Source organism: Callospermophilus lateralis, unplaced genomic scaffold, assembly GCF_048772815.1.
Source record: "Callospermophilus lateralis isolate mCalLat2 unplaced genomic scaffold, mCalLat2.hap1 Scaffold_130, whole genome shotgun sequence".
Taxonomy (NCBI): Eukaryota; Metazoa; Chordata; class Mammalia; order Rodentia; family Sciuridae; genus Callospermophilus; species Callospermophilus lateralis.
This window is the reverse complement of record NW_027512473.1, coordinates 815,805-876,752: the sequence shown is the minus strand read 5'-3', so window position 1 is coordinate 876,752 and position 60,948 is coordinate 815,805. Positions and strand designations below refer to the sequence as shown.

At 37.3% G+C, this 60,948-nt stretch overlaps 2 non-coding genes and 1 pseudogene across 2 annotated transcripts; 2 read left to right on the top strand and 1 right to left on the bottom strand.

Moving 5' to 3' along the window:
• The first annotated feature begins 1,224 nt into the window (after positions 1–1,224).
• On the top strand, positions 1,225–1,331 carry LOC143388457 (U6 spliceosomal RNA). Its single transcript, XR_013090006.1, has one exon. It is a non-coding gene; the product is annotated as a U6 spliceosomal RNA (small nuclear RNA).
• A 7,531-nt stretch (positions 1,332–8,862) lies between these two features.
• LOC143388454 (aldose reductase-related protein 2 pseudogene) lies at positions 8,863–9,739 on the top strand (annotated as a pseudogene).
• Positions 9,740–26,914: 17,175 nt separating this feature from the next.
• On the bottom strand, positions 26,915–26,987 carry Trnaa-ugc (transfer RNA alanine (anticodon UGC)). The gene has a single exon. It is a non-coding gene; the product is annotated as a tRNA-Ala (tRNA).
• Between the last annotated feature and the right edge of the window lie 33,961 nt (positions 26,988–60,948).

Sequence of the window (60,948 nt, the reverse complement as noted above, 5' to 3'; positions counted from 1 at the left end):
ATATATTATTATATATCAGTAAAGAGGTGTTACTGAACATAATCTCTTCAATATATGAACCTATTTTAAATGATATTTCAAATAGCAATAAGTTCCATTACATGCTGTGGCCTAAAATAGTTTTTTTTAGAAAAAAAGTTACTTTGTTATTCAACTTCTCATAATATTCATGGTGAGTATTTTCATATATCTTCCAAGTACTGAGCTTTTTCATATTTCCGATGAGGTCAAACCTCTTATACTTTTGACTAATAAAGACTTATTTTCTATGTTGGACACTTTTGGTTATTCACCAAAGCCTCTTGATTGGTGATGCAGTGGACTCCCAGTCCTTGTAAATGATTAATATAAATATATACAAACTATAAGAGATTGATTTTGCTAGACTTTGAAAAACCTCATTTGCATTCCAAAACCAAACCTTAATGAGAGACCAAAGTCCGTGTTAGCAAGTTTATGAATACTTTTCTGCTCTTTCTTTGAATTGGTGTAACTTTGGCTAATATTGGTTTCTCTGACAACAGTCACATCTTCCTGCCTTCTCTGAAGTTTACTTGTCTCTTCAACTTGGTCCTTCTTCCTCAGTTCACCCCCTAAATACTGGTGCTCATAAGGGCTTGACCATCTTTCTCATCTTTCAATATATTCTTGGAAGATAACCTCTCAAGACCCATGGCTTCATCTACTGCTACCTGTATTCAAACAAAATCTCCCTTCTGAATTCCAAACCAACACTGCCAGCTAACTTATATCTCCCATAGGAACTGCAATTGCAGATTTCAGAGTAAACTTCCCCTGTTGTTTTTATCCCCCAACCAAAAATCTCTTCCAATCTTCATTATCACGTTAGCATCTCTTAGGTTTCTAGCTCATACTCTTAGGTGTCATAATGATTCTCAACCTTGGTTACACTGCAGAATGAACCAAGAAACCTCCAAGGAATATGATTCCCAGTTGCCACCCCAGACCTTCTCAGTTAGAATTGATTGAAGACTGGTGATCTGTTTTTAATGCTATTGTGATGCAGCTCTTCTCAAAAAACAGAATTTGGTCCCCACTTTACTGGAAAACTCTTTTACTCCCACCCCACCTAAATGTGTATATGCCACATCTTAAATATCTTTTTAGCTCTTCTGTTCTTACCCATTTACATTGCTACTGCCTCCATTTAGGATTCATAACTTCTTTCCTGGATTATTTCACAGCTTAAAAATTTGTCTTTAAGTGCTCGCTTCGGCAGCACATATACTAAAATTGGAACGATACAGAGAAGATTAGCATGGCCCCTGCGCAAGGATGACACGCAAATTCATGAAGCGTTCCATATTTTTAATGAATTCTAATGCACTCTGTTGTTACATATAACAAATTAAAATAAAAAGATAACATTCATATATTTTTTTTAAAAAAATTTGTCTTTACATTGAATCAATTCTATTCTCCATTCTATTCTTCACATCTGTATTACTTTTTCAAAAAAAAAAAAAATATATATATATATATATAATCATATGCCTTTTTGCTTAGAGCTCCAATTCCTCCAACTGCTTTCAAAATAAATTTTAGGCCAAGTGCAATCGCACACACCTGTATTCCCAGCTACTTAGGAGACTGAGACAGGAGGATCATAAATTGAAGGACAGCCTGGATTGTTTACTCAAACCAAAAAAAAAAAAAAAAGGGCTGGGGATATATTTCCATGATAGAGTACTCCTGGGTTCAACTTCCTATATTGCAAAGCAACCACCCCCCACCCCCCACCCCCGCCAACAAACAAACAAACAAACAAATGTTAAGGTCCTTAATTTATCATATGAAGTTTAAGGTCTGGCCTCTGGCTAAGTCTTTAACCTAACCTGCTTGTTGTTGAAATATACTTGATAACTCTATCACAATGAAATGAACAACCTGTGGTTCCTCAAATGTTGTACCTCTCTTTATTGTTCCTTTACTTTTTTTTTTTTTGGTACCAGGGATTGACTCAGGGGTACTCCATCACTAAGCCATATCCCCAGCCCAGTCCTATTTTGTATTTTATTAAGAGTCAAGGTCTCACTAGGTTGCTTAGCACCTTGCTTTTGCTGAGGCTGGCTTTGAACTCACAATCCTCCTCCCTCAACCTCCCAAGCCACTGGGATTATCAGGCATGTGCCACCACGCCCGGCATTCCTTTACTTTTGATATTCTGTCTACAATGCCATTCTTCTGTTCCTTGTCTTCCTAAATTTTCCTCCTCCTTCAAGACCCAACACAAGTGAAACCTCTGCTAGGAAGTGTTCCCCAATTCTATGATTTTGAAGCCAAATTTCTTTGTTTATATGAAATCTTATGTGCACTGCTAGACTAACACTTACTTGCTCTAACTAAATATTTCATATACTTGTCTCCTCCTTACTATGTATTTATTGAAGGTAGGAACCTTATTTATCTTCATATTTAAGTGTACCTAACAACTTAAAAAAATGAGTTAACCATCAGTCACAGAAGAAATGCACAAGTATAAATGCTGTTGCTGCTTTCAACCTACATTCAAGCTTTTGCTTTTAGTTTACTTCATGAGTATGTACAAATCTTTGACAAGCCTATCAAGGTTCTTCTGGATAAAGCCATAGCTTAAAGAAGAGACAGGTGGATGAAGAGGAGAAGGAGCAGGAGGAGGAGAAGGAGGAGAAGGAGAAAATTGGTTGAAGGGAAATAAGAATTAAAGAAATAGATCTCATGGCTGGGGATGTGGCTCAAGTGGTAGCGCGCTCGCCTGGCATGTGTGCGGCCCGGGTTCGATTCTCAGCACCACGTACAAACAAAGATGTTGTGTCCACTGATAACTAAAAAATAAATATTAAAAAATTCTCTCTCTCTCTCCCCTCTCTCACTCTCTCTTAAAAAAAAAAAAAGAAATAGATCTCATATTTAAAAGCAATATAGCAAACATTGATTCTTCCCAACTTTCAAACCTAGAAAGGTAGCCTAGTATCCTGCTTAAGGACATGGTCTCTAGATTAGACTGCCTGCACTGATTCTTAACTCTACCACATAAGAGCTGTGTGAATGTAATGAGTTGTGTTTAACTTGCTGTGTTGTCCATCTAATAAAAATAGAAATAATAAAAGTTATTCACAGGATTGTTATGAGGTTCAATTGTGCAAATATAAATGACAACATGTTAAGTATTTGATAGAATAAATAATCCAAGTGATGATACACTTACCAGTTAGAGATAAAATGGGATTTCCTTCCTATAAATGCTGCAAAACGCATGTTCTCCAGTTGTAGACCATTTTATGTTTTTCTGCCATACCCACCACCAAGCAGTCAACAATGGTCTCCATATGTCTGATTGGCTACTTGTTTCCTTCTCAGTATATTTCTTCAACTATACCTCTACAAAATCATTTTGGAACTTAGGAAACATTAAGAATTTTAGGCACTTTGGTATCTTGTATTATAATCCAACAATTTAAGATCTTCTGTAATAATGTCATCTAATTTGCTTGTTTCCTTCCCTAACTTCCTCCTGGTTTCATTTTGAATTTTTGTTAAATTCTTATTTAGAATTCAGTGAACCAAAACTAAAACTCATGGTCCTATAAAACCCAAGGGTAGAACTGAATCAATAGGAACTATTTAAGAAAATTGCCCAATCATTACTATGTCTCCATACCCCCATCCCCGAAAAAAATTAATTTTGTATTCAGTAGATCTAATTATCCCCTTTCAACTGATATAGTAACTGAGGTGGGAGAGATGATCTCAAAGAATTCTCACTGAAGCATTCTTTTATGTTCTTACAATTCGGGTGCAATGCTTCCATCTAGAATACAAGGTTCTTAAGTGGTCATAGAAGCCTACCTCATAGAATCTCAGGGATAGACATGGGCACAGTCTGTCACATGAAGAGTGAGTCTGCATGGACACAAAGAGGACCAGACCTTTCTGATCCTGGCTTTGCTTTCCATTGTCATTGTTCCCCGTCCAATCTTCAGCTTTCTGGTTTTCTTCCCCTGGATTACTGCACCTTCTAATTTGCTTACCCCTAAAGTTCCTCTGCATCCTTCAAATGTTGATCCTTCAAAATGCTATTGGAGCTGTCTTAAATAGGATCGGATCCAGCTCTAGTGTGCAAATCTTGGCTTGCTCCTTATTAGTTGCAGAGTGATCCCCCAAATCTTCAGAAGACATACGAGGCCATTCAAGAAAAGACAGCCCAAGATCTGGCTGAATTCCCTTTCCAGTGATCTCCCATCACAGTGTTTTTTCTTCCGCCATATTCAACCCTCCTTCCCTGGATATTCCCTACCCCTTTTCCCACCATGTGCTGTACTCATGCTTTTTCTTCCACTTGGAATGTTCTCTCTTCCTGACTTCCAGTCGCAAGCCTACTCTATCAAATCCTGGTGTAAAAGTGTCCCCTTAAGAACTCTACTTGGCGTCTACTCATTCCTTGCCTTGTGACAGTCTGTTTCTTGTCAGCTCCTGTTGCACTCTGTCCCCCATTGCCACACGTAGCACACACTGTTTCATGTTAAAGAGATTCACTCTTTGACACATCTCTTCTCCACTGTCTTGAAACTCATTTAAAGCAGGAATTGGGTTACCAACCTCTAAACCTCAGCGCCAGGCAGAGCATTTTAGAACTATCTGAATCTGAAAAATGACATTTTAATTTGGAGATGTCCCTGAATATAACATTTTAGGGATAAACATTCCGATTTATCTGTAATGAACAATGTTCTTTCATGACTTACTAGATAGAGGATGAAATATGAAACAGTGAGTTATTACACAATGTGGTTCTTGCCAAATCTAAACTCAGATTTATGTTCTTAATTACTGGATCAGCAATGACCATTTCTTGAGGGAAAAAATATAGTGAAATAGAGAACTTGCTAATTAGGACCCAATAAATTTCCAAAATCTCTCTTGTAGTAAATCAAAGATCTGTCCACATTGGACTTATTTCAGCATCAACATATTAGCACAATAGAAGATGAGTCATTACTAAAATATTACAGCTTTTAAAAACCTACTTTTAGGGACACTATTTTATTTTAACAGTGTGAACCTTGGGGACTGAAAAGAAAAGGAAACAAAACCCAGGGTTGTCGATATAATAAGCTCCCTTGAGAAGGCTTCTTCAGCAAGTTCTCAATGTCTCCTCTTAATAATTCAGGGAAACCAAAAAAATCTCTAAACTCACAAACTGAAGAGCAGAAGTGAGCAATTATTGAGAAAATGGAGACATTAAAATTTACTTCCATTTTATGGCTTTATCAATTTAAACATTTATTCCTTGAGGACAAGGCCCCTGTCTTGTGTTTTTATCTAACACAGACTCTAAACACTATCCCGAGACCACAGTAAGTCCTCATTTTATTTCCTAAATGGTTGATTTTTACTCCATAATGAAAAAAAGTGGTGAATTCCTGCACTTCATATTCGAAATGCAGACACAGAGGAATCTTCTTTTCTTTTAAATCTAAAATGTTGATAAATGGTTCATGTTATAGGCTGAATTATACCTCCCATCCAGCTCATATGATGAAGTTCTAACCTCCAGTTCCTCAGAATGTGATCCTATTTGGAAAGTTCACCTTGAAAGAGGTCAAGCTAAAATAACATTATTAGGGTGGGCCTTGGTCCTTATGACTGGTGCCATGTAAGAAGACATTAGGGTGGGAGACAACACAAAAAGACCTTGTGAGGACAGAGAGAAGGCAGCCACCTGCAAGCCAGGAGATCTGGGAAGAAGTAGCTCTGCCCACACCTTGATGGGTTTTCAGCCTCCAGTTTTGTGAATATACAAATTTCTGTTGTTTACCTCCCAGCCTTTTTGACCTGCAAACTAAGGTAGCCATTGAATAGAGAGAACTAGTTAAAAATTTTTTGTAAAAAGATGTAACTGTAAACCTGGTCCATATGCTCAGAGACATAACATACATTTTCTCTCTCTCTCTCTCTCTCTCTCTTTAAACATGTATTAAAATTTTATTTGTTTTAAATTCGTTCACATATGATGACAGCTCAAGACATAACATACATTTTCTTGGCCCTTTTTTGTTATAAGAGAAATTGAGAGAAAGCTTACTCTTCATTTTTAACCTTTACTACAATTGTCACCAATTTGAGGTTAAAAGAGAAGTTTCCAAAGGAAGAAAAAAAATCAAAGAATTTTAAAAGTATGGTATACATGCTTTGGTAATATTGTGAGCAACCAATCAGATAAGGATTTGATGAATTAATTGGCCAACTCGAGATCACACCATAATTACCAACCACAAGAGTTATGAATTCCTGCCAACCATTCCAAGTATTTTCTGTCTTGGGCAAGTTAGGAATGCATCAATTTTGCTCCCTTGAGGGCATCTCCCACGTCTCGCCCGCCCCCAGTTCCCCTGCCCCTTCCATGCGGTTCAGAAAGTAGGGAGCACAAGTAGAAACACTTTATGCTGCAATGATTTAATGGGAAGCCAAAATCTGGGACAAAATTGAGGCAGCTCGGTAATGTGAAGAACAGGCGAAGGGGTTTTCTATCTGCCAGCCTCCCTCCGTTCTCACCCCTGCCCAGGCGGACACGCGCCTCCCCATCCGCGTTCTCCCCCAGACCCTCCTGCCGGGAGGAGGTGGAAAGAGCCTCTCCTACCTCCCTACAAATGTTAATCTCCAGCTTTTCCAAACAAACCACGTGTCTCCTTTCTCCAGTGGCTCGGAACTCCCCGCGCGCTGATCCGAAAACAACGTGTCCTGTGTCCATAGAAATAGTTTCCAGAGCTCATCTGGAGACGTTTGCCCACATACTTTTGTCACTAAAGGCCAAAGTGACTCACCAAATACTTGTGGGCCTAAAGCCGATTATGCTGAAGGAGTGGAAAGATGAGAGGTCAGGAAAAGAAGAGCAAGGGCAAAAAGAACTGAGGGACAGTTAAAGTTGCTCCTCTCTATTGTCACTTCTTCCTCTTGTAATTTTCCCGGAAAGGCAGAATTTCAAAAAGAAGAGTAAATATACAGCTTGCAGGTTCGAATGGAGATCCATAGCCTATTTTTGAATAGTTGATAGGATATTTTTTTCATGACTGAGGAAGTGAAAAAAAGAATATATCTTATTCACAAGGCCAAGAAAGTACCTATTCTAATCAGTATTATATAAATTGTATAGCAGGTGTGGGGACACACACACACACACACACACACACACACACACGGCAGAATCATAATACAAAACAGACTGACTTGAAAACACCTTGTATTTGATCAACAATAACAGGAAATTTCTATAAAATATTGGTTACATTTTTACTCAAGAGTTATCTTGGTAAGCATTTTAAGAATATACCTTGTCTGATATATCAAAATTAAAAAAAGAAAAGTTTTTAAAAATAGCATTAATGACTAAAAGATAAGTCAGTGCTAGTGGCAATGCAAGAAATTTGCCCCCACCCCCCCCCAAAAAAAGTATGTTTGTGGATCTGTAATAATCAAAATTTGACTAGGGCTGGGAATGTTGAGGCCCTGGGTTTGTTACAGAGTGGTAGACCTGATTCTGGGAATTCAACAGATGAGACTGGGCCACTTACCCCAAAAAACAAATAGAAAAAGTAATTGTGAAAAGCATGAAAGAAACTTTAATCAGTGTAGTTATCTTGGGAGACAAGGGAACCTGTGTCCTTATCTCTATCCAGGGGCTGACAATGACTTTGAGATCTTGTAGAAAGGGGAATAAGGTCAAGGATTGAGTGTTTACACAGCTAGAGGCTTTTCTTCACAGCTGCTGCTGCAGATGATATTGGTCAGATGATCTTGGTCAGTAGTGGTCTCCATCTTTATCTCAGGATTTGGCTATCAGGCTCTTGTCACTCTGAGAAAGTTGCTGTTGCCTTGGACATAGTTTTGACCCTTGTCACAAGATATTTATCCATCAGACTTGTTATTCTGGAATTTAAAGTGACTCAGACTATAGGAAACAGATATAAAATGAAGGCAGAGATGCCAAATCTTTAATCCTGCTTTTAGTTACCTATCAAGACATTTGTAGGCAAAAGTGAAAAGTTTAAGTCTTTGTTTCAGGTTCAATTCCCACCCCCCTCTCCTCTCTCTCTCTCTCTCTCTCTCTCTCTCTCTCTCTCTCTCTCTCTCACACACACACACACACAAATTTGTGGCTACAAGTTGCTAGTCAAAATGCATTAAAAACAATGGTATCAGTTTATTTCACATACTTAATATATAAAAATACAATAATAAAATGATAAGGTAGTTTGATTCTATAAATTTTAAAAAAACTATATTCATTTAAGAACAATAATTTGTACAGAATTGGTAACTACAATGTAGTTGATTGTGGTAATTTGCCTAAGATTATTATACCTTCAGCTCATAAATTGATACAGAGATGAAATTAACCTCTTCTTTTCTTCCTTTATTCCTTTATTTCTTTCATACCAGGGATTAAACCCAGGGGTGCTTAACCACTGAAACATAACCCCAGACCTTTAATTTATTTTTTTAATTTTGACACAGGGTCTCACTAAGTTGCTTAGGGCCTCACTAAGTTGCTGAGGCTGCCTTTGAACTTGTGATCCTCCTGCCTCTACCTCCCGAGCTTCTGGTATTACAGACATGTACCACTGCACCTGGCAAAATTAGCTTCTTAAAGGAAAATTAAGGTAAAAATGTTAGCAACTCAAAACTCTGTAGTCAGTAAAATTTATAAAGCATGAATCTTATATAAAAATCTTAGAATATTGTCATTTTCTTAATTAAAATTTTGGAACATCTACTATATGCCAGATATTTGGCTAAAAATTTTTTAAAAATAATATGACACTAGACATCTATCTGCTTTCTCAGAACTATTTATGTACCACCATGGCCACCTTTGTGGAGCTCAGCACCAAAGCCAAATGCCCATTTTGGGTCTGGGCACATGAAGTCTACTCCAGTCAAAATCAAAGAAGGTGTGAAGGTAGACACTGATGCAGGATATCTCCAGATAGATTGTATATCCATCTATTAGAATGAGAATGAGGTGGGAGAAGACATTCAAGATCCAAGAGAAGATTATAACATAGAAATACCTCTTCATTCTTAGACAGTTGTGATATACCTTCTTTGAGAGAAACCTTGGGAAGGAAGCCTGTCAGAAGAACTGGGCTATCTGAACATCTGTCTTATTCACTGGCCACAGGATTTCAGCCTGAGAAGGAGTTGTTCCCCAAAGATGATAAGGCAATAGCCTCATCAGTATATTAACATTCTTGGATGCCTGGAAGGTCGTGGAGGAGCTGGTAAATGAGGGATTGGTTATAGCCCTTGGTGTCTTCTACTTCAATCACTTTCATCTTGAGCAAGCCTGGACTCAGACCTGAACCAGTGACTAATCAGGTTGTGTGTCACCCATACCTCACCCAGGAGAAACTGATCCAGTACTGCCACTCCCAGGGCATTGCTGTATCAGTCTAGGACCCCCTGGGCTCTCCAGATAGACCTTGGCCCAAGCCAAAATACTCTTCACTTCTGGAGAATCCCGGTTAAAGAGATTGTTACAAAGCACACACACACACACACACACACACACACACACACAAATTCCCTGGTGCAGATTCTGATCTTGTTCTAGATCCAGAGGCATATGGTGGTGATTCCCAAGTCTGTGGCATGGCATAATTTTTGAGAACTTTCAGGTCATTGAGTTCAAATTGAGTGATGAGGAGATGGCATCATTGTCAGCTTCAATAGAAACTAGAGGGTCTGTGTTCTGGCTGACCAGGCTTATTTGGTGGAATAATCCTTCAATATCAAATACTGCAGGTCAACTTCCGGAGGGGATTATTTGGTGGATTATTCTCTTCACTGAAGTGGATATGGCTCCCCCGAGCCCTAGTGTAGCTAAGCTTATGTGAAATACTGTGTCCAACCTGGTTATAGTTCAGAATCTAGGCAAGGTTTCTTTTTAAATTTTTTATTGGTATATTATTTTTTTAATTTTTTTTATTAGTTGCTCAAAACATTACAATGATCTTGACATATCATACATTTGATTCAATGGGGTATGAATTCTTATTTTTTCACATGTACTGATTGCAGGATCCCATTGGTTGTACAGCCACGTTTATACCTACAGGTATATTATAATTATACATAATAGTTGGATTTGTACATGCACATTAAGTTGTTCAATTTTCTTCCCTATTCCACCCCTTCCCCCCTTTCTTCCTCCCTCCCCTTTGGCAAGGTTTTATTTAGATCCACATTTAAACCAAGAGAACACTATCACAGGGAAGTATGACTCAAATGAGCAAATGACAATTTCTTCCACTTATTTTTGATCTGATCAAATGTTAAACATCTGGAACTCTGATAACACTACAAAGATAAAAAGAATTTTAAAAAGATAATAAAAATTAATAGTATCTCATTTCAGCCTTCATTTTCACTAATCCTTAATCCTCAACTAGTACCTATGGAAAATGTATTTATCTTTAGTTTTAGAAGTCATTGTCACAGGAGAAGAGATTTCTCCAAAGAAGGTTCTGAGAAGGGGTTTTTGTTTCAAGACCAGTGGGATTCTTGGCATATGCCATGGGAAAGAATTTAGCATGTGTCAAAAGTATAAACACATCTTATTTAAGAAGGTAAAGACATAATCAAGGGAGAATAAAGGCCATCTCCAGAGGGAGACACAGCAGCCTGATGGTGTGAGATGGTGCTGGAGTTGGGTCTAGAGGTGAAGCCATGGCAGAGTTTCACAATGTTGTGTCAGTGCTCTCTGTGCTTGAATACTGCCCTCATGTTACAAGGGCAAGGGTCAAAGGCCCTTCCTTTGAGACTCAGCATCTCTCCCTGGTCTCAAATTCCATCTTGAATGCAAAGAAATTGTGACTTGCCAAACATCATACAATTACTAAGTATTAATACAACATGCTATTTTCTCTTTTATTAAAAAAATTGGTAGAATGTACACAAAAATAATTCAAATTAATTCTTTTTTAACTACTTTAAACACCTCAATTAAACTCAATAGGTTATCTACTAAATGATTTCATGAACTTATTTTAGAAAAATACTGGATAAAAGAGCCTAATGGATGTTTCATTTAGAAAGCATACAGAGTCCTTAAAATATAAACTTTTTTCTGTCAGAAGGCAAAGAAAGTCAGATCCACAGACTTTTTCCTAATTTGAGGAAAACTACAAAGACCAGCTACAAAGCTGGAGGCCGTGCTTCTCAAGACTGTCATTACTTCTGCCACCAAGTTCAGGGTTCTCAAACCCTGACTAGAGCCCTCAGGTTTGACAATTCACCAGAAAGACTCACAGAAATCACTGAAAGCTGTTATATTTAGGATTATCGTTAATTGCAAAAACGGACACAAATGAGAATCAGCCAAGGGAGGAGGCTCATAGGGCAAAGATCCTTGAGTTTCCCTCAAACTCCTTTGGTGGAGTCAGGACAACTGGCTGTCCCAGAATTGTCCTAAAGCAGTGCTCATACAACCAGGGAAACTCACCTGAAGGTTACCAAAGTTTTTAGTGGGATTTCATCACAAAGTCCTGATTAGTTGATTCCTCACATGGTTAATGAGTTTCTAGGTTGACTGATATCATATGACCAAAGCCCTCACCTTAAGTCACACTATTCATCTTTCTGCAGTGGCCAGCCCCCTCCCCAAGATTGTGCAGGTGTGGTCAGCTCCCCACCCTGAATTACACTGCTAGGCTATGGTGTGTGACTCAAGGTACCCAGCAAACAAAGATCTTCCTATCAGGCTCAAAAACCCAAGGGCCCAGTTTATTTCCCCAAAGCCAGGGTAAAGGTCAAACTTTCTCTCTGGGCAAGAGATTCTATTCTACAGATTCTTCACTAAACATCTTCTATATGTGGTCCACTATTTAGTAGCTCAGAATGGTGAAAACCCCCACTTTCTGCCCTCTCTGAAGAAGGCAGCTTATTTTGCCCTTTCCCCACAGAGATTATGAGGTCTGGGAGAAGTGACAATATTCTTCAGCTTTCCGATATCCTTTTCACACCTTTATTTGCTTTTTATTTTTTAAAAAAGTCACCTCTTGTGAGGTTCAAACCAACCATCTCCTCACACCTACTGTATAACAAATTCCAGTCATTTCCACTTTCACAGACCTGGGAACTTCCTCAGTTTGAGTAGAATAAAATGCAGAAAAAATACAATGCACTCTTACTTTTATAGACCCTCCCACCACTTGATGGCAGTATACTAAAGTTTAGATGGTTGAAATTTTAGAAACTTAAAAATAGTAATAACTTGAAATGACACCAAATAGCTCATGATCAAAGCCGCAAAGAAACTCCCCGCCAATGTGCCCTTTTCCAGTCAGAGGGTAAGCTACTATCACTATGTTGTAGGTTTTCAGAAATACCCTTTATTGAGCTGGGCTGGAGTCATGTGGTCGTAGACAGCAAGTGTGAGGCCCACTGTCAACAGTACAAGTACTTTGCTTCTCCACAATCTATAATGAACCTATTATAGATTCATGCAATTGCCTCTATGGAGCAGGAAACCACTGGATTAATACTTAACACTTTACTTTGTATGTGTCTTTATTTTTTGAACCACTTTTACTTTGTGTGTGTATTTATTTTTTGCTGCTCCTGAGGCCTGATTTGTATCTTTCTCATTAGCATTCCTTATAGAAACAAGAAGATCTTTCTTTGGTAAGAGAAGAGTTGCTTTCCTAACTCAATGCTGACCAAAAAAAAATGGATTCTAAATGCTGATAATTATAACCTGATTTTTTCCCACTTCAGTTACACTTGTATTTTTTCTTTTTTTTTCAACATTTTTTTGTAGTTGTGGATGGACCAACTGCCTTTATTTTATTCATTTATTTTTTCATGTGATGCTGAGGATTGAACCCAGTGCCTCACATATGCTAGGCAAGTGCTCTACCACTGAACCTCAATTCTATCTTGTATTTCTTCTTTATTTGTACTGGGGATTGAACCCAGGGACACTTTATCACTGAGCCACATCCCCAGACCTTTTTTATTTTATTTTATTTTGAGGCAGGGTCTTGCTAAGTTGCTTAAGGCCTCAATAAGTTGCTGAGGCTGGCCTTGAACTTGTGAAACTTCTGCCTCAGTCTCCCAAGCCGCTGGGAATTACAGGTGTGCCACTGTGCCTTGCTTAATAATGATTTATTTTAAAACTATAAACTAAATTCAATTAGAAGTTAATATCAAATAGTGTTATTCTGGTGAACTAAAGAAAAAATTAAATATTGGTAAGTTGTTACTAATTATTAAATGATTAATGCTCTCTCAAACTCCCCTTCTATTTCCTTTTGGTTTCCTCCTACTAATTTGGTTATGATAGGAACAGAGAGTGCAAATGTTGGGAACATGAGGTTAAGGGAATAATTCTATAAAATGGGCCCACTGTACTGACCCCACATTCTTTTTTTCAAGAAGCAAGTTACCTACAGCCTGCCTGGCTTAAGTGGACAGATTATGTCACATTCCTCAGCAAACTACCTGTGATCTATAGGAGAAATGAAGGTCCAAAATAATGTTGATAAAAGGAACCCAAGTTACTGAAGTGGGAGACTTTTGTGACCCTTACACAGACCAGATCTTAAAACACAGGGAGATGAGGATAATTTCTCCTAGTATAAAATATGTAAGAATTTATGGCAAAGAATCCAACTAAAATCAGTCAACACAGGCCAAAGTGACCTAGAATTGTCTTGGCAGTGGGGATGTTAAAGCCTGATGTCATTCTGCTGTCAGTCAAAAGTCAAGAGGTGGATATGGGTGGAACTCTCTGGAAACTTCTCTGGGATCCACAATAAAACTGGAGTGCAGGGGCTGGGGTTGTGGCTCAGTGGTAAAGCGTGTCTGAGGCCCTGGGTTCAATCCTCAGCACCACAAGAAAAACAAATAAATAAAGAAAGCTATTGTGTCCATCTACAAAATACAAAATAAAACAACAACAACAAAAAACTGGAGTGCAGGAAAGGCACACTGTCCCCCTCCTCTCTAAGAGAATCTACTCTTTCCCTTGACAATGTCCCCTTTCCTTTTTCCTATCTCTTCAATAAACTCATGCCTGTTACTTTGATTGACATGTCTGAAATCTTTCTGACTTACAAGAAAAAGGGCTTCAAGGCTGGAGGTGTCTTCGTGCTGCCTCAGTTTCCTGGAAGGCCCCAGCCCTGTAACAAGTATATCTATGTGTACTCTTTTTCCCCGCCTCTCACTTTTTAAATGTTGGTATTCTCTAGGGTTCCATCCTCAAAATTCTTTTTCCTTGAACTTATTCACCTACCCAAGGTGACCTTGCCCATGGCCAAGTTTCAAAGCATCACCTATTTTTTGATGATTCCTGGGTTTAAGCTCTTGGCCCCCACCAGTCTCCCAAACTCCATTTTTATCTTGTGACTGCCTAGGAAGGATCTTCTTTGGAGGTCCCACAGATGTTGCAAACTCAACATGGCTACACATTCACTTCTCCTTCCTAAGCTTGTTCCATTCCCCTCCTTTTTCCCTTTTCATGTCACATTCAGAATGAAATATTGGAATCATCTTAAGATGGCTAATAATAACATAAAATATTAAGTGCCTACCATCCTAGGTACTCAGTATTTTATGGACACTTAATTTTATTTAATTTTCAAAAGAATTCTATTAAGTGAAGATTGCCCATAGCAACAGAGCTAGTAAGAACAGGAACTGAGATTTAAACCCAGACAGCATGTTTCAGAGTCTTTATTGTTAATCTACACTATTAATGAGAACAACATCAAATAATTGTATGTTTCTAAATATTTTCTCACCTCTCTTGCAATCACACTGGGATTGTCCCTCTAGTTATGGACAGGAAAATGGGAATGGAAGTGATAGTGTCTCTTCCACATGGTAGTTAAGAAACACTACTTTTCTCACACTCCCCACCCCCCTAGTTAGGGTGTCAGAGAGGAAACAATTTCCTCTTAACCCTCATAAGTTCATAGTCAGGACAGAGCCCTGTAACAAAAGGAGAGATTAACAAGAGAAGGACAAACCACTTTTTTGTAAGTGCGCAGTGCACCTCACACAGGAGCAACCTCAACGAAAGGCAACTCAGAACAGTGGCTCAGAACTCTGCCTTATACAGTGTCTTCCACAGAGAACTATGAAGAGAATTGACAAACAAGGGAAAACAGGTTTAGGTCTCCCGAGGTGGACACCATGGACAGGTAGACATATGAAGATAAACCAACTCTGAGCTAGTGAGAGTTGTCCCATATGATAACCTCTACCCTTCCTGGTAGAGACGGCAGGAGGGGACTCCTTGCAAGCTTACGTTCTGCTTTTAGGGAAATTGAGGGAGGGCAGAGAGCTTTTCTGCTCAAAAATCTTCATGTCAGGTGGGGTTGACATATTCTGGATTCCTATGGTGGCATCCTTAGAGGGCAAGAATTCCAAGAAGATAGCTTCAAATGAAGGAGACTGCATTAGAAAGAAAAAAAAAGCCTTGAGGTTAAGCCTGAGAGAGTTCAGGGTTTGTTGTGACCACAGAGTAACTTCACCTATCCTAACTGAGCACTATGCCAAAAAAAAACTCTTCTCCTCTGTCCACATCCAACTAATCACCAAATCTTCTCATTCCTCCTTTACTCTTTTTCCCTTCTGTCATTGCGCATTGCCTTAGTCTAAACCCTCACAGAATCTCAGTTGGGACCCCTACCTACATCTTCTAAATAAATGAACTTCCTCCATTCTCAGCTACCTCCAATCCATAACCCACAGTATAGCTAGAGTGAGCTAAAATAATTTTCTATTACTATCCTGTCCTTAAGAGTTCTAAAAGGCTTTCCATTCCCCACCATAATATCCAACTGTCCAAGTGAGCTACAAAATTCTTGACAAGTTTGGTATAGTGAACTATTTCATTGTCCACTCTCCTCAACCAAACATTCATCCCATTCGGGTCCCTAAATGCACTGTATTATGCTTTCTACTATTGCTGCTTCTTCTGAGAATGCCTCTTCTTACCTAATATGCTGGGTGAATGTTCATATGCATCTTTTGAAACTCAAGTTAGTTGTTGCCCTTTAGGAAAAAAATCTTCTTTCACACCCTGTTCCCTCTCTTCTGTGCTCTCACACCCCACCCACCTCTTTTCTAGCTCTGACACTACTGCATTGTGGTTGTGTGTTCCTATGTCTGTGCTCATTTCAATGACTATGTCATGTTCCTTTTAATATCTTATCTACTGTGCATTGTGTCTGCTGCACATTGCATAAACATCTGTTCAATGAATTAATGAATACATGAATAAGTGAATAATATTTTTAGCTTTAATGTGTTTACCAGATTGCCTGTTGGGAAAACAGAATCAATATAGCTACAAAACTGCATTCTCTGGCCATGGTAGCTGGTTTATAAAGGTGGCTCCCAATGAGCCACACCTCCAGGTAGTCACACCTTTGTATAACACATTCCCACTGCTGACCCTCACCTCAGGTCACTATAGAAGTTATTGTCATGAACTGTTCTGACCTCTTTCATTTCAGAGTCCCACAGAGATCATAGTGAAATAGTCTTTCATATTTACTCACATTTTTATTGTACCCCTTTCAAGGACTTAGGTATGACTCCACAGGGGCTGGGCCAGTTCCATATCCATTATCCATATCCATATCCATAGCCATTACTTATCCTTTATCCTAGCTCATTATCCTTAAAGCATACTTCTGTACCATGACAATCCCTTGCCCTGGATTGAGGATTTTTCAAGGAAGCTCCAAGGTCTTTCATATAAACAAATCCTAGGATATGAACCACCAACAGATTCTCAGCTGTATCCAGAGAAGCCGGTAACCTAAGTGTTCAACATGCCCACACTCTAGGCTAGAGGTATTTACTATCTTTTTGTGCTCATTGTTCTAATCAGTTATACATGACAGTAGAAAGCTCTTTGATTCATTGTACACAAATGGAGCAGAATTTTTTGCCACAGTCCGGCTGCAGCAAAATAACCGGGGGGTGATGAACAACTTGTGTAGATTGATACAGCAGGAGTAGGAGCCACTTATTTTATTTTTTTCCACCTTTTTTTCTTTCTTTTTAATTGGTTGTTCAAAACATTACAAAGCTCTTGACATATCATTTTTCATACATTAGATTCAAGTGGGTTATGAACTCCCATTTTTACCCCAAATACAGATTGCAGAATCACATCGGTTACACATCCACATTTTTACATAATGCCATATTAGTAACTGTTGTATTCTGCTACCTTTTCTATCCTCTACAATCCCCCCTCCCCTCCCATCTTCTCTCTCTACCCCATCTACTGTAATTCATTTCTCTCCTTGTTTATTTTCCCATTTCCCTCACAACCTCTTATATGTAATTTTGTATAACAATGAGGGTCTCCTTCCATTTCCATGCAATTTCCCTTTTCTCTCCCTTTCCCTCCCACCTCATGTCTCTGTTTAATGTTAATCTTTACCTCCTGCACTTCCTCCCTGCTCTGTTCTTAGTTGCTCTCATTATATCAAAGAAGACATTTGGCACTTGTTTTTTAGGGATTGGCTAGCTTCACATGGCATAATCTGCTCTAGTGCCATCCATTTCCCTGCAAATTCCATGATTTTTTCATTTTTTAGTGCTGCGTAATACTCCATGGTGTATAAATGCCACATTTTTTTTATCCATTCATCTATTGAAGGGCATCTGGGTTGGTTCCACAGTCTAGCTATTGTGAATTGTGCTGCTATGAACATCAATGTGGCAGTATCCCTGTAGTACGCTCTTTTAAGGTCTTCAGGGAATAGTCCAAGAAGGGCAATAGCTGGGTCAAATGGTGGTTCCATTCCCAGCATTCCCAGGAATCTCCATACTGCTTTCCAAATTGGCTGCACCAATTTGCAGTCCCACCAGCAATATACAAGAGTACCCTTTTCCCCACGTCCTCGCCAGAACTTGTTGTTTGACTTCAGAATGGCTGCCAATCTTACTGGAGTGAGATGGTATTTTAGGTGGTTTTGATTTGCATTTCTCTGACTGCTAGAGATGGTGAGCATTTTTTCATGTACTTGTTGATTGATTGGATGTCCTCCTCTGAGAAGTGTCTGTTCAGGTCCTTGGCCCATTTGTTGATTGGGTTATTTGTTATCTTATTGTCTAATTTTTTGAGTTCTTTATATACTCTGGATATTAGGGCTCTATCTGAAGTGTGAGGAGTAAAAATTTGTTCCCATGATGTAGGCTCCAGGAGCCATTTATTGTAGGACTGGAGCCATATTTATACATTCCACACAGCTTATCTTAATTAACATAAACTAGATACAGCAGTCAACCAATAAGGAATTTCCACAATTAATGGCTCGCTTTTATTACTTCACAAACCACTCCCTCTGGCATTTTGCCAGGCACCATCCAGACTTGTTTACAGACACTAACAATTTTTCTCTTCTCTGGTTGTACATGAAGTAGGATATCTACTATCTTTATCAGTGCAGAATACTTTTCCCCTTCCCACTTTCATCTGCTAACAGCTACTCCCCACCTTGGGGAAATTGTTCTTCCCACTTTCCAATTAGTTGTGATGGGAATGCTGATTATGTATATCACCCTAGACTGGTCCATAGGGATAGGAACAGGATCTTGTTCTGGTCAATCATAGCACCTCATCTCTAGAGAAAGGGATTGTCTAAAGCGTGATTAAGTCTCCAAGATAGATCATTCTGATCTTTTTCTGAGATATTTTCAAGGGACTCTTTCTTTCCTGAGGCATAGAACGAGAAAGTTGTAATCCTGGGCTTCCATGGACAAAACACTTGGAGGAGACAATGAAGTTTAGCGGATGAGGTACAAATGGTGCCAAGTCCTGGTCACGTGAGACCTGAAGTTCCTCTCCCTGAAGCAACTGAAGTTATTTGTTCCCCTCAGAAATTCTACCAATTCTATAACAGACCCCATTTTTCATCCATTCGTTCCCACTTTTTACTTGGTTTGAGTTGGATTTTTGTCAGTTATAATGAAAAAAAAAATCTGACTATTGTAAACACAAGCACATTAAAATAGTGAAATCTTTTTTCTTATTTTTTTACTCATAAGACTCTAATATTCAAAATGGGATAATGACAAAATATCAAAAGCTGCAATTGCAGCATATTTAAGGAGTTATCTTTTAAGAAATCACCGTGCTATAAAAGCTTGCAATACTGTGATCTAATGAGGTTAAGAAACTCTTCAAGAAAAGGAAATTAGAGTTTTAGAGTTTTTAAATAATGGGATAAATTTCAAATTTGGGGATTTGAAAAAGAGAACATATCTAATTTTTTTCATCCACAAAAGAAGTGATACATGATAAAAAATGAAGTAGTAACATTCTTTGAAAAAAAAATATATATATATATATACTGAATAATAATATAATTCTCTTGTGCTCTGGATTTAATGATGTTTTCTATTGTTTTTTAGAGTGAAACATGAACAAACACTTAACTTTAATATATTGAAATATTCTTTAACAGCAAATATTATTTAACAACTAATCAGTATTAATAAGAAAAACTGAGAAAAATATAAAGGTTCTTATATATGAGGCTGTAGTAAGGACCATGCAGGAAATATGTCAGATAAGTCTGAAGAAGACAAATTAAATTCATCATTCAAGATTTACTCAATGAAATGAGAAAGTAGCAATTTGACAACCTAATTTATACTATAAATTGCCTTTACACATTTTTACAGATGTGACCATTTTGGCTCCAATTATATGAGGAAAAATAAAGCACATGGGAGAAATATTCTGAAAAAGATAGTCAGCTACTGACTGCTAATAATTCTTCCTCATTATAATCATGGAGTCATACCTGAAAATTGTGAATGATGAAAATTACATTCAAGGTTTTGGTGCTTAAGCTGTATACTCTAATAGAATTTAACAATGATCTACATGGGCACCACTACTGCCTGAAATATTAAAATGAAATGCTCACATTAATTACCAGAAGATTCTCCTGAGAGAAATAGTTGACAAAACAAACAACTGCTTCTTTTCCCCCCAACAGAATTTTGGTCTGGTCTCAAGTATAGTCCTGAAGACTTCAATGTTATATATATTTTTTCTTATGTAAACTTCTACTCCATTTCACTTGAGCTATTTCCATTTCATAATGGCATTCAAATTTTAGTGTGGAAAGGAGAAAAGCATTGAACTCAAGATAGAAATTTTGCCATATTTCACATTATCCCCATAACCAAAAAACTAACATTGAACACTTCTTTGCCAGACTCTTCAATGTAAATTTTATAAATGTAATCATGTTTAATTTATACACCTATATGGTTTATATTATTATCCACACATTTGACAGAAGAAAACTGATAGCGAAAAAGATTGGTGACTTGTCTAAAGGTATTCAACCTGTAAATAGCCAAGCTGAATTTAACTTCAGATAGATCTGGCTCTGGAATGCTCCTCTCAACCATGGGCTGTTTCACAGATTAAAAAAAAAAAGTTTAAAAGTTTAAGTAATGGCCTACTTTTATTATTAGCAATTAGAAAAAGAGATGTTAACTTGGAGTGTTTAAGGACCCTCTTAGAAGAGAGTATATGGGGAAAAGTATATGGGTATTGTTTCAGTGAAACTCATCATGTTGTACAATTAATATGCATTAACAATTATAATTTAAAAATTAAAAAGAAAAGGACAGTGTTTACTCATATGTGCATTTCCTAAAGTATCCTATCACATGTTGTATACATAATAAACATTCAGCAAATTTGTGGGCAATTGAAGTAGTCCCACACCCCAGTCTGTAATTCCAGCAGCTAGAGAGATTGAGGCAGGAGTATTCCAAGTTCAAAGCCAGTCTTAGCAATTTAGTGAGGCCCTAAGCAACTCAGCAAGACTCTGTCTCTAAATAACAAATAAAAAAGAGTTGAGATTGTGGCTCAGTGGTTAAATGTCCCTGTGTTCAATCCCTGGGTATTGTTATTAGTGCATTTCTGGTATGGTCATTTCTTTGAAAAGAAAAGACCATACCAGAAATGCACTAATAACAATTATAATTAATAATGAAACTTAGTATCATTTACTTTTATTATTATCATCATTATTATTGGCTTTAATAAAAAATTTATAACAATTGCTATAAATGATAGAAATAATAGAAGAAATAAAATTTTCTTCCACTCATTTCTCACAAATCCATAGGGGAAAATACTTTGAAGTCTTTCTTAATGTTCAAAATATTTTCACAGATTAAAAAGAAAAATAGAACTCAGCATGATGGACCATAAATGTTTCTTTTTTTTTTGTTTTTGTTTTTGTTTTTGTTTTTGGTACCCAGGGATTGAACACCACTTAAAGTTTACTGTCTATTTTGAAAAAGACGGAAGAAGAGAGAAGGGGAGGTCAATGGGATAAAAACTTTCTTCTCCACTTAGAGTTGAGTTTGCATTGGTGAAGTGCGTGCATCACTAGACCTGTCAATAATTATGTTCAGCTGCATCATAGTCTAGAATTGTCTAAGAAAGAGCCTCCTAGGCATATCCCTTCCCTTAAATTTTTCCTAATCTTTTAATGAATTCAGTGTTTTAAAATATTTTAAGATTATCACATGTAATGGAATAATCCTTAAAAAGAGATGTTATAAAAAAGTAAAAATAATCATACTTCCATAATCCAAAGAAAACAACTATTAATATTTTAGAATGTTTTTTCTACATACAGTTTTTGTTTGGCTTTCAGAGTCAAGCTCTAGTCCTGAAGTCTTACAAATGTTTTCCTTGGGTATTTTTTAAAAAAAGCTTTTAAAACTAAATACTCCCTTACATATTTAAATATTCATTACTAGCTAGGCAAGGTGATTATAGGAATAATCCCAGTGGCTTGGGAAGCAGAGGAAGGATGAGTTCAAAGCCAGCTTTAGTAACAGCGAGGTGCTAAGCAGCTCAGTGAGAGACCCTGTCTCTAAATAAAATACAAAATAGGGCTAGGGATGTGGCTCAGTTGTTGAGTGCCTCTGAGTTCAGTCTCTGGTACCAAATAAATAAATAAATAAATAAATATTCATATCTAAAATATTAAATGATTCTAAATAAATTTTCTTCTTTTTAAATGCCACTGAAATTACTGAGCATTTTATCAGATGAAATAAATAAAAATCATGCCATCATATGAACACTCCATAATATGATTTGATACAATAGTCTCTAATTACATTATTGAATAAAGTATACTAAATCTGAAATACATTAGTAAAATTTTACAATGAATTCTGCACAACAAATCTAGAAAGAATGTGATAGTCCATCAAAAATCCAACATACTTTTAAAATGGTAAATATAAGTCACCCATGCTCTTCTGATGCCCTTGATTCAAACCATGCAAAAATAGGCCCAAATATCCTCTGAATTCTCTAAAATCCAGACTACTCAATCATGGGCTGAAACAGAAGTCTTTCAGTGAACTTCAACTTTCTAAAGCATACATATGTAAGGTGGGGAAAGTCTAGAGGCCTGGTAAGTTTAAAGCGTCCTTATTAACTACCCAAGGAGGCCTTGTTAGAACTAATGTTAACGTTTATCCAGTTTTGGTAGCCTGTAGCCATTATACACAGGGCACAGCACAGTGCAGAGAGCTGAGCCTGAATGATACTCCACCTCATGATTGAAAGAATGATTCCTGTGAATGCAGGCTCATTCTCTGAGAAATCAAATGTAAGAAAGGGCATGTGTGAAAGTCGAAAATCAGGAAATGGACCCCTTTTTAATTTGAGCAGTCTCCCTGGAGTTGTCCATGGAAGGTTTTGAATTCACATCCACTTCTTGGACTTCTTGTCTGGAGTTCTTGTCTTAGGAAACAGGGCAAAGTCAGTCTTTCCTGTACACCTTACAGGAAGTGTGTGTGGGAGTAATTCAGTCTTCATGGTGCCCTTCCCTTCCACAGAGCTGAAGGGGCTAGAAGGTACTTGCAGCTAAGAATTGAGCAGCTGCATGTGGGCAGTACTACCCTTTGGATGAGTCAAAAGATTGACAGTATTTTATACTCTTTAAAGAATCTACATAACTCTTTATGAGTAATAGGGTTATCAGTTCAGTGGTTGAAAAAATTAATAAGAAAAAGTCACACCTCATTTATCAGGCATATTTAAAAAATGAAGGAAAGAATCCTCGAGATAATTAATGCTCAACAACTTCAGGTTCATTTAACAGTGGGAAATATTAGTTATAATTTTCCTAATATACACTAAAATAAGCACATCGCTGTTAAATGAATCTAGCACAATAATTTCAATATTTTTGATTAAAAATTTTTGAAATGTACAATATTTGCTTTAACCTTTCTAATTAAAACAAAGCAACTCAAGTTGCACTTTTCTTTCTTACTCAGAGTTGACTACTGAACAGTATACGGCAGGCCCAGACAGTGAGCAGGGCACCCTTGGCAAAGCAAAGTGGGTGTGGCAGGGGTGCACATGCCCAGTGAAGGATGAGAGGGTGCTGGGAGCCATCAGCCAAGTAGGTATGACAAATTCCTTGCCAGCTTACTCCCATGCTGTCTAGTGGAAGGACTTCTGAAAGGTGACCTTGCTCAAGGACCAGGGCAGGATCCGTGTTTAGGGTGTTTCCCCTTTAGAATAGGGCGGTTTAGCATAATAGGAGATTAGGGTGTTCCCCCTTTAGAATAGGGCAGTTTAGCATAATAGGAGATTAGGGTGTTCCCCCTTTAGAATAGGGCGTATCCTGCTGCTGAGTTCCTCTTGAGTGCTTAGGGTCAGACAATATATTTTGGGAGACAGAAGCCCATGCGGAGTGGATTTGGGCAGAGTAGTGGATTTGGGAGAAGTGGATTTGGGCAGACAACGTGGATTCCCCCAGAGCGTGTTTGTAGATGACTGCGGCAAGAGGGTAGCAGGAAAGGCGGGTGAAAGAGGGATGCCTGTATCATGAAATCTAGTTCACAATCGTGTCAACTCAAATCTGAGGAATAGGAAAGAAAAAGCCTGCATCACTGACCCAGATTAGAGGAGCTCTATCCTACAGGCATCAACATTCAGAAATGAAGCTTGCAAAAGTGTGGACCTGTGGCTGCCATCTATTCTTCTCTTCTTTCTTAAGTTGTTTTTGTTGTTGTTGTTGTTGTTGTTGTTGTTGTTTTTATCTTTCTGTGAGCATTTTGTTGTTTTGAATTTTTATTTTCAGATAGACTCTTTTTTTTCAGTTGAACAATTGTTTTTTCTTTGTTTGTTCCATTCCAGTTAAATATCATAAACACTGTCTGGCACCCCTGTGGCTCAGTGAGCTGGTATTGGTGCAGGGGAAAGTTGGATGTGCTTGGATTTGAATTGTCACTTCACAGATTTTTCTGGGTCTCAAATCAGGTTATTTAACCACTGTCAATATCAATTCTTAATATCAGTTAGACAAGGTTAACTCAGAGAGACTCTGCTTTGCCACTTAAGGGTCCTTGGTAGCTGTTAACATTACCCTCTAAGTCACAGTCCTAGGAACAGGGTATATGCTTATGGTTTGAATGTGAGGTGTCTTCCAAAAGCTCACATGTGAGAGAGTGCAAGAAGGTTCAGAGAAGTGATTGGGTTACAAGTGCCTTAACCCAGTGAATTAATCACCTTATGGGGTTAACTGAGTGGTAACTGAAGGAAGGTAGGATGTGGCTGAAGGAGGTGGGCATTGGGGTTTTAGCTATGGAGTATATATTTGTATCTGGCAAGTGGTGTCTCTCTCTCTCTCTACTTTTTGATCATCATATGAGTTGCTTCCCTCTGCCACATTCTCCCATCATGATGTTTAGCCTCAACTCAAGCCCTGAGGAATGGAGCAGGCCTTCTATGGACTAAGATCTCTGAAACCATGAATCTCTAAATAAACCTTTCCTTTTTTACAGTTGTTCTCGTTGGGTCCTTTAGTCACAGCAGAGAAAAAAGTTGACTAAAACAGTGTGTCCACACGTAGAAGAGCCTCAATGAGTGTGTAAGCCCTTTGCCCTTTGACAACAGAAGGGCAGGGTGGTCCACTCAGTTACCTAAGCAAGTCTTCACTTCTCTTGCACAAGCAATCTACAGTATATTATAGAGAGAAAAAGAGTACCCCACTTAAGGATTGAGCCCTGAGAGCCATACGTAGGAATTTCCTTAAGTAGGTCATGTGGAGTGGCTCATTGTATGTATCCATTCATAATCACAGGGGGCTTTTCATCTCACCCTCAATTCATAGGGTGATTCATGCTGTTGCCTTTCTCTGAGTTCTTTGAAAAAGAAATTGGGAGGAAGAAGCCACTTTCTTACCCAGTCATTTATGAAATAGATTTCATTCTGCTAAGAATTGAGGAATTGTTTGAAAACATAGCACCTGTTAATTGATGTAGGAAAACCAAAGACCCTTCTGCCTTCTCTTGCAAATGCCTTGGCAATGACAATTCTGTCTCCTTGGTTTGATTTATGACTATCCAAAAAACGAGGACAGATATGTGTCTTTTTTGAGACAGGGTGAGAGGATTGTTCCAGCCACACTTTGCCTGTTGTGGCATAGTAGATCCATTTAAATCGGGACACCTGTTTGGTATCCAAGTGTAGAGAGAGATTAGGCTGCCCCATAGCATTCCACCTTCTAGGAATGGTGCACAGATGTGGAAGGTGTCTCCCCTGAGCATACCTATGCATTAGAGATTCCCTGTGGCCACTGCATGTAACTGTTGTCATCTTCTCTGCTTCAAAACCAATTCATCCAACCCCAGCCAGATATCAAATGTTTACTATTGATTTCCCCATTCCACACAGAAATTCTTGATCCCTAAAGTACAACATTTTAAGTCTCCCAAATCAGGTCTTTGTAATGGGATTTGCGTATTTGGTGGTGCCTCCCAAGGGATGGCTTGAGAGCTTTATACACTGTAATATTCAAGTTCTGAGTGTTGGGAGGATATAGCTCAGTTGATAGAGTGCCTTGCATGCACAAAGCACTGGGTTCAATCCCCAGCACCACCAAAGGAAAAAAAAATACAATAGATTCTGTCCCCTAATAAAATCAATTCCAAAAAACAGTGATTTTTTTTTTCAATATTGAGGATAGAACCCAGGGGCACCTTACCACTGAATTATATCCACAGCCCCCTTTTTTATTTAATTTTAAAATCTGAGACAGGGTCTTATTAGGTTACCAAAGCTGGCCTCAAACTTGAGATCCTTCTGCCTCAGCTTCCCAAGTAGCTGAGATTTGCAGGTTGTGGTACCATGCCAGGCTAAAGAAACAGTACTTTAAGTAAGATTATTGTGCCTGCTACATAAGCAAAAATTCAGGATGAGTTTCCTAGACCTCTTCTCTAACCAGATTATAAGCCCTAAATCCAGGGTCATTTAAAAAAGGGTAGAGTGGCCATGTCACTTCCAAAACATAAATATGGTAGGTTTCCCACCTCTATTTAGAGTTAGGGGTTTACTAAATTATAATTCAGGGATTCAACAGGCCATTCCTTGTTTGTCTTATTATCCACATGGCTTCTATGTCCTGAGGCAAGGTAGACTCCTCCAGGCCTGCTCCCCCAAGAGTAGACCACTATTTCTAGGCAACAGCCTAAAGTTCCAGATCTTGGTGTCCAGTTGTTCTTAAACTGGGAGAGCCTAGTCAACCCACTTCAAGGAGCCCGGATATGGTATAAATGTTTGTGTAAGCTTCTCAAGACCATCATGTCTGAAACAAAGTTCATTCTCTTCCTCAATTAATGTCACTATCTGGTGACTAAATGTAGCCACCAGAGACGTTCTGTGTGCTCCTGCATCCCTGGTTCTTGGGCTATTGTTCCCATATTGAGCACCACTGCCCATGCCATCTGCTTCCACGTGGCACTGCCCTTGCTTCAAACCCCAATCAGCTCTTAAATTTCAACAGACTCCTGATGGGTCTGTTCACATTTTTTTTTTTGGTGGTGCTGGGGATTGAACCCAGGATCTTGTGCATGCAAGGCAAGCACTCTACCAACTGAGCTATATCCCCAGCCCCTACTTTTGTTTCTTTTTTATCAGTGCTAGGGATTAAACCCAGGGCTAGCATACCCTACCACTGAGTTATATTCAAGCCCTTTTTAAATTTTATTTTGAAACAGGGTCTTGCTAAGTTGCTGATTCTGGCCTCTAACATGAGATCTTCCTGTATCATTCTCCTGAGTAGCTAGGATTACAGCCCTGTGCCATCTGCAAGGGGCTGTTCATCTTTAATCAATTCTCCACACAGTAATTAGTGTTACCTTTCTAAAGCCCCATCTGACCATGTTATTTCTCTGTGTAACAAGCTTTGCTACTTCTTCTGAGCCTTCAGAATAAAGTTTAAACTGTTTAATAGAAACACAAAACTATTTCATGCTGCCATTGAATTAATTTTGTAGTTTAAATCCTGTTCTCCTAAACCTGGAGAAACAACTTGCCCATCCTCAAACATCTACATCACTTGTACTGTCTGTTTCCCTATATCTCCTTGGAAAAAATAATAACTAATCATGAAATCCCAATTGGCACTAATTTCTACTGTGTGGTCTTCAAAGACACCTTTTTCTATAGGTTTTAGTGATTCTCAACCTGACAGCTTATTGTAATCTCCTGGGGGCTTTGAGGAAATACCCATGCTCAGCTTCTACTCACAGAAATTCAGATTTTGTTGTCCAGAATGAGTCCAAACATAGGAACATTTAAAATGTTCTCCTAAAGTGATCTAATGTACAGGGTTCTAAAGACATAAAAATTGAAAAGACCACATGGAGTTTCACTTCAAGAGAGTTATTGTAGAGAAAACACATAAATGAGTTTTCATTTACAATAGAATGGGGTACACAGAGTGAAAAAAATGCATGCAAAACATATTGAGAAATTGGAAAGAAAGGTCTGACAAGAAAGGACCCTGGTAATGCCTCCTAAAAATCAACCAAATATTTGGTAAATATTTATTTGCTATGGAATCTGCTCAAATTATGAACAGTGATTCAAAGGTATTGATCTGTAAGTTAATCACCAGAAACAATAGAGCAAAGAAGCTTCTGTGTAGTTAGTAGGTGTTTATGTAAGACACCCAAAGCACAAACAACAAAAGCAAAAATAAATAAGTGGAACTAAACCAAATTGAAAAACTGCTGCTCAGCAAAGGAAACACTTAGCAAAATGAAAAAAAATGTGTGAAATTGGAGAAAATAGTTTTAAACTATTTATCTGTTAAGGAGTTGATATCCAAAGAACTCAAATAATTCAATAGCAAACAAAACAAAACAAATAATCCATTTTTAAAAATGGGCAAATGGTAACAAAAAAAGCATGATATTGGCACCAAAACAGACATGTAGACCAATGGTATAGAATAGAAGACACAGAGATAAAACCACATAAATATAATTACATTAAGGGTGCCAAAAACTGAAGATAGCCTATTCACAAATGGTGCTGGGAAAATTGGAAATCCATATGCAGCAAAATGAAATTAAATCTCTATTTCTCATCCTGCATAAAACTCAATTCAAAGTTGATCAAAGGCTTAAGCACTAAGCCGGGCACAGTGTCGCGTGCCTGTAATCCCAGCAACTTGGGAGGCTGAGGAAGGAGGATCATGAATTCAAAGCCAGCCTCAGCAATTTAGTGAGCCCCTAAGCAACTCAGTGAGACCTTGTGTCTAAAGTGTTTGTGTCATATATATATATATATGTATGTATGACTGGAAATGTTGCTCAGTGGTTAAGTACCCCTGGGTTCAATTCCCAGTACAAAAAAAAAAGACTTAAGCATTGAAACAAAGACCTTGAAGATGTAGGCCTACATCTTCACCATGTCAGCTTAGGATCTGACTTCCTTAACGAGACTCCTAAAGCACAAGAAGTAAAATCTAGACTCAATAAATGGGATTGATTCAAACTAAAAAGCTTCTCTTCTCAGCAAAGGAAATAATTTTAAAAATATTAAGAGAGCCTACAGAATGGGAAAAAATGTTTACCACATGTACCTCAGATACAGCATTAATTTCCAGGATATACAAAAAGCTTAACATCAAAAAAACAAATAACCCGACCAATAAATGGGCTAAGGAACTGAACAGACATTTCACATAAGAAATACAATCAATTAGCAAATACATGAAAAAATGTTTAGCTTCTCTAGTAATTAGAGAAATGCAAATCAAAACTACTTTAAGATTTCATCTCACTTCAGACAGAATGGCAAATATCAAGAATCCAAGCAACAATAAATGTTGGGGAGGATGTGGGGAAAAGGGCACATTCATACCTTGCTGGTGGGATTGAAAATTGATGCAACCATTATGGGAAGCGGTGTGGAGATTCCTCAGAAAACTTGGAATGGAACCACCATTTGACCCAGCTATTCCATACCTTGGTTTATACCCAAAGGACTTAAAATCAGCATATTACAGTGATGCAGCCATGCCAATGTTTATAGCAACTCAATTCACAATAGCTAAACTATGGAACAAACCTAGGTGCTCTTCAACAGATGAATGGATACATAAACTGGAGTATATATATACAGTGGAATGGTAATCAGCCTTAAAGAAGAGTGTGAAATTATGACATTTGCCAATAAATTGATGGAGCTGAAGAATATCATGCTAAATTAAATAAGCCAATCCCAAAAAACTAAAGGCTGAATGTTTTCTCTGAGATGTGGATATTAATTCACAATGAGGGATGGGGCTAGGGAAGAATAGAGTTTAGATTAGGTAGAGGGGAGTAAGGGAGAAGAGAGGATATGGGGGTAGGAAGGATAGTAGAATGAAACAGACATTATTACTCTATGTGCATATATAACCACATGACCAGTATGATTCTATGTCTTATACGACCAGAAGAATGAGAAGTTATATTCCACTTATGTATGATGTGTCAAAATGAATTCTACTATCATGCATAACAAATTAGGACAAATTAAAAAAATAAAGAAACAACAATAACAAAAAAGAAACCTCAACAAATACCTGCCCCCATGGGCAATTTGGACTGCTGGACTGCATAGACATTTTTCTGAAGAAGACATGGCCTACAGATTGGCAATGGAGGCGTAGCTCAATGATAGATAGTTAGCATGCTCAAGGCTCTGAGTTTAATTCCCAGCCACACACACACAGAAACACACAGACACACACACACACACACACACACACACACACACACACACACAGATACTGAAGAACAAAGGGCGAACAGGTACATGAGAGGGTACTCATGTCACTAATCAGCAGACAATAACAACCAGGATCACAGTGAGATATTATCTCATACCATTAGAATGAGTATTATCAAAATGATAAGAGTGTTATTTAGGGGTGCAGAGAAAAGGAAAACCTTACACACTATTGATGGGAATGCGAAGTAGTCCCATCATAACAAAGAACAGTATGGAAGAACATTAAAAATAGAACATTAAAAATAGAACTAACATATGTCCCAGTAACCCCTCCTCTGGGCATGTACCCAAAAAGAAATGAAATCAGCACTACAGAGATGTCCAAAACGCACACCCATGATCATTGTGAAGCCAGATTAAAAGTTAGGTAGTCAGTGTAGTTAGGTAAATTGGGTCTAATATCGAGTGAAATCTAAAATGGAGGCCATGCTGGGAATGACTCAGGGAAAACGCAGGACAACTCATGGAATGTTAATGAAGTCCTGAAAAGGCCCTAGGCCAAAGTCCACCTCAAAGAAATGTTAATGGAGCCCGGGAAAACAGCCCCAACAGACTTGGAGATAGCCCATCCCAAAAGGTGATAATTAAGCCCACCTGTAGGCCTCCAACCTACATTCCATCACTGAAAGAACTATAAAAAGGGGAAAGAACAGCCCTTCCACGGATTCCACCTCTTGGGTCCCCTTCTTCCTCTGGGAGAAGTCTTTTCTGCTGTCCTTTAATAAACTTCTAATTTCTACTCTGACCTTGCCTCGGTGTGTGCTTTCTGGTGTTATTCTTCAACATTGGGGAAGCAAGAACTCGTCACCGGTCAACAGCGGTTTCATATTGGAGGTCCCATACCGAGATTCTACACCGAGGTAAGTGCACGCACCCCATGTCTGTTTGAGGTGCATCTTTCTCTCTCTTTCTCTCTGGAGGGTAAGGTGGGCACCCGACGGCTACTTAACGCATTTAGTGCAGCCGCCACTCTTCAAGACTCGGGTGAGAGGTTTCTCGGCCTAGGCAGCTCTTAATCACCTGTTCAATACAGAGCAGCCATGTTGGGTTCTGCCAAAGCCGCTTCCAACTTTTCTGTCTGGGCCCGGAGAGCAATTGGCATGAGTACACGGTGTCCTGAATCCCGATCTGCCTCGGATGCGTGGAGGTGGGGGAAGGAGTTTGGAACAACTGCGGAATTCCGGTCTGGGCTACTCTCAGATGATTCTTAAGGTTCCTTTCTCTTGAGCCTCCTCCCGACAGCCCTCAGGGGTATCTAGGGTGATCGGTAGATGAATGGCACTGAGGGAAAGCCCCAATCACATTTGCCTCTGTATGGGCTATGTAACACTCCCAACCTCGCATCCAATCCCTCCTGGATTCTCCCCTTCCTTCACAGGTCAGAAATGTTAGCAATTAGGGTTGTAGGACTGAGAAAGACATGAGATAATTAGTAAAATCTGCCCAGGTTCCCTAAGGTGCATAGGTAACTTTCAATAGTCTGTTTTACCGCCCAATGTTTAAAATGAGCTGTGTTCTCTTTCAGCTGCTAGAGAGGCATTTTTAGAATCAACTCCTCAGGTAATCTGCTAGTCTACAGAGCAAAGGCAACAAAAGAGAACATGTTTCTCTTTTCCAATGGGTTTTTAGTGGCCAGGAGGATACAGTAATGCCCTTAAGTCTGAATCCTCCCAGGGTCTCTGGCACAGGGCAAACTGAGACCCTAGCACTTTGCTAAAGGGGACCAGAAACCCCTTGGCAAAGCAAGGTGAGAGACGGGTTTTCTGGACCGTTTAGGAAGCTCAAACCTAGGGAGACGTCCCTAATGAGAACAGTTTTCTCTGGCGCAGCGTGGGCGCCTGAGTCCTGTTTTCTTCTCACTCAGACAGGAGCTTCTCTCTCTCCAATACGCCAGGTGCACCACTAGCCTGCGTATTGAAAAATTTGGACAGTTTGATAAAATTTACAAAAAGGAAATGGTGTGAGGTGCTGTATATTCAGATTTTCGTTGCTCTAAGGGAAAATCCTAAATTATGCCAACAGTGTAAAGTAGACTTAGCTATGATATCTGCTATGAAGAGAGAAAATCTTGGACTCACTGAGAAAAAAATCAAGAGAAAAATTTGAGCCGATCAAAGTACATACCCTCTTCCCCCTTCAAGACCTAAGGCAGATAAAAACTGACTCCACTGGAAAATTAGGAGATATGCCAGATTGCCTGGAATTGGGTCTATCCAAAGGTGCTAATCCTATAAGTAAAGGGGAAACTGAGGATTTCTCAGCAGCTGCCAGAGCCATCTTCGCTCTGGGGAATTTCCTCATTCTTTCCCTGTACTGCAAGGATTACTCCACCTGAATGCAGTAAAGTCAGTCACACTGAGACCCTTAATTTTAAACCTATAGTTGCCCCTATGTGAAAACATCTGGTCCTCTCATGGGGAAATCTATGGTGCCACTGATAGGAGTCATAATTAAATGGAAGTTCAAAACCTGGAGAGATTTTCTTATCTAGTTGTCTGATTGCTTCTTGGGGATAATCTAGGCTAAATGTGTGTCTAAAAGATGTTTCATTCTAACATCTGGTATCTAAATGAGTTTGAAGCATTGCACAATCTTGCAGTAAAAAGTTAGGGTTAGGTAATTGTTTAGTTTGATTTCAGATAATTCATGCCAGAGAACTTAGATACTTAGGATAGAAAATTAAAAGAACTCTACTTCCAAGTTGGCAAATAACTCCCAATCATTCAGTTTTATTTTTTCATAAATTTTGAACTGGGTAGCCTGAAAAGATTTCACTAGGTGTACCAGTGCATTAATTTGGGCAAGGATAGTAAATTATGATTTGGTATCTGTTCCCCTTAGTGTGTAAGATTCAGGAAAAGAAAATGTTGGATTGGGACGTTGGTCTGGCTTATTGAAATAACATTGAATAGCAACAGTCTTGGAAATTTTTAAAGCTCAATTTTGGATATACATGGTAGTGTGTAGTTCTCTTTTAAAATTTCTTCAGGTGATTTAATGTAACTTAGTACTACTTTAGAAACTTCAGAACAAAGAAAGTGACTTAATGATCCTAAAGAAATTTCTTCTGATGATAGAGATCCTATTTTCAGTTTTGTTTGAGCAAGTTTTTCTAGTGTAGAAAGATGTAAAGGTATGAAATTTTATAAATTGTATCTTAAACTTGTATCATAATTTTCAACACCCAAACCTGAAAATTGTGACTTATGGTTAAAATGCCTTAGGCATGAGGTTTGTGCTCAAAATTCCAGTTTTCCCAGTTTCTTCCAGACCTCAGCCAGGATTTAAATTGATATGCAAATAGAAGAAGCCTGGAGCACTCAGTAGGAGACAGATCTGAGACCCAAGAAAAAAAAGGGTAAAAGTGTCTTTTTATGGGAACTCAAACTAGATTAAACCAAAGAGTAATTACAGGCCTGTTAATTTTTTCTAGGACTTTTGCTTTTTTCTTAGATTCTGTATTTTTTTTGAGCTCATGATTTTGATCCTACAGACAAGTTAATGTTTTTCTGATAAGTTCTATTTTTGATCAACTATGGAGTTTTTTAAACATTGCAATGAGATATCACCTGAGAATGCAACAAGGCCTTTACTATTGTGTTGTGTTACACTCGTGTTACGTGTTGTATGTCAGTATGTCTGTGTTTGTCCCTATATCATGCAGTGATGTGCCAATTGACAGATGAGGAGCGCTCATGAAAAATTTTTAAAAATGGATCCAAATATCTTTGATTCACATGATTCAAATGGCTCAATTTAAATTAGGTAAACAGATGAAAGTAAAGATGTCTTTAAAATTAAGCTTATTATAAGTTTTTCTAGGTGTTCAAAAATAAAACCTAACAAAATGTTGATGTGTATAAAATAATCTGATTAAATTCAAAATTTACAAGTATTGTTTCAAAATGTAAACAGAAGGAGGTTAACAGATAAAAAAGAGAAACTAGAAGGTTCTAGGTATGGATTTCATAGAGGGAAAATGTGTTTCTGGATAAGAGTCTATATGATTAAGTAATTAAAAGAGTTTAAGTAAATGATATAAAGAAGGTCTGTGTAAGTTGCTTATAAGTGTAAGTTTTTGAGCAAGTAATCTTAAAGAAATTAAACAGCTGGTTAAACAAGTGCTATTGTTTTAGAGAATTGTGCTATGTTATCTCTTTAAAAGCTAAACTTGGTTAATATAAAAACATCAATGTAATTGGTGCTATTAATGTGTTCACATCTTCCAGGTATACAAGTCTGTTAGGTAGAAGCTTTAGAAAGAGCATTATATCAAGCTATGTTCTAAAGTTGTATGGTAATTTTAGGCTTAAAAGAAAGACATGTTGGAGATATAATTAAATCATTTGTGTTCTATAACTGGGCTTGTTATCAATAAGATATGTACAGTTCTTACACTGAGATACAACAAGTGTATTTTTAAGTTAATGAGGGCTTAATCTATGTAAAGGTTTTATTGTAAAACACAAAAGTACTTTGCTACTTTTCTACAAAAGGTTAGAAGCTTTCAGCCTTTCTTTAATTCATGTTTTAGATGTGATATTATGTTATGTTTGCTCAAGTTCACAACAATTTATGTAGGCTTTGTAAAATAATGTTTAAAAAGCAAAGATCAGTTTCAGAACTATAGTATTTAAGATCTATGAAGAGCCCCGCCTTACTTGAGATAAGGCTCTGTGTCCCATCTCACTGCATGTGAAAGTGACTATGAAAGAAGTAGGCTAGATTTCAGTACATTTAAAGTTGTGCCCAAAAGTTGTTTTTTTGTCAAGATTACTAGGATCTCAAACAGGGGATATAATGTATAACTCTGCCAAAATTCAAGGTAGCTATTACGTGAACTAAATATGTTTTTACCCTAGTTAGTTTTGTTTTGTAGTTTTCAAAATGGCTTAAAGATTGCCTGTTAATGTTTTCCAGAGGTACTGATTTAAGAACTCACAACCTGGGTTAATGTAAGATAAGGAGTTATCACCTACAGGATAGAGAGATAGACATTAAAGCCCAGTGCTCTTAATATAAGGCTGTTAAAACTTATTTGCTGGATGTTTAAGATTAAGTTTTAAAATTAAAAATTTGGCTCTTGCCCTCTGAGTCAGTCTGAGTCAGGGGATAGGGGACTTTTCCAAAGAGCTTTGCAACTCTAGGCCACATAACCTCCCGATCAGGGAGATTAATGAGACCAGTGGAGGACAGAAAGCCAATCAGTGCATTTGCTGTGAAGAGGAGGATCATCAGAAAAGGGAGACATGCCTGATGCTTCCGAGGGAAGCCACATGGTCAAGCAAGGCCTGGACCCATCGTAGCGCAAATGGCACTAGCAGATCTGAGAAGCTGCTGTAAGTTCCCGAGGACTCCCAAGGAAACTCAGCTGACTGTTAACAATAGATAGAAACAAAAGTCAGTTTGACTTGCTTCATCTTAAACACTTAGCAAAGACAGTCAAAGCCAAAACACAGCTATTCCTGGGCATTTTAAATAAAATAATAGTTAAATGTAACTTCCATAAATAAGTAAACTGGAGGCTTCAAAAGAGATTCTCAGACAGGAATGCCTGATAACTATCAAAAGGAACTGTCAGAGTAGTTTTTAGTTCAAGGCCTTTATTTGCTAGTATGGTTATCTTAAGAAAAAGAACATCTGTAACCCTAAAAGTTAAATGTTGTGTTTACATCCCTGACAATTCTGGCAATGTGACAAATATCCTTAAAGATTTACATGCTCAGATAGAAGCCATGTCCTCAGCAACTTTGTCATGGAAACAATATCTTAGCTCCTGGTTCTTGGTACTTCCTGGTGGAAAACATTGTCAGTCATTGTCTTTGCCATCATACTCATTGGCATATTCCTGTGCTATGGGATTTATTGCTGCATCAATCTGGTTCCAGTACTAATGAATTCTTGTTTCTCTTATAGACCACCCATAGACCACCCATCACTCAAATGGCCTTCCAGTCTATTCCTTCTCAATCAGAATTCTATCATGGACCCACTCGATAGACCCGATTTTTAAAGGGAGACTCCAAACTGCTTGCCCCACACCGTCCCTTTTCAGCCTGAAGAAGCCAGAAAGATTTTTTTCGCGCCCCTTCCTTACAGCAGTAAGGAGTTCCCAAATTAGAGGGGGGAATGAAGCCAGATTTAAAGTTAGGTAGTCAGTGTAGGTAGGTAAATTGGGTCTAATATCGAGTGAAATCTAAAATGGAGGCCATGCTGGAAATGACTCAGGGAAAATGCAGGACAACTCATGGAAAGTTAATGAAGTCCTGAAAAGGCCCTAGGCCAAAGTCCACCTCAAAGAAATGTTAATGGAGCCCGGGAAAACAGCCCCAACAGACTTGGAGATAGCCCATCCCAAAAAGTGATAATTAAGCCCACCTGTAGGCCTCCAACCTACATTCCATCACTGAAAGAACTATAAAAAGGGGAAAGAACAGCCCTTCCACGGATTCCACCTCTTGGGTCCCCTTCTTCCTCTGGGAGAAGTCTTTTCTGCTGTCCTTTAATAAACTTCTAATTTCTACTCTGACCTTGCCTCGGCGTGTGCTTTCTGGTGTTATTCTTCAACATTGGGGAAGCAAGAACTTGTCACCGGTCAACAGCGGTTTCAATTGCAGCGGTATTCCTAACAGCCAAGGTGTGGTCCAGTGATGGATAAATGGATAAAGAAATTATGTTTTATTTGTGTGTGTGTGTGTGTGTGTGTGTATACACACACACATATTATTCAGCCTTTAAAAAAGGAGCTTCTTGCTGGGAGCAGTGGCACATGCCAGCCTCAGCAGCTTAGCGAGGTCCTCAGGAACCTGTCTCAAAGTAAAAATGTAAGAAGGGCTGGAGATATGTGGCTCAGTGGTTAAGCTCCCCTATGTTCACTCTCCAGTTCATATAAAAAAGAAACTTCTCCATTTGTTTCAACGTCGATGAACTCCTAGGACATGCTAAATGAAATAAATCAAATCAAGAAATCAAGACAGATAAATAGTGCATGATCTCACTTATAAGTGGAATCTAAAAGTGGGGAATTCATAAAAACAGAGAGTAGAAAGGTGGTTACTAGAGGCAGAGGGGGTGGGAAGACACCTGTTAGAGGTAAAAAAAAACTTTCAGTTTTAAGATGAATAACCCAAGGGGATCTAATGCATAGCATGGTGACTATAGTTAACAATTCTGAAATGTATACTCAAGGTTTGTGTATGTATCAAAATCGAACTAAATGAGGCGATATATGTGTTAATTAACTTAGTTGTGGCAATTCTTTCCCTGAATGTATGTATATTGAATCATTTTGTACACTATGAAATATAGAATCTTATTTGTCAATTTTACCTCCAAGCTGGAAAAATTTTATAAAGAAAATTTTATAATTAATATCAATGCTCATTACAAATTAAAACCAAGTGTCATAATGACAATGTCAATAATTTTGACAAATTAAGCATGTATATTTGTTCTACTTCTTAGATGAGACAATTTTAAATCACGTTGAGAAAAAAAGTTCTGACAAAGCAGTTCACTTTCAGTAATCTGGGTTTTCCCAAATAGTGACATGCAAGCCAGTCATTTCAAAATAGACAGCTTGAGTTCCTCTTCAAGAATCAGAAATGTAGGTCAGGGCTCTGCTGACTTTTCTATTTGCCTCATAGCTGAAGGTTTGAAGTGATCATTGACAGGCAGGCGCTGGGGCAAGAAGACTCGCACAGCCAAGGACAGCAGCAGGCCAGCTCTGAAGTGAAAGTATGTGCTTCATGCAGGTTGAGAAGTGAAGACACACGAATCCTCCAAATGCTTAAAGGTAGTTCTGTTTCCTTCTGGAAACACACAGAAAGAAAGACACTTTCTTTTATAAATTCCCATGTTAAGCTGACTCTGTAATGTTTTTAATATCACATCACTTTTTATTATTAATATTAAAATAATCTATTAGGTGAGTAGTTAACTTCTAACCAGAAATCTTTAGGTCTTCTGTTGCCTATTATTTATCAAGAAAAGCTCTATTGCTAACATATTATGAAAGGGATATCTATATTCCTAAGCAGTAAGAATGCTTGTTCTTAAATATGTTATCAGATATTTTATGTCTTTTCATGAGCCATGAATTGTGCTTTGAAGTTACTATTTCAGGTGTTAAGACTCAGGTTTCTCAAAACAGATAAAAACATAATCACTTAATAATGTTGCATTTTAAGTAACTGAATTATCCACTAAGGTCAACTGGATAGCATAACTTGGGCTGTGAACTCATGGCAGTCTGGTTTTTCCATTACTTGTTTCTTTTGAGCTTCGCAGATGGAAAGCTGTTAGTTTAACTGGTGGCAGGCATGAGCCTTTGGCTCATTTCATTTTTATTTATTTTGTATCCTTTTTCTCTGGGTGTTCTGAGTTTTTTAAAAAATTTTCCCAAGTTGTGCTCATCAAAGACTGACATTTCTAGAGCATGGTAGGTGCCTAATTCCAGTCAGGAGAAGAATTCATCATCAGAAATTAGAGCAGAAAGAACTGTCTGATGAGTGACTAGATTAGGAGGAACTGTCTTTTAATAAGAGTCAAAGGTCCTTCCAAGATAATTCGTAGTGATTTTTGAAGGGCATCAAATTCCACCCTTTGGCTTTACTCCTCTACCTCTTACAGTGCTCCCCACATACTGTATATAACATGTATTTGCCCTGTTTCTTCCTTCCCTTCCTCCCATTCATCCCTAGCTCCCTCCATTCCTCCTTTTCTTTCCTATCAAAGATTCCCATGAAAGACAATAGTTGTTAGGAAAATGTAAAGCTTGCTTATTTTATTAAAATATTACAACTTAAATATTTTTCATGTCTTTTTTTTTTCAGAGAGAGGAAAACGACTTTTTTTCTGCTTTTGGGCATGAATCAGGTCAAAATTCAATTGGATGTGGTAATAGCTCTCCACCTGCTCTTCAGCTGGTGCCATGGAGGTACAGTATTTGGCACATCTTTTGTTCAACAAATAGGTTATCAAGTGATTGTTATTTTCAGTCATTCTGCCAGACTCTTTGAAGAATATGAAAATTATCAAATTAGGAAAATTATATATACATAAAATGTATATAGAACAAAATAAAAATGGTCTAACCTTCCTCCAAGTGCAGGATTTCTTTCCTAAATGTCCCTAATGAACAGCTTGTGATGTTAAATAGGAGGCTATTATGTGAGTGGGCATATTCTATTTTTCAATTCTAATATATTATTTTATTATAACTGTTATATGACCAATCAAGTGTTCGAATTTAATTCAACTCAATGAACCATTTATTGACGGTCACTTTGTGTCAGGCTCTTGTGGTAGTCTTTCATTCCTCAAAAAAACCATGCAGTCCTACTATGTGCTATTATTATTCCTGTCTCCTAATCCACACAAACTTCTGATCTTTTTCAGGAGACCAGAGTCCTATGAGACAGGCATAGGTGATTTTGAGGAATCCAAGAAGGGTATCTTCAGAAGTTCAGCAGGGCAACAGTTGGCACTTGGAAGTTTCTCTTAGGAATAATAGTGTCTTGGGCAAGTGGCAAGGATTTAGTTACTGGGTGACAACACCAAGGCAGAGTTCTTGGCCTTGAATGAAGTTTTGCTGACCCAATTATTCAAAGTAATGACCTCAACTATAGGTTGGGACAGAATTATGTTGGAGCTATAGATGTAACCCCATCAACAGAACTAGATCCCCCCACTCACCCAGCAGGATGACATTAGACAATTCCAGAGTCAGATGGACAGCTATCTTAGAAGATTTGGAGAAGATACAACTCCTGCTCTTTCTCAGCTTCTTGAAATAGGCAAACAAGAAGTAGAACTTCTTTGTATACATTCAAGTGATAAGTAAAGAACATAGAGAACAATTTTCTGATTTCCACCTAAATGTTATTAATTTCTCTAATAACCTTCTTTAAAAGAGAAATTGACATTTTTGTATAACTTATCCAATCAATGTTGACTTCTTTGAATCACTGGATTCTTTTTTTTCCTTCTATATTCTGTCCTTTTTTGGGGACTGGGGTACTGGGGATTGAATTCCCAGCCCTATTTTGTATTTTATTTAGAGACAGAGTTTCACTAAATTGCATATCTCCTCACTTTTGCTGAGGCTGGCTTTGAACTTGTGATCCTCCTGCCTCAGCCTCCTGAGCCACTGGGATTACAGGTGTGTGTGCATGCCACTGAGCCTGGCAACCATTGGTCATTTTAAAATATGGAACTTGTGCGCCACTATGCCTGGCTTTTTTCCCCATATTCTGAAAAATCATTGATTTACTAATTCACTCCTGAATGTTGTGAAACCCAATTGTCCTGTGTTTCTGGGGTTTTTCTTTCTTCCATTTTATGAAAATGAGGGCATCTGGCTAAATCTGAAGTTTTTAAGAGTTCTGACATTTTAAATGTATTCTCAACATGGTTTCATGGTACTATGAACACATTTCTTTAAGGTGCTGTTGTCTAAACTTGAATTTTTAAATTTACTTAAGGTAGTCAGATATTTCCTTAAAACTTCTTCTGCATGTCTTTGGTTTCAATTCCCTATTGATGAAAGAATTTTTTTTGGTGGGGGTGGGATACCGGGGATTGAACTCAGGGGCACTCAACTACTGAGTCATATCCCCAGCCCTATTTTGTATTGTATTAGAGACAGGGTCTCACTGAGTTGCTTAGCACCTCACTAAATTGCTGAGGCTGGCTTTGAACTAGTTATTCTCCTGCCTCTGCCTCCCGAGTCAATGTGATTACAGGAGTTCGCCACTTTGCCTGGCCCTGATGACAGAATTATTTTTTCTCACTACTTCAACATTTAAATATTTATAATGTGTATGTAAATATTTATTACACAAATGTAAATAGTCAACTACATTTATATTATATAACAAGTTCATTCTTTAAGCTTTGTGTTCTAAGGATAAAGGTCTTTTAAAACTCAAACATTGACCTTTAATTATCACTCTTTTGATAAGATTTAAAGAGATTTTAATGCAGTATTTCAGGAAAAGCCGATAATAAATTTCACAGAATCTCTGCTATGTCTTAATATGAATTTTATTTCAGTTATATTGCATTTCATTGTCATTTGAATCTATAAAAACTACCTTACTCTTTGTGTGTGTGTGTGTGTGTGTGTGTGTGTGTGTGTGTGTGTGTGTGGTGCTGGGGATCTGGGGATCCAGGCCTTGAGCATGCTAGGCAAGTGTTCCACCACTGAGTTACACCCCAAACCAATGACTTTACTTAGTTTTGGTTACAAAAGTCATATGTTCATTATGTAATTTTTAAGATGCAGACATATACAATTTTAAGATGAAAAAATCAGAGGTTATTGTTGTTAATATATTAGTGCGTTTCTTTTTAATTCACACATTTATTTACTTATTTTTAACATTGAGTCTATATTAAATATGTTGTTTTACAACCTTCTTTTTAATTTAACAATATATTGTGAACATTTTCCATATTATTAAATTAAAAATAAATGTTAAGTGGTTATTAAGCACTGAATTTTTATCATTTGCAAGAATATGTTTTTTTTAATCATCATATTCATTATTTGCTGATAAAAAATAGCTTTTATCTATAAAAAGAACAAGAGATTGATTGAGTAGCTTTTGAATGGGGTTCAGATTCTGTAGTGCCCAGTGTTTATTCTAATCTTACTTTTAAAAAGTGACATAGCTTTGAGGCCGGGGTTGTGACTCTGTGGTAAAGTACTCGCCTAGCATGTGTGAGGCACTGGGTTCACTCCCCAGCACCACATAAAAATAAAAAACAAAATAAAATAAAGGTATTTTGTCCATCTGCAACTAAAATATATTTTTAAAACGTGACATAGCTTCAAAATGCCTCAGTTCTCCATGTTAAAACAGGGGAGCTCTTTTGATTTGCTCTTTATAGAGAAGCCAAAGGACTAGCTGTAGTCTTATGTCATGCTGCTGATTACCAACAGGAGCACAGTGGAATAAACTAATTGACAAAAGTATTTTCCAATAGAAATCACTTAAATAGAGAAAAATAAATTTAAAGTGCAATAGCATATTCTTCTGGGTCTCTTCTTGTAATATTTCTTGTATAGCTAATTTATTATTTTTTCTGTTTGTTTTCAGGAATTACAAATATACACTGCTCTGGCCACCTCTGGGTAGAACCACCCACGGTTGTTAAGATGGGTGTAAATATCTCTATATATTGCCAAGCAGCCATTAAGAACTGCCAACCAAGGAGACTTAATTTCTATAAAAATGGCATAAAAGAAAGATCTCAAATCACAAGGATTAACAACACAAGAGCTCGGCTTTGGTATAGAAACTTTTGCATCTGTGTACTGCACTGCTGAATGTCCTGTACGTGTTCAAGAGACACTGATATGTGGAGAAGATGTTTTTCTGGGTGTAAGTGTTGGGGCACTTCACAAAACAAATCCAAACTAGTCTAATAATGCATTTGTAATTGCTAGGCTTATCTGAAAACAAGCAAACTGACATAGTTCACCTCTTAGATGGGCTTAATACAGGAGCTTCTAATGCGAACATCTCCAGGGTCAGGTTAGTGAACTGTAAGTTAAGGTTGCTCGTGGGATCTGTGCGGAGAGGACGGCCTGTGGACTGGGTATGACCCTTGCCAGATCCAGCCTTCATGGGGGTCCAGTATGTCTAGATCTTTTGACTCTCCAAAGGAAGACAAAAATATGAATGTTTAATACAAACTCTCCAAATTTTAAAATATTGAGAAAGTATGCAAAACACAATGATTTTTTACCACCAGCCTGGCCAGACAGGGCATATATGAAAGTTAGCGCCTGAGATTTAAAATGTTGCCCTTTTCATCTCTCACTTATGCTTTTCATTCATTTCCAAGCTAACATCATTGCCCTTGAAGAAGATACCTTTCAGATATTTTGAGGACAAGATTCACAAACTAGCTTTGTGTTATCATCATATTCCTTACAATCTGTGTACCCTTGGGCAATTTGCTTAACCATATGAACTTCAGTTGCTTGTCTGTAAGATGAAGCTAATTTTACTAGTTGTGTTAAGTACTAAATTTCAATAATTTATTAAATGCGTATTATAAAATTTACAGTAAACACCAGTACCTAAATCTTTAAAAATGTGTCTTGGGGTAGGGGTATACCACAAATTGAACTCAGGGGTACTCACCCACTGAGCCACATTCCCAGCCCTATTTCATATTTTATTTAGAGACAGGGTCTCACTAAGTCACTTAGTGCCTTGCAGTTGCTGAGACTGACTTTGAACTTAAAATCTTTCTGCCTCCGCCTCCTGAGCATCTGGGAATTATGCCACCATGCCCAGCAAAAAAATGTGTCTTTTTGACAAAAGGTAGGTATTAGCTCATACAACCCCCTGCTCCTAATCCCATTACCCCTATCATGAATCACTGTTTGTTGCTGTAATTATTAAGAAAAAATTTAGTCAAGTTAATCTGAAAAAATACGCCAATTTAATTTGTGTTCATAGTATTCTAAAAGTTTTGAAGTTACTATAGTAAGATGAGCTGACTTATATAATTATATAATACTTTGTTCTCGGTTCTACTATTATGAAGGATACATCAATAAGATCAGCAGTGTTTTAATCCAGACATTCTGTATAGTACCTTTGCCCATTGTCGGTGAAAGATAAGGGCTTTGGGAGTTTTGCCATGTTCCTATCCTCCATGCTTTTGAGAATCAGATCTGAGTTCTTGCTTCTTCCTACTTTCTGCTCCTCAGCTAACAAGAGCCAGACGAGTGGCCTCCACGTGAGGTCATTGCAGAGTACCAATATGGCCTCCACTGCAGCTGCATGAAAAGCAGGAGGCTTCTTCATTCTGTAATGAGGCCATTGAGCTATTTAACTCTGAGCAGAGATCTTGCCTGCTTCTCAAATGAGCATTATGGGGAAAACATGCAGATGAATTGAGGAAGGGAAGTTTGAGAGTCAAAGAATGCAGATGGTAAATATACACTTTAAACTAATGCCTCGCACATGTGAAGTTCGCCCTAAATTGTGGAAATTAAACCACAGGCAGATACTTTATCTGAGGTATAAAATCTCTTTAGCTTGTCCACATCCTCAGGAAACATAATCAACCCTCAATGCTTCAATACTTCACTATCTATCCTTTGCGGGGCAGGTGTACGAGGTGTACAATTTCTTCAGAGGACAAGAAAGCAACTTCCACAGTTATGGGAAAGAGTTGGTTTTTAGTTCAGACTAGAGGGGGAAAAAAGGATGTAAACAAGTATCACCTCTGTTAAAAGACAAAATTTCAACAAATACAGTTTTTTTAGATCTAATTGGCTTTTGTGATTCATGAAACGGAGCAGGAGCTCACTCTATAAAATAGAAAGGTGCTCCACTGGGTGTGACAAAACAACTGATTTTTTATAAAGTGGGAACAAGAAAGCAGAACAAAAAAGACATGGGGTTGGTTACTATCACATTACTTCTGATTACTTTCCTCATAAAGGTTAAAGTGCAGGGAACTTCCTGTCTTGCTTGTTCAGGTTGACTGGGCCTTTTCAGATTGATTATTTTGAGTCTTCTGTTTTCAGGAAAAAAACTGATCGCTAGGGGGTTGGCCTGATGCCTTAAAGTTTCAGTTGGATTGTGTGGCACTTAGCACAAGTCACTCCATTTTGGTTTGGTTTGCTGGGGCTTTGTATGGGAGCTTAATCCAAAACAACGCCCTCTTACAAATTTTATTTAGCACCCCCATTCCTGTGTGGGCAGTTTGTGTGACACATTCTCTTAATCGCCCCACAAGTCTTGGCTAAGGGGCCTCTGCCCCAAACCCTGGGCACTGTTTCAGGTCAGAGAAGGCCTCTCTTCCCGATGACCTGTTTCTACACTTTCATTCTCTGCTGATGGCTCATTAGAGAGAGCACATCACTCTTTCCATTTATTTCACTGGGGGGTTATAGCTCCTTACATAGATGTCTGGTTATGAGCACGAAAGCACAACTACCAGGTAAGAATTTACTCAAGGCCCTGGATTGAAGCTGAATGTGCTCTTAGGCTCTGCATTCTTCGCAAACAAAACTTCCTATTTAAGTAGGTCAGAATAAGGCTTTTGAGGGTTTTGTGGCATTCTAGAAATCACGTTGCTTTCACTAAACTATTTGAACACAGGTTATTCGTCCTGGGAGTTTTACTATGTCAATTTATCCTTACTGTTTTGAACAAAATGATATAATGCACGTTTTTTGACTGAAGACAAACCATAAAAGATAGAAGACAAGTGAGTCATTGCTTTCCTTGAAAGGACATCCACATATATTTAAAAGTTTCTCTATTGTTTATAATTTGTGAAATACAAACTATCACAATTCCATTATAAGCCATGATCTTAAACAATTAGATTCTTATCTGTAATGAAAGGCACACATATTATGGAAACTTTGTTCTAACAGAGCCACACCAATCATAGAATTAAAAAGTTAATGAGATGTCTTTTCATTTAAAAATACCAAATCATATACAGTCCTTTCCACTTAATCATTTATTTAAAATTTTAGGCATCTTTGACTTAGATTGTCACTTTTACTTCTTGTTATGAACAAAGAAAGCTCATTTTTACCCAATAAAAACCCTGGAATATTCATGTTTAACATTACTATTAGGTATGTATCATTACTGCACATCAGGCCTGGCCTGTGCCCTCCTTGAATAAAGAATTGCAGGGTACTTTTCTTTTTCTTTTTCTTTTTTTAGCTGTGCTGGGGATGGAACCCAGGGACCTCTGCATGTTAGGCAAGTATTCTATCACCCCCAGACCTCTTCATTTTAATGGCATTCATTGACATTTTATTAATCAAGTCATACACTTCATAGAATAAACTTCACTGCGTGCTTTCTATGCTTTAAAATGTGCTCAATGCTAGAAATGCAAAGAGGGAAATCAGAGACCCTGCTCTCAAAAGGAAAGGATCTTTGGCTAGGCTCTGAATGAATAAGAATTCTGGTTGGTGATCAGTGACTGTCCAGATAATAGAGAACAGGTGGGATTAATTGGAAAGAGCATTTAGGCCGTCTCCTTGAATCTGGTTGAACAGCAGATCTGTATTGGTTATTGAATAACCTGGCAATAAAATTTATCAATCATCAGATGTGATTCTCATAACCATACTCACAGGCTGTCTGTATGTCATTTCACATTATCAAAAGCTGTGCTTATTTTTATATGTGTGGAGTTGTCTTTTGCAAAGTTAATTAACCACCAGGCATTTATAATCCTGAGCATTCTCTTCATATAGAATGCTGTGGAGACACATAGTCCACAAAATGACATTTGTCTTTTGTGATTGCCCAATCAATAACATTCTGTATCTGAAAGCAGAGGAAATTATTGTAATCAACAAGGAATCACACTGCAAGCAATGTTAAGAATAATAAGTTATGTTTCCATACCTACTTCCTTTAAAGCTCAAAAAGAATGGAAAGATTTAGTTACCCTACTTGGAACCCAAATTCTCCTCACTGTAATTCAATGTTACAACTCCCCTGAATGTTTTGAAGTACTTATCATCTCCATAATCCCATAATTTTACCAATAACATAATCTCTCTTTAATGATTTGGAACATGTTTTTTTGAGTATCAGTCTTTTTCTCTTCTAAATGAAATCACTATAGTGAACTATTTTGCAACATGCTTTCTTACTTTATCATATGGTGTGTAACACAAAAGGTGAATTTCAGGTGGGTTCTTTGTCTTGTGAATTTGAATAATGAAATCCACGGACACAAGGGTGAGAGCAAACTACATGATGTATTAGAGTAATAGAAAGCAGAGCTCCTGAAGAAGGAGGGGTGCCCATGGGTGTTCTGAAAACATGTAAAATTTCTCATTAATAATTTTTATATTGATTTCATGTTGAAGTGCTAGTATTTGGATAAAAGCAAAATTTATTTCATGTGTCTTTTACTTTTTCACGTGGTTACTGAAATTTTTTAAATTATATATATGGTTCTGAAAACAATTCGGTTGGATATGCTGATCTAACATTTTTTGTGATTCACATGTTTGTTATGATCATACAGCCAGTGGGAGGCAGTATAGTACAGTGGTTAAGAGCACGGGCTCCAAGCCAAACAGTTGGAACTCCTCAACCAGCTCTGGTGCTTAATTAATGCAAGATGCAGCAAATTATTAATGTCTCTATGCCTCAGTTTCCTTGCCTATACAACAAAAGTACCTGCCTTCTACTGTGAATGTAGTTTACACATATTAAGTGAATTAATACATGTAAAATATATGGAATGACAGCTTGCATTTGGTATTGGTAAGGGTTTCATAAGCTAGAGTTGCTCTTATATTACTAGTAGTAGTACTGATGTTATAGCAAATGCAGTCTTCTCCCTTTTCTTCCTCTAAACCACAAGGATCTGAATCCTCCACGCTGGAACCTACAGGTTCAACATCAGCAGTAGTTGGCACCTTCTAGCCAGGAAAGCTCTTCCTCTCTCATTCCTTGACTGTGATGTGCTTTTAGGCTCTGAAAATTTCTACAGAGGTAAGAAGATGAAGAAGTTCTGCCTGTATCCACAAAAGTTCTGGTGGGGCTTCACTGGCTCCTTTTTCCCATTTGCTTGGAGGATGTGGGAAGCATTAACCTCGCTTCCCCTTCCTAGGTGCTCATTTTGTCTCTTTTCTATCCAGACTTCCAATTGTCCTTCCAGATTTCCAGGTCTGAAAGCTGTGGGAAGGGAGGGACTTCTGACTTCCAGGGTGGGCTCTGCCCTCAGGGCATCTGTAAGTACCAGGCCTACCCAGGAAATAGGGCTTGTGTGAAGGAAGAGGCATCATTAGAGCCATCAGGGGACTCATGTGATGCCTCAGGGAGGTAATTTTTCCCCTTCACTTTCCCCACTACAAAAGCACAGAGATAAATACAATACTATAATAAAATGCATCAGGGCACCTGTGTGTGCTCTGAAGGATGGCGTGTTGATGTGCCACTCATATTGTGTGGAAGAATAAAAGAATAGCTGACAGTTTTGTAATGAGGAAGCATTTATCAGCTGAAGGCATGTTTCTCTCTCTCTCTCTCTCTCTCTCTCTCTCTCTCTCTCTCTCTCTCACACACACACACACACACACACACACACGCACAACACATCAAACCAGTATGATACAAAACCTTTGAATTAAAAACAGGGTCAGGGCCAGTTCTGGAAATTTATTTGTGGGGATGTGTGTTTCCAATAGAATTTATATCACACAGGAATGCTTTGATTTCAAGATAACCGCTAAAGCCACTGTCACAGTCACAAATAGAAGGTTAGGGGTGTAATTGGAGAATTTGACTTTATGAAATAGATAATGAGGAAGCAGGGTTTTTGTATTAGAAAATAATTCATCCTTGTTCAGCAGGATTCACCTTAAGTCTCCTTAACTGAATGATGCAAGCTGCATGTTGTGTATGCATTTCAAGGAAGTTGATTTACAAGGGATTTTTCAAGAGCAAGTCTCCAGGAGCATTCTGCCTACCTGAGCTTCAAAATCAAGTTCACACTCATCCTCTCAAATGGTGATGACTTCTCTCTCTCCCTTCCCCTCAGCTCAGCAATGCAGTATTTTTCTGATCATGTTTTCTTGATCGCATTGTGATGCGTTGAACTTACTTTCTGGTTATGATTGTATTGTTTTGGTTATTAGGCTCTTAAGTGATACCAATTTGACCTTGGTTTCACATTCAGGACTAACTTAAATTCTGTCAGCACATTGAAGAGCAAGCACAGACAGCAAACGAACCTCTGTCTTATTGCCTGGCCTGCTGCTGAGACCTGGACCAGAACTCAGGCTCTGGGATTTTTTGTGGGAAAGAAGAGGTTGTGGACGAAGTCTGATGAGGTCTGAATTAATGCAGCTGTCATTTGTGCTGGAAAGATTTAGGGAGGGACACATTATTAATTGAATAAAGAAAATGAGGCACCTGTGAGGATCTGAGAATGCAGCCAGGGTGGTTAGGGCAGTTGCTCACAGAGACAGCTCAGGACCAGCTATGTTACGGTCATGTTGTAAAAATACAGCATCCTGAGCCACATACATGGAGCCTGCTGATATAGCCTTTAAAAAACAAAACAAACAAAAAACAACAACAACAACAACAACAAAAAAAAACAAGCCTGCAGGTGAGTCTAGTACAAATGAAACTTTGGAAACAGTACCTTCTCCACTGCTTCTTTCTCTAACTAATATAAGCTTGGCTCTTCCCTTTGCTAAGTGTGAATTTTCAAGTGTCCCCCAAGTCCCAAACTGACTCCATGAGGTGATGTGGATGAAATTCCACAGAAGCAATGGACTCTTTGGCACCCTTTAAGGGTCACTTCTTTCCTTATTTGCTGCTTCTTGTCCTTGTGGATTCAGCATTATCATTCAGTGACTCATAGCTGTATGTTAGATATTGCCACATGTTTTACCTTCAATCCTCGACTTGGCTCTTAGAAGAAAGTACTATTATTTTATAGATGAGGAAATAGAGACTGGGGCAAGTATCTTTCAGAATGTTGAGCAACTATTAAATGGTAGCAGGATTTGAACCATGGTCTGATTCAATCCATCCAAAATCTGATAGATTCTTCCCTGTTAGATTTTCCAAAAGATAGACCTTTTGCTTATATTTCATTTCATCAGTTTACCTTTCTACCGTTCAGCAGTCAGCTTTCAGGGAGATGATGATTGGTGTAAAATACAAGTCATTGTGTTATCTGGTTTTCATAAAAGATACTGGAACACAACAAACCTTTTAATAGGTATCTCTCATTCTTTGGGAAAGTAGAGACACTTCATCTAAAATTGAATGTTTTTCCTGGCAAACTGCCTAAAGTGACTTTCTGGACTTTTCCCCCCATGTAGAATATCACTTACCATTGACAATGGGGTGCAAGCCACTCACATTTTTGTCATTCTTCTGGTTGTACATGATATAGAATTATACCCGTCAACGTAATCACATATGAACATAGGGTAAAAATGTCTGATTCATTCTACTCTCCTTCCTATCTCTATCCCCCACTCCCCGCTTCTTTCACTCCCCTCTGCCTAATCCAAAGTACCTTTATTTTCCCCTAGCCACACCCCCTTATCGTGAATTAACATCTGCATATCAAAGAAAATTTTGGAGTGTTGTTTCTTTGAGATTGGCTTATTTCCCTTAGAAGAATAGCTTCCAGATCCATTCATTTACCAGCAAATGCCATAGCTTCATTCTTATTTAAGGCTGAGTAATATTCTGTTATCTATCTATCTATCTATCTATCTCACATTTTCTTTAACCATTCATCTGTTGAAGGCTAGCTATTGTGAATTGGGGTGATATAAACATTGATATGGCTGTGTCACTGTAGTATGCTGATTTTAAGTCTTCGTGTATAAACAAAGGAGTGGAATAACTGTTCTCCACACTGCTTTCCAGAGTGGTTGCACCAATTTGCAGTCCCATCAGCAACATATGTACCTTTTCCCGACATCCTCACCAGCATTTATTGTTGCTTATATTCTTGATAATTGCCATTCTGACTGGAGTGAGGTGGAATCTCAATGTAGTTTTGATTTGCATTTCTCTAATAGCTAGAGATGTTGAATGTTTTTTTTATATATTTATTAATCAATTGTATTTCTTCTTCTGTGAAGTTCCTTAGGTCATTTATTGATTGGGTTATTTGTTTTTTGGTTTTAAGTTTTTTGAGTTCTTTATATATCCTGGGGATTAATGCTCTATCTGATGGGCATGTAGTAAAGACTTTCTCCCATTTGTAGGTGCTCTCTTCACATTATTGATTGTTTTCTTTGCTAAGAAGAAGTTTTCTAGTTTGAATTCATCTCATTTATTGATTCTCTATTTTACTTTCTCTTTAGGAGTCTTGTTAAAAGAAGTCAGTTCCTAAGCTGACATTGTGGAGATTTGGGATACTTTTTCTTTTATTAGGCATGGTCTCTGTTCTGATGCCTAAGTCCTTGATCCACTTTGAGTGGAGTTTTCTTCAGGGTAAGGACAGGGTTTAATTTCATTTTGCTATATATGGACTTCCAGTTTACCCAGCACCATTTGTTGAAGAGGCTATCCTTTCTCCACTGTATGTTTTTGGTGCCTTTTTCTAGCATGAGTTAACTGTATTTATGTGGGTTTGTCTCTGTGTATTCTATTCTGTATTATTGGTCATCATGTCTATTTTGGTACCAATACCATGCTATTTTTGTTACTATTGCTCTGTAATATAGTTTAAGGTCTGGTATTGTAATGCCTCCTGCTTTACTCTTCTTGTTAAGGACTGCTTTAGCTATTCTGAGTCTCTTATTTTTCCAAATAAATTTCATGATTGCTTTTTCTATTTCTATGAAGAATATTATTGGGATTTAAATAGAAATCACATTAAATCTGTATAATGGTTTTGGTAGTATGGCCATTTTGCAATATTAATTCTGCCTTTCCAAGAATAAGGGAGATCTTTCCATCTTCTAAGATTTTCTTCAATTTCTTTCTTTAGTGTTCTGTAGTATTTATTGCAGAGAACTTTCATCTCTTTTGTTAAATTGATTCCAAAATATTTTTTTGAGACTATTGTGAATGAAGTAGCTTTTCTAAGTTCCCTTTCAGTGGATTCATCACTGATATATAGGAATGTCATGCAAATATCTTATGTGCATTTGTTTATATTAATTTAATCTCTCTATAGAGTCTGTAGATTTTGGGGAAGTGAGCACATTTTGTGTGACAGACTAACTTACTAATAAAGCTGAACCTAATATGAATTCATAACCTAGTAATGAATCAGTCAAAAGGAGAGATTTTCAGTGTGACATAGATTAGTTTCTGGCTCTGACTACCATGTGCTCACATCTCAGACAAGCCATGTGAGTACTACATCTGGTGCATTTAGTTCAAGAATTAGAACAAAAGAACTAATTTGGTTCTACAAACAGGCCTTTAAAAATTCTCTTTCAATTGAACATGAAACATTAGGCAGCAGGTGCCTCAAAAATTCTTGAGTAGATCCCAATGTTGGTTATTGGAAAACAGAATGTGGTGGTATAAAGCTGGAAGGTCATGCATTAGTAGCAGATGGAAATGTTGCATGGTAGGTGATGAGATGGTTACTCTGGAAAGCTGAGAAACAGTAGTAGTGGTGGTGGTGAACATGTGGAAAATTCTTTTGGGGTGAGTGAATGTTAATGGAAAATTGTAAATATCTTCAAAAAAGGTTTGAATAGAACACTACAGAAGTTTCTTGAGTGGAGAAGTAGTGAGGGGGAGCAATGAAAATTTCATAAATATGACATTGGAATTAGTCTTAACTGAGGTATAGAATTTGGATACTCAGAAGTATTTCAGGTATGTAGAGGAAGAACTATGTTCCTTTGTGAAGGGAGAGCAATAGAAGATAATGCCTATGTGGATTTGGTTCCTATGTGAAGGGGGAGCAATAGGAGGTAATGCCAATTTTTTCTTCAGGAAATTACTATAAAAGGAATTTTTAATATGGTATAAATTTCCAGAAAGAAGAGGAAAAGGACTAAAAAGAATATTAGATTTGTTATCAATATGATAAAAACTAATGAGAACATTCCAGATTAAAGACTGGTAGTCACTAAAAAGTATAAACAGTGTGGTTGTGAAGAAAGTCTCATGGTTTTTACTTATTGTCAATTTGGATAGTTAATTATTGAGTTTCATGGAGGCAATGTACACAGTGTAGCTCAATGACAACTGTTGATCAGGGTGAGAACTTAGACCACAACACCAAAGTTTTTTCATCTATATGGCATTTTAAAATGTGGTGGTGTATTATATTCTCATCTTTTGGTAATCATTGTCTTACTTTATCCATATAGCTAAGCCACATTTTAGGCTTTGTATGTGTGTGTGTGTGTGTGTGTGTGGTACTGGAGATTGAATCAAGGGACACTGCCTCAGTCCTTTTTCTATTTTGAGACAGAGTCTCACTAAATTGCTGAGGCTGGCCTTGAACTTGAGATTCTCCTATCTCAGCCTCCTGAGGTGCTGGGATTATGGGCATGAAGCACAAGAACTTATTTAGTATACATTTTTCAGTGTCCTCTTTAAAATAAAGATGACCTTGTATATTTAATTTAATTCTGTTTTAAAGGTGGCCACTAGAGGGCATTGCTATATTTAAATAAAAGGGAGAGATAACCTGAAATTGTTATCTCAAAAACAGTATATTTTGGAGGGAGGAGAGATACAAGGTGGCAGAATAGAGGAGGTCCCGTTCCTGGATGCTCTGTGGTGTGAAACCAAGAAAGCAAATAGGCAGCTTCTCTGCAAGGTGGGTGAATTAAAAACAAAACCCAACCAACCAAACAAACAAGCAAACAAAAACAAACAAACAACAACAACAAAAAATGAGGAGGTACTTTAATGGAACCTATAACTGGACATTCAAACACATTGGGGACACAGGAAGTTGGATATAGTAAAATAAGGAAAACATCCTCAGCAGCACAACTGCTGCCAGAACCTCTAGCCAAGAGGTTCCTCCATGAGCATAACAGAGGGATAAGGAAATTGAAGGAACCTGCATTTTTGAGAGGCCCAAGTCATGTCTGGGTACAGAGTGTTTAGAGACCAAGAACATTGCCCAACAAACCTGAAGGACTCGATTCATGATATCTATGTGTGGAGATAGAAGTCACCATCTCTCCAGGCAGCGTGCAGAGGACAAAGGAAGGAACCATTTTGTAGCTGCAGAGCAGGGGCCAGCCAATTCCTGGCAAACCCAAGTTTGGCCAGAAATACAGGTCCAGTAAACACAAGCTCCATGACATAGAGTGTGCTTAAGTGACTAGGAGAAAATTAAACATGGTGAGAGGTTTTCACAGGGGACAACTGATTGTGGAAACCCATCTGGCTGTACCCCTCCCTCTTCAATTCGACTGTTTGCAGGACCAGCTGGGGAATACACATGTGGCTGGGAACTCAGAAGGGTGGGGCTGGGAGAGATTGTTTGGAGACTAAACCTGAGATCAGGAAACATGGGGTCTGCAGGTGACATAGGGGACTAAAAATTGGCAACCCCACCACATGAGTGGAACCCAGGAGAGATCCCAGGGGTAAAGTCTTCTGGTGTAGACCAGCAAGTACTGGGCACTGGAGGTGCACTGGTTTAAAATCTCCAGACCAATAGCATTCAGCAAAGAGCCTGGAGCACAACTAAGCCTAAACCTTGCCTCCAGGAACTCTACTTACAGGATTACCTCACTCCAGCAATCCAGAGGGTAGAGCGTCACACTCAGGAAGATCCCACCTAAAACTGCTGAGAAGAAAAGCTGAGAATATTTTGAACTCCAATGGAAAGAATTCTTTAAATTTTCATCAAGATTTCTTTTCTTTTCTTTTTGAAATTCTTTTTCATGGTTTAATTGTGACTTTATTGGTACATGGGCATTTATACAGTCATTTATACATGGACATTTATACATACATTCTATTTTTTCTCTTTTCATCTCTAGTATTTTATATTACATGGATTACTTTTTTTGTAAACTAGGATATTTGATTAGTGTATTTTAGTTTTGTTTTGTATTCTTTTATTTTTAGTTTTAGTTTTTGTTCTAAATATTTGCTATATATATATATATATATATATATATATATATAATCTTTTTCTTCTGTTTCCCTTGATTCAATCTTTTCTTCTGCTAACAGCCAATCTATATTGTTCTTTCTTTTCTTTTTCCTTTGATCTTTTACTTCTCTCTTCCCCCTCATAATCATCCTATGTCACTGTATCGCTTCTGTTCTCTCCCTGTCTACCATTTGAAAATGTAAACCTTTTTGCAAACTTGCTGTTATAGGCAATAATTGATCAAATAATTTCTGTTTATTGTGATAATCGATATTGTAGATGTAGGAACTATTTGGTTTAGTGCTGTAGATTTTTTGCATTGGTTGTTGTTATTATTTGTCTCTCCCTAAACAGTGAGGTATTAGAAACCTTCAGGAACACTGTTAGTCCACAGGGTAGAAACTGTACTGCCTCAAATCCATACTGTTAGATGAGAAGACACACAAATAACATGAAAAAGCAAGGGGACAAATTGCCCCAAGCAAACCAAGATACTCCAATAACAGAATCCACAGTGAAAGAAATGTCAGAGAAGGTGTTTAGAATGTACATAGTGAAGCTGATCTGTGAAGTAAAGGATGATGTAAGAGAGCAACTACAGGTTGCAAAAGATCACTTCAATAAAGAGATAAAGATTCTGAAAAGAAATTCAAACAGAAATCCTTGAAATGAAGGAAAAATATACTAAATTAAAAATTCAATAGAGAGCATCACCAACAGACTAGACCACTTGGAAGATAGAACCTCAGCAATGAAGACAAAATATATTATCTTGAAAGCAGAGTTGACCATGGAGAGAAGATGTTAAGAAACCATGAGCACAAATTCCAAGAATTATGGGATACTATGAAGAGTCCAAATTTAAGATTTTTTGGGGATAGATGAAGACATGGAGATACAAACCACAGGACTGCACAATCTTTTCAATGAAATAATATCAAAAAACTTCCCAACTCTAAAGAATGAAATGGAAAATCAAATACAAGAGGCTTACAGGACCGCAAATGTGCAAAATTACAATTACCCACATTAAGACACATTATAATTAAAATACCTATCATACAGATAGGTATGATAGAATATAAGGTAGAATTTTGAAGGCTGTGAGAAAAAAAAAATATCAGATTACACATAGGAGGAAACCAATGTGGATCTCAGCTTATTTCTCAACCCAGACCCTCAAAGCTAGGAGGTTCTGTAATAACAAGTACAAACTCTGAAGGAAAATGAATGTCATATAAGAATCCTATATCCAGCAAAATCAATCTTCAGATTTGAAGATGAAATAAAAACCTTCCATGATAAACAAAAATTAGAAGAATTTACAACTAGAAAGCCTACACTTCAGAATATTCTCAACAAAATATTCCATGAAGGTGAAATGAAAAAAAAAAAGTGAAAACCAGCAAAGGGAGGAATCACACTAAAGGAGCAGTCAATTAAAGAGAAACTAAATCAGATTAAAATGTAGAAATAAACCAAACTGACCAGGAACACAAATCAGATATCAATAATAACTTTGAACCTTAATAGACTAAACTCATCAATTAAAAGATGTAGACTGGCAGATTGGATTTAAAAACAAGAAGGAGTAATATGTTGTCTCCAAGAGACTCACCTTATAGGCAAAGACATCTACAGACTGAAGATGAAAGGATGGGAAAAAACATATCATTCACATGGATAGTGTATAGAAGCAGGGGTTTTCATCCTTATTTCAGATGAAGTGGACTTCAAGCCAAAGTTAGTCAACAGGAACCAAGAGGGACATTTCATACTGCTTAAGGGAATTATACATCAACAGGACGTAAAAACCATAAATGTTTATGCCCCATACAATGGAGCATCTACATACATCAAACAAACCCTCCTCAATTTCAAGAATCAAATAAACCACAACACAATAATACTGGGCTTGAACATTTGTATCCATACACATGAATACAAACATAAATATATATGTATAAATATACATGAAAATATTTAGATGGTTATGGATTTGTATATATTTATTTTTCTTTTGAGATGTCTGTTCACAATTTTGGTAAGATACAGGATATGATTATGTAACTGAATACATGTGAAAATTTATAGGTAGAATTTTGGTTGTCATTAGGGTACATATATATGAATGTATATAAACATATACAGAATATATATGTGAAAATATATATGAATTTTCAAAGTAATATTTATTATTTTTGTTTAAAAGACTCATGATTTGGGGCAGGGTTGGGTTTTGTGCTGAGTTATGGCTTTGGTTTAGAGGATGGATTACCTTTGGAACATATGTATCAATACATAAGAATATAAATATGAATATAGAGGTAATATATGTCAAAATTTATATGTGCATATACTTTTATTTATATTTTAATAAGAAATATTATATTACATGTGATATCTGGGTTATGCCTGAGGAAATGAATATATATATGTGTGTTTATATATAATATCTGTGGGTTTTTATGTGAATTTATGAATTTGTATCTTCAAATACATAGGTACATTCATGTAAAATGTTATGGTTTATATGTACAGAGGTTTCTCTAAAGTGTTTTGGTAGGTATAGAACTATTGTAGAAAAATAGGGTTAGTTTAGGGATTGAACATTTTTATCCTTGTATACGAATATAAACATATATATGTATATATATATGTAAAAATATACATGAAAATATTTAAATGGATATAAATTTATATATAGTTAAAAAAGTTAGACATAGAGTTCATACTTACATGTTTATTGGTTAAAGTCTACCACCCCCACCAATTTGTTCTTTCTACTTTCCTAAGTTTTGTGTCATTTTTTTTCCCTTTGTAGACTTTTCCCCCTGCCCCATCTTCTCTGAAGAGAGGCAAATAAACACCTATCTTCCTGTCTTCAATCTCCAATATAAAATCAGTCAACTATGGCTCCTCTGGACATTTATACACTTAAAAAAATTTTGGTACTGCTTTATTTGTCAATTCTGGAAATGTCCATTCATGCATGCATACAACTAAATTCTCAATTATTTATCCCACAATAAATATCATTTTTAATGAAAAACAAAAAAAAAAAACAATAATAACAAAAACAACTGTATATTCTGAAGGGTACCTGGTTTTATGTAAAGGAAACTTGTTTCCACTTAAAATATTCATGTTCTAATCTCAGTTCTTTCACTATCTTGTCTGCTTTTAAGTTTAGTTTTCCCATTCTTTGCATCTGTCTTCCATGAATTTCATGCTATTCCTTACCCCATAATATGTGAAGTCAATAAAATGCTTAATTCAATATATGCTTAATTTTATATCAGTTGTCTGTTTTGTTTAAAAAATAAATTATTTATCTTCCCTTTTCTCTTCTAAAACACACACATACACACACACACACAGACACATATGCACACACCACATGTCTCTGTACATTTAAATACTGTGAACAAAGGCAGTGGTGCTTTTGAATATGTTACAATTTAGGATCTTATTAACATGTAACTTTCATCTTTTGCATAATTGATTTGGTTGCATCACTTCCTTCCCCCATTTTATGACTTAAGTATTCCGCTTTTTTTCATCTAATATGCAACCAGCTTTCTATGAAGCTGAGCAAAGACAAGTGAGCACTAAGAACATAAATTCAAAATCTAAAGACTGTTTTTTCATGCTTCTTCTATAGATACAAGTTTCTCTATTAATTATCGTCACTGAAAGCAAAGCATTACATTGTTAATTTTGGTGTAATCCAGGGATAATAGATAAGTGTATGGTCATATATTTCTAAATCTATTTCCCAGTTTATTATTGATGTTTCCATCGAGGGGAACTAGGTCCTGGTGATAGCAGGGTGAAGCCCAAAAATAAGCTCAGGCTGAGGGCTGCAGTAGGAAAATGCTATAATGATAATTGAGAGCCTGCAGTCTCAATTCTGGGATAATATTGTCTCCTGTATCTGCCAAATTATGCCTCAGGCCACTAAGACAGCTCATCTGTATCCAGACTTTGTCCATATATAGTATCTGTCATGTGTATCATTTAACATATGTGTCATTATACTACTCAGTTTCCCAGTTGCAAATGGAAAAATTGATAGATTCCAGATTTGAAGAATAGAATAGCATCATGATTGCTAAACCCAACTGCTATCTTCTCAGGTAATTTTACTTGTTCAAGTGCAATAGTAATATAATTTTAGAGTTATGGTTTGGATATGAGGTGTCCCCCCAAAGCTCCTATGTTAATGTAGGAATGTTCAGAGGTAAAATGATTGGACTATGAGAGCTGTACATAATCAATCCATCCTAGTTTGACTGGACTCACTGGGTGGTCACTGTAGGCAGATGGGGTGTGAGGGAGGAGATGGGTCACTGAGGGAATGCCCTAGAAGGTTGCATCTTCCCTGGGGGTCCCTTCCCCTCTCTCTGCATTTTGGTTGCCTTGAATGGAACAGCTTTCCTCTATCATGCCCTTTCACTATGATGTTCTGCCTTATATTGCACCCAGAGTGTAATGGACTAAGTCTCTGGACCTGTGAACCAAAGTAAATTTTTCTTCCATTAAGTTGTTCTTGTATTTTGGTCATAGCAAAGAAAAGCTGACTAACATTTTTAAAGAATTTGACTACTGAAATTCTGTTTTCATTTATTTCTCTTGTTATTAAAAATAACCTTGTTGTTAATGATACACACCATTTTGTATGCATTACTACAAAAATTATATTTTTACATTTTAATGTGAGGCTATTATTCACTAAACAGGTCGGCTTAAAGGAATATAGGTTTTTCCTAATTTCAACATCCTGAAATATTTGATTTATGAACTGTATTGTAATTTTAGTGAATGACATTTTCTAAACAAGGTTATATTTAGGATAAGTATGTTGTGGGGGACACCACTTGGGTTTCCTTAGACCAATGTATATATCACCTTTATTTGTTAATGATAACTAAAGATATTTCTCTGAAAACTCTGGTCAATGCTTTCTAAGTTCCACATCAAAAAAAAAAAAAAAAAAAACTTCCTACATTGTTTCACTTTTCAATCAGCTATGGATGCCACTCACATCTAGCTTGTGTGTGAAAAATATATAGCAGATATATTTAATACTGAGAATTTAGCATTGAGCTGGTTTTTTTGTTTATGTTTTTGAAAGTGTTAGGTTCTTTTGTGATTATTTATTTCACGTTGGCCTGATGTTAGAAAAAATTTCAGATAAATGTGGATGTTTGTCTAAGTTTAGTCTTTGTGTACCTGGTTGGTGATAACTTAGTTTTACTGCTATTTGTAGTTTTCAGTTTGGTTCAGTATAAAATGATTTTAATGTGCTTGAAACTTTTGAAAATTCTCTTAATTTTTGTAAGGCACTTTATAAAGTGCAAATTCTTATCTAGCATGTAATTATATCATAAAGCTGTCAAGTGGTCTGACAACTGACTGTTTTATAATCAGGAGCAATATCCCATTATGCACACCTTGCATACCTTTTAGTGTGTACTTGTTCATGTTTAAGGTGAAAAGCAACATAACTTTCTTGCATGAGCAGCTCCATAATGTGGCATAGGATAACTTTTTCCACTATTACATTCCTCATCTGTGTATGGCACCATTTTAAATCTGCAATCCTACCACAAATCAACATGTCAATTAGATTTCAAAGAAAATGAAGAGTTGTCTAAAATTTTCAGTTTCCAGGTGTCTTAACTAAATTTTAGAAACTCATCAGTATTAGTGGATTCAAAAAATATTTTTTCTATGGCTTTATCATCTATCTGATTATCTCACTTTATATTAATAATGGTGTATTTAACTTTAACAAAAGATGCACATGCATGAAAGAGAAAGAAAATTATTTTCATTAGGACTATTTAGAATGCTATAATCAAATAAATAACAAACTTAATGGAGTACCAATAATTTCCTTAACCAAACAAACTCCCCCAGATATTCTATCTGCAATGTTATGATAAGAATTTGGAAGGCAGTAATTGCTCACAGATTTCTTATCTTTTTTGTTCTTTATTTTGAGTTTATTTATGCAGTCAATTCTTGATTATCCATTATCCATACTTAATAGTAGAATCTGATATGAAAAAGGAGATTTTGGGATACATCCCATTCCATTGTTTTCTATTATGAACCATCCCCCAACATAGAAAAGTTTGAAAAGTAAAGGCAACAAGTAAGGATAAGGAAATTATAAATGCTTC